This window comes from Rhinolophus sinicus, chromosome 3 (genome assembly GCF_057876585.1).
Source record: "Rhinolophus sinicus isolate RSI-liver-muscle chromosome 3, RSI-T2T, whole genome shotgun sequence".
Taxonomy (NCBI): Eukaryota; Metazoa; Chordata; class Mammalia; order Chiroptera; family Rhinolophidae; genus Rhinolophus; species Rhinolophus sinicus.
The window spans coordinates 136,299,460-136,371,548 of NC_142503.1; positions in this window are offsets into that span (position 1 = coordinate 136,299,460).

A 72,089-nucleotide genomic window follows, 5' to 3' on the forward strand; every position below is an offset into this window, starting at 1 on the left:
AGATTTGTCTCATTCTCAATAGGATTTCCTAATATTAAAAGGGAGTCCCTTTCCCTTTATTTGTATGTAGATGTGTGCATGTTGTATTTGTGTGTGGAGGTGTGCATGTTGTATTTACAGGAGGGGGAGAAAATGGGGGAGTGGAAAGGGACATCCAACCACCTCTGGCTTAGCCCCATTCTAGAGGCAGCTGTTTTCTCCATCAGCGGCTGGTGGCAGACTTCTCCATATCCATTTGCTGTGGAAGGGCAAGCGGCTGGAATGTCAAGCCCAGACTTAGTCTGAGAAAATAAACTCCCATCCAAGGACAAATGTGAGGTTTCTAGTCCTTAACTGCCCTGGAAACATCATTTCACCCTGTACCTGCCTTGGTTTAGAAATGTGGAGGAAACTATATGTCAAACTTTTGCTTATTGTGGACACTTTTTCCCTCCTCTTCCCCACTGAAACTAAGTTTAACCAAAGAGAGAAAAACTATGGGTAAGTGCAGGATTATTCTATGAAGTCTTAGAGATAATTCATGAAAAGTACATTTTTATTTATATTGTGGATAATAAGAGTCAAGTTTCTTATTGTTGGAAAAGGAAAGTGCAAAAAGGGTAAGGCTGGAATGAACCCTATGGTATTAAGTGGGAATTGGAGATGCAGTATCAGTATGAACTCATAATTTTATATATAGAAATAGATATACGTATATTTATAGAAGTGTACTTTTTTCTAGATATGTTTGCTTAGAGGGCCTATCAGCAAAAACAATAACTATATTTAATTCTCATATTTTGGTCCCTAAATATCATTTTTCACTAAAAGGAACAAGGTCCTTGAAGAAATGTTTCATTCCAGGCTTGTGGCATGAAAAGTACGTGTGAGCTTGGAACATTGCATTATATCAAAAAGGAAGAAGTGCTCAAAGAATGATGGGGAAATGTCAGAAAGACTTAGAATACAGCTTGCAGAGGCTCTCTGCCAAATCTGTGACAATTGGGTATCAATATGAAAGGGGGAAGGAGTGGGAGGGAGAAGGAAGGAGAGAGGAAGGGAGGTGCGAGGGAAGGAGAGGGAGGGTGAGAGGGAGGAAGAGAGGGAGAGAGAGAGAGACCAAGAGGGAGGGAGGGAGACAGAGAAAATTAAAGCAAATGTATTAAAATGTTAATAACATTTGGGAAATTTGGTTGAAGGGTATATAGGAATTTTTGGTACTATTTTTGTAATTTTTCTGTAAGTCTGAAATTATTTCAAAAGAAAAAGTTAAACACATGTAAAAACAGTTGTAGAGGGATATAAATGAAACAAGAATAGCAAAACATGTACAATTGTTGAGTTGGATGTTAGATACCTAAGAAGTCATTGTACTATTTTCTCTATTGTTACATATGATGAAATCCTTTCCATAATAAAAAGTGAAAAAAGAAAGAAAAAAAAGAACAGCATGCAATTTTAGTTTAAGAACGCCTCTCCTGTTTCCAGCCTTATGGTACCATGGATCCAGGTCCATGTGCATGACCCACGGCAGTAACATCAACCTGTAACACGTTTTCTCTTTCCTGGTCTCAAGTTTTCCTACCCACTGTGCTCCACCCTACTCACTGCCAACCAGAAGAGCAGTCTTTCTGAAATATATCTTTTAATATTTTATCCCCCCTCTAGCTCACACATCTTTCTCTTCCTTCCCAGGCCAAGAAGAGAAACTCTGAGCTTTCATTTCTAAGCTTTAATGTTCTCTATATTAGATCCTGACCTTCTTTTGCAACCTCATTTTCTAAATTCCTGACATGAATATTCTTCTTTAAACACAGTTTTCCTTGTCCTGTCCTAAGGGCTCTTTAGATATTCTTACCTCTACATTTGCATGTCTGAAAAAAATGTCCATAACCTTCCCCTCCTTTTTTTAAATCTTTGCTATCCTTTAGGATGACTGGTAGGGATGCTGGGGTTAAGGGTTACAGTGGTACCTTGATTTTTGAACATAACCCGTTCCAGAAGACCGTTCGAGTTCTGAAACGTTTGAGGCACAGTTTCCCCATAGGAAGTAATGCAAAATGCATTAATCTGTTCAGACTTTTAAAATCAACCCCTAAAACTGCAAGTTTAGCATGAATTTTACTATCTAATAATACCATAGATCCATAAAATTTACGGCGTTTGTAAACCAAAATGTTCGTCAATGGAGACATTCAAAAACCGAGGTACCACTGTATATCCAAGGGATGGGCTATGACCATTCCCCACTAGAATTGGCTGTTTATTTTGTGGGATTCTACCCTGGGAATGGGCTCTTTGAGGCTGCTGGAATTTCAGGTAGAGAGTGGGCAAGGTTTGCTGGAATCGGTGTTTATTTTTTCATCCCCCTTTTTTTTAGAGTCCAAGTCATGTCTTCCTCTATAATAAGTCTGAGGGAAGTTTCACTAACTCCAAAATGTCCCATCTATTGGTCTCCTATTCCCTTCATCTTTGTTCAACATTTGTCTGGTACTTCCAACTCTCTTCTGACATGCTTAGATATTTTCTTTCATTGGTTAGATTGGACATTATTAGCACGTAAATTTTGTGAGAACATGCCTGTCCTCCCTTTATCTGCTATTCTGTGACACATTCTTTGTACCTTTGGCAATGATCTGAATGATAGAGAAGTTTATGATTGATACAAACAACTTCTATTGATTGATTTTCATATGTCTCAGGACAAATGCTTATACAAATAGGAGTTCAAATATTTACTGATTGACCTCAGAAACCAGATCATTTATTCATAGATGTTTTAATTACACTGCCCTACTGCAAAAGAACTTGGAGACCTTGAAAGCAATTAAATGAAAAGAAATAGATAGAACCCTGAATGGGAGCTCACTTATTTGTCTCTCTCCTCATTTTTGACAACTTCTAAATACCTAAGTATTATGCTCACTGCAGAGTCTCAATATTTTCTTTCTATGCTAATTTCAGGCACCTTTATATTTCAATTATGGTTGGACCACTTTCAAAATATGTGGACTCTACAGCTAGGTTTTAATATCCCTAAACTCCTCTACTTCCCACTACATGGTACACCTTGTAGGTAAGCTTTTCCAATTGCCAACTGGTTAACCTCTTTATACACTTAAACTGTCACGCATGGTGCAATAATCTTTTAACAGCTTCTTGGAAGTTTTCTAAACTCCAATAATCATTTGTTTGGTATCCTTAGGGAGGACTTATCCTATCATAAGCATTGGTGGCCTTTCTTGGTCCATTCCAGCCTCAGATTCAACATCATCGTAGAATGCCCTAGTAATAATAACCAGTGCTTATATATGCTTACTATGTTTCAGACTCTATTCTAAATTCCTTACCTGAATTAATGCATTTAAGTCCATTTTTGTTTTTCAGTCTTTCTTTTGACTAGGCTCTGAGATAAATCTCCTGAAAAATATTTTGGGCAGTCCTATAACACTCATTTGCCAGAAATTCTAGCACAAGCTAGAATTGGAAATATAATGAGCCAAGTCAGTGGTTTGGTATGGCAGCCATTGGTGATTAAAAAAAGAAAAAAAAAATTAAAGAAATGCTATTTCTATTATAAAAACAATATTTTCTAACATTCCAAAGAGAAAAACAATTATGACACTCCCAACATATTTTGGTGGTTGGAAAGTAGAAAACGGCTTTTAAAAAATGGGCAAAATACATCTTGCAACCATATTACCAGTGGCTTTAAATGGAAAGAATGACAGGCCAACCTGGGTACAGGGTTAGCATTTCATCTCAAAACCTTTTTCAATTCTGTGGCCTCAAAACAGTTCCAGAAAAAGCATCCTCAGAACATGGACTAATACTACATAAATACTACACATTTTATGGTTTCGGATCTAGGGCTTAGGGAACACAAGATTAATCAATCACAGAAGTCTTGTGGGCTGGGAGCTGTGGATTCGCTAACTCTGAGAGCACACCAGGCTACAGCTCCCAGCGCTCATCATTAAAAGACATGATTAATAGCATGCAGAGTCATCTTAGAACTGCTCGCCTGTGGCCTCTCCAGGCTCTTATGTTTCTCAATCAATGAGGACTTTGGCTTCCCTTTCTTCCTTGACTTCCAAGACCCATACTGTCCTGGACTTTCTCCTTTCTGACAGCTCCAGGCCTACATCTATTTGCTTCACTTCCTCCATGTCCTCAAGAGTTGGGTTTGAGCCCTCTTTTTATTTCACACACATACAAGTTCCATGCAAATATGGAAAGCTTCATTCATAATTTCTACTATCCCTTCTATGCAAATGACTTTCAAATCATTACTCCAACCCCAAATTCTCTCATGGGATCCAGTTCTATTTGTCTAACAGAGGTTGGAGCTTTTCTCTCAGATTTAATACAGTCACCCTAAATCCTGTTTAACAATGGGTCCCATTTCTTTTACCCTGAATCAGGAATTATGCTAAGCACTTCCTTTCTTCCGTCATTACTACTTTCATTTCATTAATGATGTTTTGACTACAAATTTATACTTTATTTTTAAATATGAAAAATATTCAAATGTTTACCTGAAATTGATTTACTCTTTTCCACACATTACTCTTGACATTAAAAATTCTTTATAAACTGTAACTGATGATAGAAATCTAAAATGAATAATAACTCATTTGCCTATTTTCCGTGGTATGATTTCTCTGACAGTCCAGCTAGTATTGCTGCATCTCAGAGAGTGAGGGGTTCTGGAAGTGGTCAAATGTAAAGATCTCGCCCCCGCCAGAAGTCTGGAAGCAAAGCGGGTACCAAGTGGGAAACTAGATCTGTCTAAGATGGGGTTATAGTAATATGGGGAAATAGGCAGATTTTTAAATCTTCGGCTACTCTGGGGATCATCAGGATGGGGTGGTCCTGGCTGGGAGTATTTTTCTCCTTGAGGAAAACCAGTGGCCTCTTCAGGCTTGTGTCTAGTAATTACGACATGAATTCTGTCCTGTTCCTGAGGGGACTTGTTCATCTTGGCCAGTATGAGGCACTTCCCTCAGGTGGCCATAGAATCCATGACTTTGGTGCAGGTTTCACCACAGAGGCAGGAAGCTGGTCTCATCTCCTAGTTCCTATTGTGTCCACCTAGACACCGTACCCCGGCAAACCCCTCCCCAGCTCTGTTCAATATGCTACGTCTGCCCACTTTCCCTTCCACCCAATGAGGCATGCTCAGCCTTCTTTATCAAAACTGTTCCTAACCAGTCTTCCTAACCTCAGCCTCCTCTCCTTTCTAAATAATTTAATGTGCCCAAGTCAGATTAATCTCCTATCTTCATTCTAACTTACATCCCAAAAGTTTTTAGAGGCTCCTTATTAAGATAAAGCACAAATCCTTAGTCTAGCATCATTTGTAATCTCAAAACCATTCTCTTTATATTTTTAAATACTTATTTTCCCACCTTTGTTTCAGCCACATTGGTGAACTTGCAGCTAGATATGCATTATCACCACTGTTCTACTAGTATCTACTTCAAGTGCTAGTAGAATGAAAGAATGTTTATGAAAACATTTAGTCTGTCCTGCCAGACTTAACCCTGTGAAATGAGCAATGGCCTTGATCTTCACACTCCATGGAGTGAAGGTACAGCTCTGGTGTTTATCAAGACTTTAGGACAGCCATCTTCTTTGCATCATCACGTTGTGTCTCTCACCTCTGGTTTGGGGAGAGAGGAAAGCTATTTAAACTGCTCACTATGCTTCCCATTGTAACTGGTTCTAAAGTCAAATTTAGATCATCTGTAGCACCAAATCCCCAAAGCCACATCCATCATGAGTAAGGAAACAATTGTTTCCTTCAGAGTTGAGTTTCTCTCACTAGGACTTTAAAGATGTTTAAAAGTTTGGCAACTTTTATTCAGGTAATAAAAGTTCTCATTTGCATTTGTGTTTTCAGATGGTTTTCAGGATCTTTTGATGCAGACCCAGTAACTATGGGACAGCCTTTTAACCATGGGCTGTTTCTATTCTCTGCTCCTGTTTCCTTAGTTGCCAGGCACAGAGCTACAGAGCCAGCCCTATTCTAAATCTTGACTGTTTAACACAAGCCTCATCACTGCTATTGTCGTTTTTAAACAAAAAACGGACTTCCATTTAAATATGCTGCCAGAAACAGTTATTCTCCTTAAATTGCAAAGTAGATACTGGGATTAAATGAGGAGAACAGATCACTGTAAACTTTGCTCATTATGTTGTGTTTTGCTCTTCTGTGGTTCATAATTCCAAAACTTGACTATGTGATGGAGGCTTAGGGAAAAATCATGCACCATTATTTTTATTCATAGAAAATACACACTGCAGGCTGGTCAGAATTATACAGGCTTTTGTCTAAAGCTCTGCTATATTTAGGGTAAGGGGATCCCATCCCCAGGACCTGTTTGCTTTCACCTCCAGTCCCACAGAAATGTCTCCAAGCATCTCTCAGGAGCACTGTTTAAACATTAAAAAATGTAGGCAAGGCTGTGATTTTCACAAGTCATCAGAACCGAAAGCAATAATAACTACCCTGCCATGTGTAATATTTTTTAGCTATATATTTTAATTGTTATGGCTAATATCACAGAGGAAAAAAACCTGAGACTCGGAATACCAATTCTGAAGCTACTGCATTCTAAGAACTGTGGATAAACAGTTGCATTCATTCTCTCCTATGAGTCTAATTATCCTACTGATCAGAGGTGGGCAAACTAGTAGATTAGGTAACACTTTTCCATGGTAACAGATCTAGTAAGTGATGGAGCTCATTTTTGAATATGTTCTTTTTTCTTCTTTAACAGCTGTTTGAGAGCCCCTAGCCCAGGACTGACTGGGGGCTATGAAAGCCCAGAGGAGCTCTGTTGCCTGGAGTCAAGACAAACTGAGTGAGGTGTTATCCCCCCGAGTACCCCGTGAGATTCAGCCAAGGCTGGGACACCACAGGAGCTCACAGACTCGCTTGGCTTCTGCCCTGCAGTGCTAATCGGTGGCAAGCCTGGGACTCTCACACTGGTCTTCTTCTTCCAAATCCAGGGTTCTCTCCACTAAAGAGGCCAACCACATCTGTTTTTCCAAAGTTGAAAACATACCTAATGGGTGACACGAATGTAAACGTATGAGGCATTTTCCAAGTCTCTCTGGACACATTTCTGGTCTCCTAATCTAAACGTGTTTGGTTGGTGAAGCTGCCAAATTCTAGTTACACAGTGGCAGGCTGTGAGCTGTTTATTCTATCACAAATTCATGCCTCATTTACTGAACGCCTCTATATCACTGCCGGTACTTGGGGCAGACTAGGAGAGAGACTCTTGCTTGATATTGCTCTTTTCACATAATGAGGTTCCCCCACCCCAACCCCCAGTAAGCCTTACATGGGTCAAATAGAGGTAGAAGGAAGTATGTGCCCTGGTGTGGGGAGAAAATCCCATCCAGGCTCATTAGCAACATTGCAAGGAAACCTGAGAGTTGTTTTCAGCTACTATAGATACTCCTTTAATCAGCCATCAACCTACTTCTTATGCTTTCCAAGTCATATGTGCTGCTAATTCCTCTCCAAATCAATATGAAACTATGAATGACTGATAGTAGGTTTATGCTTATTTCTCCCAAATATCAAGGAGTCCAAAGTCAGAGAGGTTTGGGTTCACATTTTGATCCACCGTTTACTAACTGATTGTTCTGGAGACCAAATACCTCCATTCTAGAGGGGCGACAGTGCCTACTGAACCTAGGGGTGAGAATTAAATATGTGGCAAATATATATTCTAATGGGCTTAGAATAGGTCCTGGCACAAAGTAGGCATTCAAATGTTAGTTCCCTCCATTCCCCTATTCTTCTCCCTGTCCTAGAGATATCTGCATAGTAATTATAACCTGAAACAGCAGAAGGAAAGCTCTGATGGTTGAGTTTCGGTTGTCCCTTATTAGTCAAGGAAGATGTGAGGGGTCTGAGTCTCCCACAGTCACATGACACAGATGCTTACTTCCATCATTCACAGGTGAGGCCAGCCAGTGTGTGACTATTAGTGCTGAACCAGGCAGCCTGTGTCTTATTCCTCATGGGTGGGTTGGTTTACTCTCACCTGAGACCCTGATAGTGAGAAGAAAGAAAGCGAGGCTAATCTCACCCTTTAGGTCCCCACAGGGACAGAAAACTCACAATGGACCACCAAACCTCAGAAAACCAAGAGAATATCATCTTTAGACACACTTCCTGATGTGTATGCATCTCTGGATGACCACGCAAAAATGTGGAGACCTGTCTCTCCCAGGCAAAGGTTGTGGCTGAAACAGAAGCAGGCAATTAGAACTCAGTGAGTCACAGGACATTTAATTTGTTTCTGCTTTTGATTTTTATGAACTGGGGGAAAAGGAGGCTTTACTCTTTCCATTCTGTTCCATTATAATAACTGCTCTGTTAACGCACTTTCAGACATTTCATTTGAAGTCGGCGGTACTTTCTGGATGAGGAGTATCCAGCTATATTATGCTTGGTTTTCTAAAACAAATCCAGAATAAGATTAGTAGGTCACTAATCCTAAAGAGGTGATCCTCTGGCAGGTAAATAACCTGGAGAGGGGAGCAGGTGCCATGGTCACATTCAGTCTCTTATGCTTTGAATCTTGCAAATCATTAAGAAACTGGAACGATGGGGATGGGGAAAGGGTCACTGAAAATAAATTGAAGTCTGTGTGGGGAATCAGCCAATAAAGAGAACAGAAGCAGCCTCAATAACGTGCAGTGCTGAGTTAGCGGGATTTGGAATTACTTGTAATTTCTCAACACAGACATCTTTTCCCAGCTGTCTATAAGTGTTCTTTGAAGAGCCATAGATGAGAGGGTGAGAGCAAAAAGTTGGAGAGGTAAGTGACCTTAAATTCCTTAAATAATTTATTCTTCCCATGAGAAAGTTGACAAAAAGAAATATGGTTTCCTCTCCCAACTGTAGGTAAATTGTATCTCATTCCTTATAGGTAGCCTCAATCTAGGAGAACAATCCCATGAAGGTACAGAGACATTTTCAAAATGTTCGTCAGTGAGTCTGACATAGGTCTATCTCGTGGCCTGTCTTCACCAGTCTGGGCATACACAACTGATGCTCTTCATGTTAACTGCCGAAAAATGTGGGATTCATGAGGATTGCCTCTTAGAAGGAAAGTGAGTCTCAGAGCAAAGTCTGCCAAGCATGTGGATATTCATTACCTAGATATTTATTAACTCATAAGGAGAAATGATCGTAAGACTGTTCCGGAGGCTTGCCTGTCCTAAATAAAAGGCAACTCTGACTCTTACCTACAACAGGTTCACTTGAGGCAGACACACCAAGTTACTCAGGCAGTATCAGGCAACCGGAAATCCTAACGCAGTGAGTGGCTGCCACCAGGGCTATTTAGGGGCATGTCTCAGACACTTCCAGAGGAGTCTGTAGCCTCCCTACATTCTTATGCTCTCTCAGGCAAGGCTTCAGAGGCTTTCTCAAATGTTTTAGCCAACTCACATAACTTTCAACTCACCAATGAGAAGCCTAGCCGAAAATTCATCATTTTATCACAGACAATAACTCCTATGCTAAAAAAAAAAAAAATCTACAAATAAATAATAAAACACAAACACACCAACAGGAAATCAGCAAAATTTGTAAGGCACAATGGGGGTGGCTAATTTATAGAGTAAATCAGGAAGCTAAGGAGTATACAAAAAGAGTTTAATCTCAGGGTGGCCGGTTAGCTCAGTTGGTTAGAGCGTGGTGCTAACACCACCAAGGTTGCCAGTTCAGTCCCCACATGGGCCACTGTGAGCTGTGCCCTCCTTAAAAAAAAAAAAAAAAAAAAAAAAAAGAATACATGAAAATTAAAAAAAAAAAAAGTTTAACCTCACCTATAATCAGAGAGGTAAATTAAAATAGGTGCTATTTTGGTATGAAAAATGAAACTTAATAATATATTTGAGGGACAAAGCAAGGGTTATATATTTTGTTAAGCTTATCAGTGTATATCAAAGTATTCTATACTTTTTTTTTACAAAATAATTCCACTTCCAAAAATTTATCCTCAGAAATTAATTAAAGATATGTCAAAACCTAGCTGATAGGATATGTACTATAGTTTTATTTATAATACTAAAATTGAAAATGAACTAAATTTCCAATAAGAGGTGATGGTTAAATAAATTATGGTAGATTTTACATTCAAATTAATTACAGACATTAAGAATCACGTAAGAAAAAAGGTCAGAAAGACCTTTGTAAACTTGAGATACAAGACAAACAATATTAAAAAATTGACTAGTTGACTACATAAAAATATAAATGAGCTGTATATAATAATAATAATACAAACACTATTTATTCAATAAATATAAGATCTATGACCACATTAATAGCAATATTAATAGCAATATTAATGATGATATAGATACACTGCATAGCAAAAAGTACTGAAATCACATATGAAGGCATAAGATAAAAATACTATCTATGGGTATTGAAATTATGAGTAACTTTTGATTTATTGCTGCTTACATTTACTTTTTAAAAATAATGACATGAATTCTAAAGAACGAAACATTTCCTTTTTTTAAATTTTCTTTTTTGATTTTTCCAGACAGAGATGACTATATACAAAAATACATTTCAGGATGGCTCTTCTCCATTTTTAATTTTAAATCAGGCTATATCACAGCAACTTTATAATGTACAATATTAATTTATAAAGAAAGTAAGAAGTTATTCCTTTTCAGGGTCATGTCCTACCCAACTAGATTTATGAGCATAACAGAGAAGTTGTCTTCTTCCTAAAATTAAGTGGTTACCTGTGCTGAAGTAATAATGAAATGAAAGAGAGGGAGTCTAACTGATTTAAAAGTGACATTGAAAAACACTGCTGGTCTTAAAGAGCAGACGACACAATTAATGATGGTGTTAGGAATCTTTGAACTTTCCAGAAGAGCCAAAATATTCTCCTTAAAATGAACTTCCATATATATTTAAGTTATGAAAGAGACTCTTGCATCACCACAATATGGACAATACCCGAGCTTCTAAGTCTATATTTACTTTGGGTTAAAAAGATTTAAGTAAGGTCGGATTGTATTATGTTGACATCTGATTTGACCCTGATCAAACCCATTCTCAAGTTCAAACGTCCTGGCTCTTCTATTTTCTATCTAATTTGTTTGAACATTACCCACAACTACATGGATTTTTTTTTTTTTTTTTTAAATCTCTTCAAAAGAAACACCTTTGGATGAAATGTGACCATTATTGTGCTCAAATCTTGTTGGGGGAAAAAGTTAGCTGACTGTTTTCTTTGGCAACTTTCAAATAAATTGCAGAGGGGTGGGCACAGGGTAGAGAAGGTCATGAGTATATGTGGTATCTGTTTCCTGCTGTTTAATATTAATTAGTACCTTATAAATTCCTGAAGGAACAGTCTCTGGACTTTTTCCAGCTACATTTTCAAGCCAAGTTCTGTTCTACAGGAAAGAATAAATAAAAGAAGTCACTAGATATGTTGTCATACACCCATAGGAAAGGTCAAAGGGTTTGCATCACCCAGGTTTCTGTATGCCATTTGTTACACAACTTGTAGAAAGGCAACTAATGAATGTTGTTAAAGATCACACAGAAAAACAAGATGGTTCCCAAATGGGTGAGAAATCCCCAACTCCCAATCAAATTAGAGGTTTGTTTTGGTAAGGTCATTAGGGTAAAATGATCAATGAAATCTGATTAGAATTGGAATTTTTCTGGAAGAAAAAAAAACTTACCCTAGCGGCTGAATGAGAGAGTAAACCTATTTCTAATGAAAATAAAAAAAACATGGAAAATAAAGCAAATTAAAATCAAAGAAAAAAATTGATGGAGAAACTCAAATTCACAGTCAGAGTCAAGAGAGAGCTCTTACACCTCAACCCTGCTAGTCACTAAATGTCCAATTGTGAGCAAGTTACTTGGCCTCTCTGGTCCTTATCTATAGGCAAAAGTGTGAACCCAGTGTTGATTTAGCTGGGATGGAGGCCCAGGCAAGTGTCCCCTTTTCTCCATGGAGAGAAGAATGCATCTCTCTGGACTGAAGTGGAATTCCTCATGTTAACAGTGCACCTGACTAAGACCTCCAATTCTCTCAGGTGTAAGAGAAAAGTTTGAACTTACATAATCTCTAAACTCCACTATGCTCCACCACTAATTCTGCTATCCTGGGCAAATTATTTATTTTCTCCAAGCCTCAGTTCCTCAGTTATAAAATGGGAGTAATAATCACTTAATTATTTCATAGCATTGCTATAAGGATAAGTTTGTGTTTGTAAAATGTTTGGCAGAATACTTGGCACATAGTAACCAGTCAATAAAGGCTATTTGTATTATTATTATCAGTGTATTATTATTATTATTATTATTATTAAATACTTCATATTTACATTGAATTGAGCTGAGCCCTACATTATGGCTTCAAGTATAGGATTCAAAATCATTTTTAAAAATCTATTTATTGTATTCATTCTTTTAAAAAAATACTTAAGAGAAAGAACTAGAGGAATGTGATATTGCTTAAAGTCTTAAAGAGTTAGATCCATATCTCCAGTTTTATATAAAAAAACTGAACTCTTAGTCAAGTTCTCCCAGGAGGGAAGACACAAAGATATCAAAGAAGACCCAAAGACATCAAAACAAGAGACGAGTTCAGCCAGTTTCATCAAACAACTGGTCCATTCTGTGAAACAACGGTCTACCTGGAGGACGAGCCTGATTGGAGCCAAGCTGCCACCAGTGTCAACACAAATAACCACTCAAAGAGAATCTATGCATCCCACTCAAAGAGTTGGTTGCAGTTATAACTCAACTGAAGTTTATGAACAATTTTGACATTACCTGTTTTCATCTCATAATAAAACCAGCCTCAGGTTGGTGAAGACATTCCAGACAGAAAGGCCACAAAAAGGGTTGTTCAAATGAAGCTTCACCCTGAAGCATTCCTCTCTTTCCCACAGCCCACCCAGTGTGATATTATTGGTTTATGATTTCTTTAGATGCAGCCCTTTCCTCAAAGAAGGCGTGGGAACTTTAGGTCTTTCTCTGTCACCATTTCTGGATGTGTCGTTCAGTTATTTGGAGGAGAGGAGGGAAGAAATGGAGAACTAAATGGCATAAGGCTGGGCAAGTATGGCTTTGATGCAATTCCTGCATTTCCTCTGAGGAGAGCTACACTCTACTCTCTATAGATAATCAGTCTTATTCTTTACAAAGTGACAGTGAACATTTTGATGGAACTCTGGTGAGAAAAAAGAACAATCCTTGGGACTCTGTGTATTCCCTCGGGTTAAGAATTAATAATCAGTCCTGTCATAACAACTGATTTTTAAAAACATGCTTTTTCAATGAAAGATTTCAGCCATGCAGAAAATTATAGAGAATAGTATAATGAACATCCATATACCCACCACTTAGAGTTAATGTGCTAACATTTGGCCCATGCTTTTAGATTTCAAATTGTGAAGTCGTTCAAACATACTGAAAAGTAGAGGGAAGAGATCTAACAAATAGCTTTGCAAATGAAATATGTAAAGTGTTTGGAACAGTACCTGGACCATAGAAAACACGAAGGGAGCCATTATTTTTGTTGCTATCACTCATGCCAAACTTGATTAAGTTTTAACATTTTCTTGTCTCAGTTTTGTTTTTTCTTTTAAGAAATCAAATGACAAAGACACTCAAGGCCTTTTGTTTATCCATCCTTAATATCTTTCTCTTCTTCGCTTTCTCACTCCCTCTCATAGCCTTCCCTTACTTCCTTGCTTCCTCATTCTCTTATTCCCACCCTTTGCAGAGAAAACACTGCCCTGAATTTCATGTTGATTATTGCAGTTGTTATAGTTTTGCATCATGTTTTCTGGATTATGGTATTCCCAAGCAAGATTTAGTATAGTTTTTCTTATTTATAAGTCTGTGTGTGTATCATAGTATAGTTTCCTTTTGTACTCAATATGTTTTTGAGATTTATTTGCAGTGATATATATAACTCTGGTTCATTCATTTTAATTGCTGTATAGTATTCACTACATAAATATGTACTATCTATTTTTTGATGATCATTGAGGTTTTCTCCTTTATTATTGTATATATTCAGTAATAAGCATATATAGGTTTTCTTGTATACATATGCAAGGGTTTATATAAGGCAGTGACTAAATACATATGTGTACCCATGCACATACACATACTTAGATGCAGACTGAAGTTTTACAAAACAACTTTTTATTATTTGGCTATTTTTATTATTTTTTATTTATTCTATTTTATTCCATTTCTTCCAAGTCCATTCTTGTCCATTCCTGTTTGATCTATCCTACTCTGAAAAAAATGTGGGTTGTGATTCACCAAATTGATTTCCCACTTAACTAGTCTAATCTCATAGTTTGAATCATACCACTTTAGGTTTTATACTTGAAGATGGAATTCCTGAGTCATAGAGTATATAAATCTTCAACTTTACTAGTATAAGGTCCCTCAAAATACCCCCAGAAGAGGAAAAACAACAACAACACCGTTGATCAAGCAAAGCTAAGTTTCTTAGGCCTACTGCAATGAGAAAGAACACTGTCAACGCGGTCTTAATAGTGCCTCAAAGTGGGGAAATCAGAAGATGGTCTTTATGTGGTTTTCAGATGTATCTTGCATGGCAGGGAACTAGTTTGGGTTGGGCAGAGTTTGTGACATAATAGCTTTGAGTTGGTGAGCAAGCTATTAGTCTTCATAAGTAAGCTATTTCTGTAGCCTCAGATTCTTATCTTCCAGGAGGAAATATTTCCTGGAGCAAGCAGCTAAGTATTGCTTAACAAAGAGACAGGAAAGTATGCCTAGTGTAAGACCTGTCTATCGTAGGGACAGAAAAATCTGTTTGGTACCAGTTTTGTTTAGCATGAGGACAGGGAATTATGTTGGATTGCGTTCTTGATAGACAATACCAAACATTCTCCAAAATGGTGGTGTCAATTTACACCCCCACCATAATTATATGAAAGCCCACCTTCATCAAGATTTAGTATTTTCTAATTTTTATTTAATTTTGCCAATCTCATAAATATGAAATATATCACTATTTTATTTTACGTTTCCTTGATTACTGGTGAGATTTAACATATTTCCATGTGATTATTGACCATTTGGATTTCTTCTGTGAATAGTGTATTCATACCTTTTGCCCATTTTTCTATTGTTTGTGACACAACTTTTTCTTATTGTATCATTCCTATGTATATTCTGGATAATAACTGATAAGCATAAGCAATAAGCATTTCAAATATCCTCTCTCAGTCTGTGCTTTGTAAATTATCTTAATATTTGATGTCTTTTGTTAAACAGCTTTAAAAATAATTGTAGGATAACTAATCAAAAACGTTTATGCTTTGTGCTTTTTGTTTGTTCTTTAAGAAAATCTTAAAATATTTTCCATTATTTTTGCTTAGATATCTAAATTATTTCATTTCATATTTAGATCTGTAAACTGCCTCAAGTTTATTTCTCTGTACAGCAAGAGAATATTTTAGTAAAGTATGGCCACAGTAATACTTTTTAAAAATTCCCAAATCAGTGGATTCTAACAAAAAGCAGATATTTATATATCATCCATCTTTGGCTTGATTATAGCTTGGCTAATCTCAGCTGGGCTCAATTGGGTTTTGCTCCAGACTGTGACTTCAGGTCAAGTTTGCCTCACACGCATGTTACATTATTCTGGAACCAGAGGCTATCCAGAGCAATGGTAAAAGTGAAAGGGAGCAAGCCCAACTCCACTGGAACATTTGAAGTCCCTGATCACATGACAACTATGGCCAAAGCAAGACACATGGCAAGCTCAGAATCAGTGAGATGGGAAAATGTAGTCTGCCTCTAGAACAACAATGTCCCATGACAATGGGTGTGGACACAGGGAGGGGGGACAATTGGGAATAATGAAATCTACCACAGACGACCTTCTTGGTTACAATTATGACATTTCTCTCACACACGAAGTTCACTCAAACCTTCCCTCTTACACTCCAAAAGACACATCCAATCAAGGCAACTAAATCCAGGACCTTATTGCCTACAGCAGTGGAAATATGGCTAGTGCAACTGAGGAACAACAGAATTTTAAATTTAATTTAAAACCAATTTAAAATTAAACAGCCACATGTGGCTAGTAGCAACTGTATTGGATAGGGCAACTATAGATAACATATTTTAATAAACTATAAATTTGTAGGATGAGGATATTAGCCCTCCTCATTTCTTTTCACATCTCTTCCTCCTTCACAACCTCATTTATTTGTAGCTTTACCCGTATATTGCTCAAATCAGTCATATCGGCATGTTATTCATTAAATCTTCCATGGTATGTCTAAGGTTAATCCCACGGCTGAAAATATACGAACTATGTATAATTGTGATTCAGTTTCCTTCATAGTTCTCTTCACAATTTAAATTTTTTTGGTGATTTATTATTTATTGCCTTTCTCTTTCACTGAACTATAAGCATGATGAAGTTGAGAATCTTGTCCACCTGATTCAATATTATAATTCCAGAGCCTGACAAAGTAACTAATAGAGAACTGAATTAGAAAACTCCTAAAAGTTGAATGAATGGCCATGTTTTATTTATTGTTGTTCAGACATTTTGGCATTCTCTAACAGAAAGAAGCTCAGCAAATGTTCCTTGAAGGAATAAGTATTGATAAACAACATTTTCATGGGGCAACTATTATTATTCTATGAAATGTTTTAATTTTTTCTTTTTATACTTAATCTATGATGGTGTTTCCAAGCATTTTCCTTTTTTTTTTTTAGCATTTTTTTGTGTTGTTGTTGTTTTTTAATTAATTTAATTTTTTATTAGTTTTAGATGCACAAAACAATGCAATAGTTAGACATTTATCATTATCATTTATATCCCTCAAACAGTGACAACCCCTCTCCCCCCATCCACTATCGCTCTGACATCGCATACAGCCATTACTTTTCCACCGTCTCTATTCCTAATACTGTACTCCGCTTCTTGTAACTATATATATAGTTGTATATATATAATTTATATATATATATATATATATATATATATATATATATATATATATATATATTGTAGTTGACATTCATTATTGTTCAGCTTCAGCTTCAGGTGTACAGTGCATCCAAACATCTTCTGACTTCAAAATTTTTCTACAAGTAACTTATACTAATGAAATCTAAGAAATTTAAAAACATCACTTTGTCATTTTTGTATGGTACATGATTATGTAAATTTAAGTAAGCATATTTTAATCAGTAGACCATTACTTATATTACAAAGCTCATTTTAATAACTGCTTAATATAGACATGATATATAAACATTAACTTTCACTTAACAAGTGATGAATAATCTTTAAATCAATTTTGTAAGATAAAATATGACTTTATAGTATATGTTTTAAAAAATAAGTGTATTTGAATTGGGGCTGAATATATACTTAAATATAAATTGAAATTTTATGTGTTAAATTATCAAAACTAGGGAAAATGCTTTCATGTTTCTTATTTGAATGATTTGCATCTTACATTTTGAAAATCAATTGTGTGTGTGTGTGTGTGTGTGTGTGTGTATGTGCATATGTGTGTGTACCAACACACATTTAATTCTTTCAAATGTTAAGACAGTTGAAATTTCAGGATGGCATTTGTAGGTAATTCTTAGTAACTAATGGATTTTAGGAATGAATAGTCTTTATTGTCAATAAGTAAGAACATTTTTTTTTTTTATAATTGCCCCAATAATTTTTTTTTCTATTTAGCACTTGATATTGAAATTTCAGACATGTATAGGGATTTTTGATTCGGTAAATGAAACTACACACCTGGTGAATAGCATCTTGAGCAGTTTTTCCTATTTATTATTCTTTTAATTTACATTATTCAGTAATTGTATTTAAGCATCAAACTTTCATTTGCTTTTCCATCTTTAACTAATGCTTTATGACTAACAATTATAATACTCAAAACCATCCAGGGCTAGCCTACTGAGAAAAGTGATAAACAGTTTGAGCTATGACCAAGTCATAAAGCTTCCTTCCTGATCACCTTTCACCATCGACCATACTCAATATACATTCAGGGCCTCCTAAGCTATGATACTGAAAGATAAAAAGTTAAAATAATTATTTATTGATTTAAACATTGAAAAAAATGCCACTGTTAAAAATGCAAATTTCTTAGAATACCTTTTCAAATCTTTGGGGATTTCTGAATCATAAGTGAGAGCTATTGTGTTCATGATATTCTATGATTAATTTTTTTTAAAACTGACCCCTTTATGCATTAAATACAAATGATACTATAAAGGACACAATTCTATAAAATGAGATGGATCTTAGGAAATATCAGTCCCCCCGTCAGAATTAGTAGCTAAATCGTATACCTTCAAGGACTGGGGCCATTTTGATCCAGAGTAACAATAATTCCTTCCTGATACCCATTTTTATGTATGTGTGTATCCTGAAGTTTAAGTGTCCAATGGCAGTTGGCACCATATATAATGCTTTAAATATTATTAGTTGCTTTCAGACTGCTGTTTTGCCCTGCACAGATATCTTGGAGATTCAGTGACTGCTTCAGGTTATGGTAACATGTCACCCACACAGTTAGGCGACCATCCCATTTTCATATAGCCTTATCTGTCATCAACAGAAAGCACACAGTGGGTTTGACTGAACATTTGTTTGAGCAGCAAACTCCACCTTCCTCTCTTGGGTCTCTGTTGTCTCTGTCCTCGTCCTGCACATGGAACCACACTGCACAGTACCCTGACCATTTCTGTCCAGTTCAGACAGGGTCCACCTTTTCACTTCTATCTTTTATTTCAGATTTATCTAAGCTTTGTTACCCTGTGTAACTGATCCCTTCTATCCATGTGTGTTCTCAACCAGTGGTGCTGTGACAAGCTAAATCTTGCTAAGGTGATAATAGATAATAACATCTGATTGTGTTGCTCCTAAAGCGCTACATTTCTGGGAACAAAATTTTCACTCTTAAGACAGGTAACAGAGATGGAAGTTTGGGTCATGGTGTCTTTCCCAGCACTCTTCTGACCACACCATATTATGAAAATACTTTATTTCTCCCATGAATAGGGTGAGTCAACCCAGATCATGAGCTCTACAGTAGAAATGGCAAATATATTTTATCTAACATACCAGCACTGTTAGCTATTCTGTGGCTGCTGTACTGGGGATTCTGAAGCTATGTGTATGCTCACTAGGGAAAGTACTGTTAGTACTATCTGGGAGTGGGGAGGGAGAGCACACTTGACAAAATTCAAAATCCTATCTTAGATAGTGTGGTGTAAAATGTCTCATAATTCTATTCTTATAATAAAGTGTATGTCTGCTAAAACTATGTCATAATGTTTCCTTTGAAAGTGACATGTAATGAATCCCTCTGGAAGTTTAATAGAAAATCCCTTTATGTTTGGTGCATGAAGATCTTTTCTATTCTATTTATAGTAAACAACATCAGTGCAAAAATATTTCTTTTTCCAAGAAAGGGTAGGACGGTAATGAGAAGTGACAATAATGATGATTCTTTGCCAGATGAACACCTTTTGGTTTAAAGCATCATGAAAAAGAATTTTAAAATAGTGTCATGTCATAGCTACCTTCAAGGTTCAGCCATGAGCAATATCAAGGAAATTCATGTTTGTTCACATACTTCAGCTACCATTGCTCTTGACCTACCCACTAAAAAGTAGGCGTAGAGAAAGGATGACTTGATTCCAATAATTGTTTAGGACTATTTCTACTGATTTGATTTGCTGTTGGATTTGTATTGGATAGTAGCAAATACATAGTAAAGAAAGAGTCTCTCAGTCTTGGTGTTTTCCCAAGTGGCAGAAAATCTGTCAATTTTCCCTCTCTGCTAAAAAGTAACTGTGTAGTACCTTCATCTTTTCTTCCAATGTGTGTTAGAACCACAACCCTAATACTTACCTGAAGAATATAGTCAGCCTTAAAACCTTCATTTTAAAATTTGGTATTAGATCTTCATAATTACCTATTACTGTTCAATTTGTCTTTTTATAAAGTGCTAGTCCAGAGACAAGCTTATCTTTGATTGTTTAAAAATAGACATACATTCAACCTTACTGTAATATTACTAAGAAATCACTTCTTTTCCTTTCTGTGTTTTGACTTAATCGATGAGAGATATAAAGCCATAATAACCTGAAGGTCAATCACAAAGTGACAACTTTAAACGGACAAGCTGTACACCAAGCCCCAGGAGAAATCATTTGGGAATATGAACATTAGGGCCTAAACCAAACAATGACACAATTTTGACTCTTTTGTCTTGATAAGCTATAAAGTCTGATTTTCATTCTTAGGCCTCCCTCCATATTGTAGGGGGTTTTAAGAGCATGTGTGGACAATTTTTGAATGCATAGTTCATGCTCTACAGAAAGAGGGAAGAAAACTTCCAAAGGATAGGTGTCAGTTCTGTTTCCTCTCTCCTTCTAGTCTCTTTCTTTCTTTCTCTTCCCCCTCCCCTCCCCTCTCTCTTCTCTCTCTCTCTCTCTCTCTCTCTCTCTCTCTCTCTCTCTCTCTCTCTCTCTCTTTCTCTCTTCATAAATTCATTTGCTTCTTGATAGATCTGAAAATTTTCCATAGAAAAGCTATGGTTTCTGATGATGGCAAAGGATCTTATAAATGTTAGAAGGTCATACATATAGTTTTTGACCATTGCCATGAGAATAATGTTCTCCCTCAAAGTCATGTCCACCTGGAACCTCAGAATGTAAACTTGTTTGGAAACAGGGTCTTTGAGGATGTAATTAATTAAGGATGAAGATAAGAGTATACTGGTTTAAGGTGTGCTCTAAATCTAATGACTTGTGTTCTTATAAGAAGACGGAGAGACAGACACACACAAAGAGAACGCCATGTGAAGACAGAGGCAGAGATTGGAGGGATGCAGCTACAAGAAACCCCCAGGATTTCCAAGAACCATTAGAAGCTAGGAAGAAGAAAGGAAGGATTCTTCTCTGGAGTCCACAGAGGGAGCATGGCCCTGCACATACTGTGTTGTAAGACTTCCAGTCTCCAGAATGCTGAAAGAATAAGTTTTTGTTGTTGTAAGTCTGTGGCCATTTTCTATGGCAGACCTAGGAAACCAATACAGTCATCTAACTCCCTCCTCTGGAGTTCTGAATGCTGTTCTAACCTGTTTCCACCTGCCTCTTCAACCACCCTTCATTCTCTTCCATTATCCTTCTCCTCTGTCCACAGTTTAAATTACCACCCTCCACAGAATTCTGTCCATAGCTGTTTTTTTGTTTGTTTTATATTCCCTGTGAAATATCCAATTTTATGGTTTTAACTTCATTTCTCTGTCAATAGCTCACCAACATGAAGCTCCAGTCAGACTTCTCTTTTTTTCACTACATCACAGACTGACATTTAATGTAAATTAAAAATTTCTCTCTTGAGAATTATTAGATATCAAAAACTGATGTCAAAAAGCACATGTTCAAAACTGATTTCATTTTTTAAACACTCGTCTCCTCTTTTCTTCTCTTCTTTCATCTTTCCTTCTACTCCTCATTCTCTAGTCCCTATTTAGTTTCATGCACCATATTTGGTCCATTGACAAAAGTCAGACACCTTGAATCATCCAAGAACTCCCCTGTGTCTTTAGGCCTAACAGCAAATGTTTCAGGAAGCCCTGCTTGTTCTATTACATAATTTCCCCTGAATCAACTATTTTTCTACGTCAGGTCCTTATCAATTTTTATTCTTATCTGCTTGGGGTACTTTTTTCTAACTATCAATCTCATTGCTCTCTAAACTATCCCATGATAATGCAGTTATCACAATACCTCTAACATCCAACTATGACAGCCACACTCACCTGTTTAAAATCCTTCAAGGGTTCTTTCTCAATGGCCAAAACGTCCAAACACTTTAGAATGGCTTAGCCATCTTCATGTCCCATTATTTCCCCAAGCTCCCCATCTGGACTTTAGAAATACTGAACAACCTGCCCTTTTCTGTATATATGCTGTACTTTCAAACATTCCCATACCTCTACCCATTCTGTTCTATCTTTACATGCTCTTTCTCCTTCCCATATTTATTTGGCTCATTGGGAGACTCTTGGTGTTTTCCAAAAAGCTTCTCTGTGTCTCCAATGTTTTAACTACCCTTTGCTTAGGTTACCGCAGCCCCTTGCAGAAGCACTTATCTCACTCACTACTGATCATTTACACCTAGAAGTCTCACTAGACAATAAGGTCCCTGAGATAGGGACAGTGCTCAATTTATAGCTGATACACATTTTAGAAATAATGAGAAATAAAACATATACACTAAAAGTTTTAACAAATATACAATAGCCTATGTGCAGCAATGGCTTTTTAAAAATACAATGAGTCTAAATGAAGCAGCTATCATCAAAGTGGCTGCGATTGGAACAAATAGGGGTAAGAGATGAGACTTGAAAAAGGCCTTGAAGCAACAGTAGCACTTATATGATTAGTCTGTGATATTCTAGACAAAATCAAAAGTAAGGACAAATTTGGCATTAGGATTAAATAAGGTGATGGATTTAAATGGCAATTTGGCAGGCAGTTTCTTTACCCTGACATTAGTGGCTTTGATTGGTTCCACTGAAGTGTCAGACCGGCATGGCCTCACACAGTTGCTTAGTCCATGAATGGAACTGTTGTCCCTGGAGTACTTCTGGTTACAGAAGATGTCTGAAAAAAATAAAATAAGAAAACTCTCTTCTGAGTGACCTAGACAATGTTCAGATGAGTCAGAATCCTGGCTCATGGTCTCCAATGAAACAGAAAGGTGTACGGGACATTTAAGTTACTCTTTAGCATGTTACATTGCTTCCTCCATGAACCATGGGAAATGAAAGCCAATTAGTATCAGTTTGGAAAAAGACAGGAATTTCCTCTGTGGTTTAACTCAGACCCCAAAATAACAGTACTGCATGTTTGAGCACCCAGTTTCATACTTTACTTTCTACATTAAGTTTCACAGGGAGAGAAATTTAAATTTCTTTTGAAAAAACTGACCAAACATACAGTTGTTTGCTCTTGCTTCTCCTGTAAAAAAAAAAAAAAAAAAAAAAAAAAAAAAAGCTGCATGCCCTGAAACATGGGCATTGTTAAATATATAAAATTGTGTTGAACTCCTTACAAGGAACTATGTGATTTAGTCATACTTATTTTTACCTAATATGGAGTCCTTTTGCCTGAATAAAGCTATAGCCAGATTCTCAGGATTTAAGATATGGGTAAGGAAAAAAGTAGTTATTATACAATTTGCATTTTATATAAGACAGACTCAAAGGACTCCATGTTAAATTAATAAGAGAAGCTGGTAAAACTGAAATAAGTTAATTTCCCAAGGAATACACTTAAGCCAAGGAAGATCAGCTGGACATAACTTTCAACAAGAACCCAGGCTGAGGAATAAAGCACAAAGGAATTTTGTTTCATTTTACTTTCAACCCTTTTTCTGCCAGGAAAACAGCTGGCTTGTCTGTTTTTCTAAGACCACATGCAGATTATCTATATAAGGATTAAGGCAGTAATTCTCATTCTTACTGTAAATATTAGAATCTACAAGAATTTAGTCTGGTCCATTAGCCAACTTAGTCAGTCGTCTTCATCCTTGATTTTCTATAAGCACAACTGCAAATCAATCCAGTTGCTCTCAAAGGAAACATCCAACAGACTTTGGTCGGATGGAATTCTGGGAGAAATAATGAGATGTTCCAAGGGCAATAAGTAGTGGGAAGAGAGTTAATTTCAGCCACGCAGATATAAAATGTTTCTTACCAACAATTTTGGTGAAAGACTCTTCTGTAAGTTAAGTTTAATACTTCTACTTTTATGAGTAATTATTATTTTATGGTTTTGGAATGTTTCTCCCTAATTTGTTAATGTCACATCTCACCACTCTTCATGGACGCTCAGATACCAACTCCTTGAAACCTTTCATCTAATATTGTGTCAGCATTCTTTTCATCATTCCATACTAACGATTAGCCATACCACACAGATTTAATAAAATCTAGGCTGCACAGTTCTCTAACCACCTATGTTGTTCTACTTCATCCATCATGATTCCCGTTTTACAAATAAAGAAACTGATCTGAAACATCTCTCTACTTTAAGCCAGAAAAGAGAAGGCTAAAGAAATATTAGGACTTGTAGTATTCATACTATTAAATGAGGAGGAGACTTTGACATTTCCCTTCAGTTTTAGAAAATGATCAAATTGTTTAAATGCCCATAACATCAGCAAACTCAAAGCAGAACTCAAAACAGGATGACATTTCCACTGTACTAGAGTCTTGTGTTCTCATGCAGAAAATTCCTTTTCCACTGGATCATCTGGGGGAAAAAAATCACTTGCTAGCAAAGCCCAGGTCCCATTGCCAATACCTTGAGTTCTGATTACTTTCAAACACTGGGAGTGCATGGGGGAGGCTCAGTGTAGGCCTCAATCATGACTGATCAGACTACAAATACTTGGTTGTTGTTATTGTTTCATCAAAAGAAAGTCAGACGCATAACACGGTGCAAAGAAACAGGGGCTTAGACTTCAGGGAGCATAGAAAATTAGTTCTAAAAATAAAAACATTACTAATATATAAAGCTTTAGTTTCTGTTTATTTTTCTTCTCTGAAAACATGAGACATTTAATAAATATTTGCTAAGCTGATTCATACAAGCAATTACCCTGAGACTATAAGTATCTCCTACAACGTCAGCGCCTTGTTACTTTATAACATCATAAGAGGGCATGTATTCATTCATCACATACATTTTGAAGACCTGCTGTTTTTAGACCCTTTGTAAAGATGTATGTAAAGATTCTGCCCAAAGGATAGCAAAGCGAAGATGTGAAAGCGAGCCCCAGACACAAACGGACACATAAAGCTTCTATAAACTCAAAATCTCAGAGAGGAAAATAATACCACAGTTTTACTTTTGGATACTTTTTATAGTGGGAGACAAATTTGGGAGAGAAAAATTGGAGGAAGACTTTCAATATTGGAATTGATTATATCTATCACCTTATATAGATAAAACAATTTCTTTCTTTTTTTTTAATTTATTGGGGTGTCAATTGTTAGTAAAATTACATAGATTTCAGGTGTACAATTGTGTACTACATCATCTATAAATCCCATTGTGTGTTCACCACCCAGAGGCAGTTCTCCTTCCATCACCATATATTTGATCCCCATTACCCTCATCTCCCACCCCGCCACACCCCTTACTCTCTGGTAACCACTAAACTATTGTCTGTGTCTATGAGTTTTTGTTTCTCATTTGTTTGTCTTGTTCTTTTGTTGTTTTTGGTTTATATACCACATATCAGTGAAATCATATGGTTCTCTGCTTTTTCTGTCGATAAAACCATTTCTGTTGGTGGAAGATAACAAAAGTGTTACTTGCTTTGCTCATAAAAGATCAAACATTATAAAGGCACAGAATAAGACTTGGGAAATTTGTTTGGGGAGAGAATTCTAATCCACTCAGAAAGATTCCAGTACAGGACATTTTTATGCTCTGCCAGGAAATGAAGCAAATATGTAGGACACAGGATGAGTCAAGGTAAAAGGATAAACTTGAGTTCTGTTCCTTTCAAGTGTTGGAATGCTGTTCTAATGAGAGTTTATTTTCCTCTCCTTGTAACACGAAGGTTTCACTGAGATTTAAAAACAATGATCTAATCAATACCAACATTTCATGCCTGCCTCCTGTAATAATACAATTTCCTATAACAATAATCAAAGATGTACAACCCGGTGAGGATTCAAAGAAATAAGGGACAACCTTTGGAAGCTGACTTTAAGACTTTGAAAGGAAAGGTGCTCTAGAAATTAGCACTTTAGTCTCCTGGCTTCTCTATTGTCCACCACTAGCCATGTTTCTACAGTTGTAGGACATTTCCTATTTGCTGACACTCTTTGAACACTCAACCACGAAACCTAGAATTGTTTTCTATCTCTATCAAGTATGAAGGGGGAAAGTTTACCGATCCCACACCTTCTGAAAGGAAAGATTCCTTTTACACAGTTCAGCAAAGAACTATGGTGTGCTCGAGAGTGGGGTTATGTATAAAATAAGGAAACTCTGAAATTTCCTTATTTTCTACATAAAGGAAAGTTCTTGGAGAAAGTCCCAGGAAGTGGACAGAGATGCAGTGGGGTACTTAAGGTGACCCAGACTCTTTTAGGTACCTAAGAGAATGTGAATGACCTAACAACCAGATCTAAAAAATCAGAATAAAGAAGAATCCACAGCATTGCTGAGCACTTTGATCCTAGATCCTGAGAAGTTGGCTAGTGTTCTTTTTTCCCCAATTTTATAAGTGGAAAGGCAAGAATACGTCAATGACTTTGGTTTCCCAACATTTCTTCTTTCTGAAGAAGAAGCCAAGAAGCCAGGGAGTTACTGAGTTGGTCCAATGACCTATTAGACTGCAATCTCTTTTTAGAGCCCTTTAAAAGGTAACAGAGTATTCAAGGTCACCAAAAGCACAGCTTATACCTGTCACAAGTGGATCTACCCTCCTGATGTCATGAAAAGCAGAGCCTATAAAGTGCGCATGCCCAGAGGCCCGGCCCAAAGTATGAACTAATTTCCCAAGGCCATTAGGAAGCAACTTAAGGGAGAGTTTTGTCTGGATTTGGAGCCTTGGAGACTAGAACTCCAAATTTGTCTAGATTCTAGAGAGACCATACTGCAAATAACTTCCTGTCTCTACAGGAAGGAAACTCTTTCCAACAGGGCTAATAAAATGAGTTTCTAATGAGGCCTCTCAGACATCAAAAAGGCAGAGTGAAAACACACTTTGATGAGGTAAGTGTGAGGGGATCAGAAACATCCCTCTGCCCCCAAAAGAGTTTCCTTTGAAAACCATGTGGGCTGAAAATTTAAGAATACACCATACTTTGCCAAAGCAAAGCTATCTGAAACAAGACTTTGAAGATACCAAAGAATTAATGAGTGCCTAATTAGGAACCAGCCAGAAGTCTCTCAGCTTTGTGTCATCCTCTACTGCTTTTCAGCGAGATTGTAAAGTTTCAACCACATCCACCACCACACCCCACTTTCATCAGTAAGCCTCAATTTTAAAAAGAATTATTTTAAAATATCTCTCTAATAAGAGAGTGATTATGAGCAAAATTTTAACTTGTAAACTTTGTGGAGTCACATAATCTTTTTGAATCTCCGCACAATACTATGTATACAGTCAGCTACACATTCAGAAGTTTTGACTTTAATTTAGGAGCCATGGGTTTAACATAATTGAAGATTTCATCTCAATATTAGGAAGAATTTCTAGCAAACAGAGTTGTTTTTAGGGGGATGGAAGATAATTTGTTTTACAAGATAGTGAGAGTTCCAGCTCTGAAACTGAGGTTGAGAAATACGTAAAAAAAGAGGCCTTATGTTTGATATGACCTGATATGATATAATATGGTATACAAATAAATTGGCCGTTGTATTTGACAACCTCTAAAATTCCTTCCTAGCCTGAGATTGTACAATAAATAAATGAGGATATAACAGATCACTTTTAATGGGTAATAACATGTGTTTCACTCCTCAGGAAGGCATTTAGATACTATTAGGGTCTTTGTATAACAGCATTCGTGGAGTCAGGGGATCCGTTTCTAACTACACAGATCTTCTAATTGGTCCAGTCCTTCAAACAGTAAGTGAATTCTGTTCCAAATAAATCACTTCCCCTGAGAAAACATGAAATTCCATTTTATAGCTTTAATTTGTGTCTTGAAGATTCACTGATCTCGGCAATCATTTTAAAAGTACAGGAACCCCTTGGAAGCATCAACGATGATGTTTACTTTGGCCGTTCCTATTATGGACCAGGAGGCATTTAAATAAGTCTGTAGAGTGAGGTTTCTGAACTTTGGCATTGATATTTTGTTGTGAGGGCTGCCCTGCGAACTGCAAGATGCTTACCAGCATTCCTAGCCATTCACCACTAGATGCTAATAGCACCCCCACCCAGTCATGACAACCACAAGTGCCTTCAGATGTTGCCAAATGTCCTCTGTGGGCAAAAATGTCCTCAGTTGAAAATCACTGCTGCTGTAAAGGGTTAGAAGTTATGGAGTGGGAGGGTAGAAATATGGCAGAGGAAGAACTGCGATCTGGGAGGGAAGGACATCAAAGGGAGGTGTGACCCAATTCACAATTTGTCCTAGGGTTAGACCTACTTACAGAGAGTGTTTTCCATCACTCATACTTCCTGTAGCTTCCTGTACCAGAGAGATCAAGAAACCCTTTGGGATATTTCAGTAACTCCTTGCTGTTGTGTTAGTTACCATTTAATCAGAAAACCAGAACCACTAGGAGATGAGATAGAGATAGAGACAGAGATAGAGATAGATTACATATTATGTTTTATATATATATAATATTATATATGTATTACATATTATAATATTACACATATAATATATATATAGCATATAATATATAACATATATATAGCATATATATAGCAGGTGCCAAAAATATATATACACATGATTTGTATTCATCTTTTGTTATCAGTATATACTGAGTATTACGATTTTAATACCGTTTTTTTCCTTTCTTAAAATGTGTACACATTTTTTTGGCACCCTCTGTATGATATTATGTATACAGATTATAAAAAAGATATAAAGCAAGGAAATGGCTTATTGTTACATGACTACGACTTACACATCACATGATTTTGGGGGCTGGCTAGGCAAGTATGAAGTTCCCAGGACAGGCTGTCAGGAAGGGCAGGCTGGAGCTCACCGGGAGTCAAAGCTGTATTCTTCAGGTGGAATTTTTTTCTTCAGGGAAATCTGAGTTCTGTCTTAAAGATCTTCAAATGACTGAATTATGCCCACCTAGATTCTCTAGGGTAATAGCCTTCGCATTTCCTTGAACCAATTGTAAATGTTAGTCTCAGCTCCAAAATACTTCTGTAGTAACACCTCACTTAAGTGTTTGCAGAACTGGGAACCAGAGCCCAGCTATGGACATAAAACTGACTGTCACAGTGTTCCAGAAACTCCTCCTCAGGCTCTGAGGTTCCATTCATGACCAAATTCTTCTGTTTGTCTCATTTCAGCTGTGCTGTGGGCCCGGGTCATTCCTAGGTCCTGCTCCTGGCATGAATTTTATGATAGTGCACTGCCATAGTCAGCACAGCACCCAAAGCCCTAACAAGCATTTTCATGGACTTAAGAGTATCTTTGAAGGGATCTGAAGAAAGCATTTTCCAAAGAAATACAAATGGCCAATGAGTGTATGAAAAAAAGGCTTAACATCATTGGTCATCGGAGAAATGCAAATAAAAACCACAATGAGACACCACTTCACACCCACGAGGATGACGATAATCAAACAGACAGATAATAACAAGTGTTAGCAATGATGTAAAGAAATTACAACTCATATACTCCTGTAGAAATGTAAAATGGTGCAGCTGCTTTGGAAAACAGTCTGGCAGTTCTTCAAAAGATTAAACACAAGTTACTATATGACCTAGCAATTCCACTCCAAGGAAAATAGTGAAGAGAAATGAAAACATATGTCCACATAAAAACTTATAAACAAATACCCATAGCAGCATTATTCAGAATATCCCCAAAGTGGAAACAACCCAAATGACTACCAACTGATGAATGGGTAAACAAAAATGCCATCTATTTACACAGCGGAATATTATTTGATCATGAAGAAAGAATGAAGTACTGATCCGTACGTGGATGAAACTTGAAAACATTATGCTATCGAAAGAAGTCATAAATTGTACCACACATTGTATGATACCACATATTGTATGATTCCAGTTTTATGACATGTCCAGAATAGGCAACTCCATGAGGACAGAAAGTAGCTAAGTCATTGCCAGAGGCTGGAGGGGTTCCAGGAGAAATGGGAAGTGACTGCTAACAGGTATAGGGTTTCTTTCTGGGGTGATAATAAAATATCCTAACATTGATTGTGGTAATGATTGCACAACTCTGTGACTATACTCAAAAACATTGAATTGTAACTGGATGAATTGTATGGTATGTAAATTATATCTCAATAAAGCTGTTGTATATTTTTGAAAAAGTATCTTTGGAAAGCCTGACAACAGAAGAGTTTAACAGATCTTTGGGGCAGAACTCTCTGATGCAGACTGATGATTAACCAATATCCATGGCATATGCTGGCTTGAAGCCCTGTTGGGAAATAGGCTGTCAGAGGAAAGGAGGCAGTAGACGCTTCTCTGTTGCTTAGTATTTTCCACTTATACTAATCAAACAGGAAGAAGGAATCTGCTCCCCTAGCAGATAGCCCCATTCCAGGGTATCACTTCCTGTGCCACTCTCTGCCGACAGCTGTGTAGTCTGCCACCTAAAGCAGGCTTAGGGTGGAACCCATCCAAGAGAAAGCTCAAAAGCTTGCCTAGACAGAGTATCAGCTTAGAAACTGCTCTTTTACCTCAGGGCCTTAAGAATTTTGATTTATTTGGTAACAGTTTATCTTTGATGATGTATAAAAGCATGACTCAGTTTTGTGGCTTTTAGCACCTCGATGCTGGGAATTTACTAAAGCCCATTTTACCGATTCCCAAGACAGACCTGGAGTCCTGCCCAGCCTCCCTCTTTCCTCTTGGCTCCCCTAATAGGGAATTTCTTGTACATTGGCCTCTCAGGAGAGGTGCTGAGATGCTGATATTTCACTGCTGTAGCTTTCGTTCTTCAAGGGCATTTTTAATCTTTTGAATCTTCTAGTAAAGTGCAAATATTAATGATCAGATAATAATGTTAGCTAGGATTTTCGAGAAGGGAAAATAGGTGTAAAAAGATGATCCAATTTTCCTTCCAACTTGACTTGGTTAAGATCAGAGTGAAGACAATGGATTACTTCCAGCACACCAAGCAGTTGACGGACACCTTGTTAGGGTCTGGTCTTCAGTGCTTTGGGTCCAAAGCCCCATACAAGCTGACGGCCCTTTATCCACTAGTCAGTGGGCACAAAGGATTCACATTCTGCAGGCTGGTTGCCTTTACCCATATTACTGAAGAACTTTGTCCCTTACAAAGTCCCCATGGTATTTCTGGGCTTACCCATGGAAGCCTCACACATGATCACACAGGCCATCCACACCTGCTGTCCCCAGTGGCCTCTGCTCATGCTCTCCCAACTCACCTGGACAACTGCTGCGTCTGCTGAGTGGTCGCTCTGTCTCCCATCAGCACACCTACAGAAGAATGCTGGCTAGCCCCGGGGCTGATGCTCAAAGCACCAAAAAAACTTGTATTCCTTTCAGCTCTTATAATGAAAGAGTTTTTCCAGCCTTTGCTAGAGAATCCTCAAAAACCATTCTCAGGATTCTTTGAGGTACCCGAATATATCTCACCCACTGTTCTCTCTCACTGACCTCCCAAGTATCTGGCACAAATGTTCTCATAGTTACTTCAGGCAAAGTAAACCAAAACCCAGTTCAGACACAGCAATTCCAAATCTGTCAGACATCCCTACAAAACTATCTATATTCTTTAGACTAAGCCAGGGTCAACTTATACTCAACTTTGATTGGTGTTGATCAAATCCAGAGACACTTGAGTATAAAAAGCCACATTTTCAATTTATTAATTTTTAAGGAAAAAGTATTACCAAGTTAGAATTCTCTTTCTTGTTATTTCTCTCAATAAAGTTATGCTGTCGTCAAGCTTTTAGAAGACATATTGGCAAAAGGCCTAAGAATGAAGAATAATACAATATGAATGCCCACCATCAATAAATTATAGCAGCCTTTGTGTAGGATAGTTAAATTAGATTTTTCAAGTCTGCATCAGCCAAATGTTTACAAACTAGGAGAACAGATCTTATTCTTTAAATTAGGTTTACTAATCTCAGTTGCAAAGAAATCCTCAAATTCTGCAGTACCTTAGTTTTCCAGTCCTCTTAAATCATGATCCTTCTTAGGTTTTGGACTTGGAATAAAGAACAGTTTATCATTTACCAAATAAGGCTTTAATAATCCATTATTAGTTAGGATCAGTCTGACCGTAGATTGCTATGTAATAAGAATTTATAGGAATTGCCCCTTTTATCTATGTTTCTGCAACAAGATGTTAAAACGGGACTCTTGTTTTCCAGCTTTTTAGATGATACAAAGGCCAATAGTGATAAAAGAAGTGCTAGTTACCTCCTCTCTCCATGTCCAACAGCCAGGTGCTAGACCATCTATGAATAACAATTTAAGAGATTATAAAATCAGTTCTGCCAGCATTAGCCCATCACCTACCTCTTAGCTACGTGACGGAGGCTAAATAAGTCAATAGAGAAGAATGTCACGGGAAGATGTATGGTGTACTGTGATGTTCATTCCCTCCTATGGGGATGGAAAGAAGAGTTCTCCTCATCTCAAGTCAACTGCAGAGTAGCTTGAAGAAAACTATGTGTAGAGCTTGACATGTATCCCTTGGAGTTTGAGAACAGGAACTGCGACCAATTCTAACTTGAGAAGATCTAAAAGTGAGAGGTTGTGGTTGTTGCTATCCTTCAATGGTAGTAATAGAAGTGGCTGCCATGGAAATAGCCTTCCCTTTTGGTTTGATATTCTGCATGTGCCAGATGTGGACTCTGAGAAGGAAAGCAAAATTGGATCACATTGAGAGACACACCAAAAAGTTGCATGGAAGGTGAAGTGGCCCCAACAGAAGAGGAAATGGTCAGGAACCAGGAATGGAGAGCAGCTTATAAATAACCACTATAGGAGGCACTGCTTGAATCAAGGGAACTGTGGCTCTAGGGTCTCTGTGATGAGACAACGTTTTCATAAAATCTACAAATACACTAATGAGAGAGACACCCTTAGACATCTGTCAAAACAGGAGTTACCAGAAAAGCTAAGTAACCTGTTTGAGGTGTCATCTGGGGTGGGAAGAATAAGTTGAGAAAGCACTTGGAATCAGCAATACTAAGAAATGATAGTAGTTATTATTATTATAACATTACAGTGGTTCCTATGTTTGAAAAGGTGTACATATATTAATCCATAAAAGTTCTTTCTATTTGCTCTCTACCAGTGTTCAATAAACCAGTTACACCTACATTTCGTATCATTTCCACAACTAACAAACATATATTAAACACCTATAGTGTGCCACTTACTGCTGTAAATATAGTGGTGAACAAGAAGACAGATATTTTAATGAGAGGGACAGTATCAAAGTAGACAAAGAAGAACAAACTGTGGTAAGTGTTTTAAGGCAACTAACATGGTACTGCAAGTAAGTAATTAGAGGAACACAATTCAGGCCATTATGTAAAGAAACTTATGGACATCAATGTGTGATTCGACTTGAATTACCTCATTGACTTAGCCACAGAGTTCCATGTAGCAAGTGAGCTATCAATCACAGAGCTCATTAGGGCCAAAAGATTCTGTCATCACATGTTAACATACCTGAAAGTCCATCTTCCAACCTAACATTGGCAAACCATAGCAAAGGGGGCCACTTTTTAATGCTCAGTTTTTATTTTTTCACTGGTACTGAATCTAGGTATGAACTTCAACTTTATGCTCCTTTTATCAATCAAAATAGTAAGAGAACCACAAGCTTTCTATTAATTCTTATAATGAGAGGCTAGACTGGGCATTGGAATCCATCTTTCTCAAAGATCCCAAAATCTTTTGAGAATCTGAGTCACAGAATCTTGCTAAGAAGCAAGGGACTGCGTTAGGTTTCCCTTCTCCCCGTTCTTGTTGGGTTATTTGTGTCAAAAATCCACTTGAGGTGCCTCAAGACCAGGAAGTCCTTGTAAGGACTTGGAGACCTGATGTTATTCCCTCTGTTCCCTCTAGGGCTCATGTGGCCAGTGTCCCTCTGCCTATTCATTTAATTCTTTTTTTTTTTTTACACTGGCCACTTCCTCTGTTTTCTCATACCTCTGCTGGCTGATCTCTTTGGCTTATTCTCCACTGTGGTCCTGACTATCCCAAAGAACTCCTCATGTCTTTTAGGCTTCAGTTCCCACTCGCAGTTACTATATCATTGTGGTTCAAACATGTCATTGATTCTATAATATAGAATTCTATAATGTGGAATCAGTCATTTTAACAAGACCTAGTAGGGGGAGAAGAAAATACAATGACACTAAACACATGCATAGAAGGTGCGACATCCTGGTTTCGGGTATGTAAAACACCACAAGGGAGATGTACACCTTAGAATATAAGAGAGTGATTTGTAATTTGAGAAGCAGATGATTAGGGCTGCTCATCGTCTACACCAACCAGATTATTGGCACTCACCGCTGGCCCAATCAGTTTTGGTTGTATCCTGAGGCTGAATAGCACTAAACACAGTGGCCTGGGCTGCTGCCTCCAGGAAAGCTACGACATGGCAGCATTCCCGAAAGATTCTGGGAGTAGGTAAGAATCAACTTGCCAGGGTCATTAAGAAAGAAGAATGGTCAACCCCTACTGTTATGCTCTGTAGTATTTTTTCTACCTTACCAATATGATGCTCATTCCAGACTATAAAATTATAGCCAGATTACTACATGGGAAATCATGCCCATATTTGGACAGTTCTTTTCCCTTAGGTCATTTGTTTAGCCTACTTTCTTTGAAACCTAAGTGAGTATGGAAAAAAAGGGGTGGCCTGAATAATCCATACCAGATTGATTTAAATTTCTGAGGAACATTAAACTCTCTAAATTGTGAAGTCAAGTAACATGTTATTTTTCAAGCATGGATTTGGCCTTTTAAGACCTGAGGGTGTCAAAGTGGGAAATATTCAAGAAGGTCTTTTCCCTTCTGCCATTCGATGAGCAATTCTCATTTTCCTTTACAAAAATTATTCCTCAGACTGCCAAGAGGCTGCTGGCAGATGTAGTTTATATTAAACAGATGGTTGGTCTATAATTAAATGCTTGTCCATGGCTGGGCCCAGTGCATTATGAATGCTGTGGGAGGATGTGCTGTAGTTAATGAGTGTGGACCACTTCCAGGATGAGGATAAAGAAAGAGAAAGGGTGATGTGTGGGCTTTCACATGAGGTCACTAGAGACATGAATAGAATCTGACCTATTGATTGTTGACAAACCCCAATGGAAAGGAGGGCAAAATTATTCAAACAGGAGACTGAGAAATAAGGTAATTCTTTGCATGGGTAAACAGGAGAGATAAACACTCATTGTGTATGTTCATGTTCATAGAACACGTACTTTGAAATCGAGTTAATTGGTATTTACACATACATACTACTTTGACATCATTAATTTTTTTAAAAAGTAAATTTAGAATGTCAAGGGCATGGGTTCCTTTCCATTTACATGCCACCAAATAGCTCATACGTACAACGAAATATTTCCTTTTAAGCACAAAGTTTAAAAGCATTTAGAAACAGCTTTAAAAAATTTGATTTGGGAAGCAGATGATTTGTAATTTGGGAAATTACATAGAAAAAGAGAACAAACTGATGGCTACTAGTTGGGGAGAGGGTTGGGAGGCTCAGTGAGAAAGATGAAGGGATTAAGAATTACAAATTAGTAGTTACAAAAGAGTCACAGGAATGTAAAGTACAGTTTGTGGAATATAGGGAATAATATTGTAAAAACTATGTATAGTATGAGATGTAAAAACTATGTATAGTACGAGGGTATCAGGTTTATCAGGGGGATCACTTCATTAATTATATAAATGTCTAACCACTACACTGTACACCTGAAACTAATATAAAATAATATTGAATGTCAACTGTAATTTAAAAAATAGCATAGGGAATATAGTCAGTAATATTGCAATAACTATGTACAATGTCAGATGGGTACTAGACTTGTTGGGGTTATCACTTTGTGAAATGTGTAAATGTCTAATCACTATGTTATTTGATACACCTGAAACTCATTTAAAATTTTTGATTATAGAGAAATCATCAGGTACCACAGACCTACATTTTGTTGTTATGTTAGCTGAGCTATGGAGAACAGAGGATCCCTCCCTTTATAGTTACGAGAGGATATGAGTAGAACCCACAGGCAGTGTCTTAGCTCTAGCCCCCTGGTAAACTATAACATAATAGCTGTTACTTCTATAAATTAGGGCTCAAGTCTATGTACAGAATATATAAATATTGAATGTGAAAGTTACTTTTGTAGTTAAGGGGCCTACAACTAACTGCATGACTAATTTAAAATGTTCCCATATGTCTAAAATGAGAAATCAGAGGTGAGATCAGATTCGTCCAAAGTGATCTGGCCAGCGTTGACAGTCCCAGCTAATGGCCTACCTTCAGCTAGGCCCGGTGAGGAAAGGTTCTGTCCCCTTCCAAGTAACAAGTTATTGCAGGGCAGCTGTGAGCCCGCCCTGGTGGCTTGTGTTCATCAGGCTGATCCCTAGGCCAGCTGCTGTCTGTGTCCTGCCTGTCCATTGGCCGGCAGACAGTAGCTTGCTTGCCCTAGAGCAGCCCAGGCACACATCTCTCTGCCTGTCCTTCATAGTATCCCTTTTTAAGACATGTGGGTTACATTGAGCTGCCGTTAAAATACTTGCATAGAAGCAAATGCAGATGTGATTTTGAACAAAACGCTTCCATTAGTGATGCTTGTTCTAACCCTCCTCCTTAGTAGAGTGAACAAAGAACCTGAGACAAAAATTCAGTGAGGTTTGGACTAGGATCTGAATGGGGGCAACACAGAGTGATAGCCTTCATTACTGGGCAGTATGGCCCATAAAAGCTAATTGAAAAATGTGCTTTGCCAATGAAAACCAAAGAGGGGAGAATCTCCAAGCTAACTGTAGCGTATCGCTCTCCTGTTCACCTTTCTCTCTCGTTGATACCAAATCAAATGTCAAATTGAAACAGCAGTCTATTTGTTTTTCTAAATCTTCTTTGGGAAAAAGAACCAGGAAACTCAGCTGGTTAGAAAAGACTAAACTCCCTCCCTCCCACTGTTCCTGGCATCCATGCCAGTGTGTTAATAGAGGTTGCTTTCCAGGGAGGTCTACAAATAGGTATTGTCTGTCTAAGTGGAGTGGGTGCTTCAGTCCAGGATTCTGGAATGGTCTTCAAGAAGGATATTGGAGGTTAGCAACAGAGAAAAAGAAAAGGCTATTGGATGAGTCAGGCCCTGGAAATGTCCTGGGGAAAGAAGGTCCCTAATATAGCCCAAAGTCCAGGGACTCTGAAAGCAAAGCAAACTCACCCAAGCACAGTGTCCTCTGAGGACTTTAACTGGAAAAGTAAACCGGGCCTTTGTGGGACAAACACTTTTAGGACAGGATATTTCTACATAGCGATTTCTGGAATTGGAGTTGATCAGACATGAGTTTTCCAGTTTAGTTCAGTTCCTGTTCCCTCAGCACACACCACCATCACACATACCTATGTATTCTGTATGGTGTGTGTGTGTGTGTTGGGAGTGTGAGGTAATAGTATGTGGATTGAGTAGCCATTCTAATTTTCCTTTCTAGCATTTCAGCACTTGTTCTTCAGTGCCCACTCATTAATTCCTAAACCCCTAGGACTGGTTTTTGAATGGCCCCATAGAATTCTCTCTGGCTACAAGTTATTAGACATTTTCAGGTCCCATCTGAAGGTTCAGAGTTATTAGGGTAGGGTACACCGCGGGAAACTGTATTTTTAAGATCTCCCTAGGTGATACCGATGCCATGATTGGAAAGCATTGATTATACAACAAAGGTTTTGAAAGTGAATAATATACATGGAAAAGTTCATTGGAAGTATTTATTTTACTGTTTTTTTCCAAACTATGATGTCTAATTTATTCAGCAATGAAGTCTAATTTATTAGACCAAACATTTAAATAGAGACACACTTGCAGCTACATCTAGAATGGTGTTACATAACCAATAGGGTTAGATTTTAAAATTTAGAGGAACACAAATCTCTTCTTTTAGACTTGATATTCTTCTTCAGGCAACTGTGTTTCTAAAGGAGCCTAGATGTTTATTTTAAGCTATTTGTACAGAGTCTTGACTGACTATCTACTATAAAGGATAATGGTTTTATGAAAGCAGAGACAGTGCTGAATAGACAGAGATCGACCTAGCACTCACTCTACCAATTAGTGTTTTGTTTTGTTTTGTTTTTACTAAGCATCTACATGTCATTTTACAGTATAAACTTTCTCTTTGTCTTTGCTCCTAATGGCCTTTCAAAGTAGTTAGATGTCTGAGTATTAAAAAAAGCCATCTAGAGACTGAATTTACCTTGTGGGACATATATACAAGTCAGGCCCCGCACCCCTGTGGAGACAATTTCAGCATTTTCCTTTGATGATATATATATTGGCCCTATATCTTTATTTTCATAAAATATTAATAAGAATATATACTCTAGAGCCTTTAAAGTTTTGAATGCTGTATAAATAACATTTATAAGAGAATGTAAAATAAATATGATCATCATCTTGTTTATAAAAAAATTAAAAATAAAAAGAGCCTTCTAAAAGATTATGCTATAGCTGCTTTGAAGAGAAAATAGATATAAAACATTTAAAAGAATCCATTATACCCAGTCCATAGAGATACATGTACATGATATCTCATAGCTTATTAGTTTGTTGGAGGACAATTATAGACTGAACATTATAATGAAAATCTCCAGAGAATCATGAAAACAAAGAAAATAGAGATCTAAACAGTAAGACTCCATTAAAAACCAACTGGACATGTGAAAATAATTCATGGGAAAGGCGATGGAGGCAAATAGTGAGTTTAGAACAACATAGCAGCCTGCAGTTACACACAAGTGTGTAAGGAGTTTTAGAAATGAACTATTGTGTGATCTACCTAAGAAATATATTTTTGTGTGTGTGAAATAATTTATAATTGAGTAATGTACCTGCTTAGTCTTTCCTTTGCTTCATAAGAGGTATTTTCCCGATCATTATTTGTTCTCTCCACTCTATCCTTCTTTAAATATGTCTCCACATTTGAGTGTGTGTGTGATGAGGTACTACGAGGAAAGAAAAAAACACTTAATGATCCCTCAAGAATGCCTAAGACTATGTATTAAAAAACCCAAAAGGAAAGAAACTCTTTGTTATATGGAAGCCAAGTAACATTTTCCATAGTATTAAAATTAATATGGAAATTTTAATACATAATTTGATAGTATTTCTCTTGGCTACATAAAATGCCTTATTCTGATTTCTGCTAACATCAACAAATCCAAATCCTGAGTTTTTTTTAAAAAAAAGAAAAAAAAATTTTTTAATTTAAAGCCACTGAGCAGTTCTTATGACAAAAATAGTTCATGAGCCAAATATTAGAAACAAAATAAGATGGTGTTATTGCTCATTATACTACCCACAAAGAAAAAAGAAAAGATTACTAAAATTGCTAATAATGGGTGTTAGCTATAATAGCCAGGACAGTACTAGCACAAAAGCAGGAGGGGCAGTGTGGTGAAGTGGGGTGGGGGCGAGGAATAGCATTGGAAGAAAAGTGAAGAAGATAGAAAGGGTAGTCATTAGTAAACAGAAGTGGTAAACATTGGAAAAGAGGCAGTGGACCACAGGTATTTTGACAATAATGGAACAAATCAGGGGAGATAAAAATGACTTTGGCGGGGACCGAAGAAAATCAGGAGAGTTCTTCTCTGAGAGGCAATACAGCACTCAATAATACCTTTATGCCGTACTAAAAGTATGGTTAAATTAGCGATGGGAATGAGGAAGGAAGTTAATAGGAATGAGATTTATGGTGGATTTGGAATTCAAAGGAAAGGATTCCTTCTGTATTCTCTAGGTTATTAAGTTTTACACAGTACAATAACAAAACAAGTTGACTAAATATATTAGTGCAGTCAGTGTTTAAAAGATGGGATCTATATGAGTAAGTCATAGAGATCTACTGTACAGCTTAGTGCTTATGGTTTAACAATACTGTATTACATACTTCAAAATTTGCTTAGAGGATAGGCCTTCCGTTAAGAATTCTTATCACAAAAAATATTGATGATAAATTAAGAGAATGGGAGGAAATGGATATGTTTACAGCATAGATTGTGGTGATGGTTTCATGGATGGTATACTTATCTCCAAACCCATTAAGTTGTATGCATTAAATATGAACACCTTTTTGTAGGTCACTTATATCTCATTAAAGTAGCTTAAAAATAAATAAATATAATGAAAAGACATGATCTCCAAGGTGTCACTTTACAAAAATGGCAGAGACCTTGATGTATTCTGAGAATCAGAAAATATTTTGCTTCTTTTACAGCCATGCCTTTAGAACATGAATCTATGAAATGCATACACTTCTTAGAATTGCTCCTACATGACAATATACATGCCACAGATAGTAGTCCTTGAGAATTCTGTTCCATTAGTAAGACAGAAGCATGCCTATCTGGACTTCTAGAAGGACTTGGCTAAAAGGTGATATCCTGAACCAGTAAACCTTGAGATCACAAATTATATGGTGACATCTCACCTACATAGGTTGAAGTTTTAGGGAATTTATCTATTAATAGTTCAGTTGTTGTGGATTTTAGTCCATAATTTAGAATTTGGCCAACTCCTCTCAAAATTATGTGAGTTCTCTTTTCTCAACTTTTTCCCTTTTTTTTTTTTCCAACCACCTATCTCTTAAACTAGGGGAAATTTATTGTTCTTAACTAATATGATAGTTACTTCAACAGGATTGCTATATGTGCCAGCAGAGATTGGTTATAGCTTGGAATATCTTTTGATTATTTAGTATCTTGCTTTAATCCACTCTATTTTTGCCCTTGAAATTTAGTTATTAATGAATCCCATATTCCCTAATCACCATCATGCAACAAACACAAGGAATTGATAGACAGTGCTTTGATGGAGACAAGGCATGGATATCTTTAAGGAGGTAGGTGAGGTATTTCTGCAGAGTAGGAATGCTATGACAGAAAATAACACATTAATTACTCTTCCAACTGTCTCAAGTAGTAAAGCAATGATGAAAGAAACTATGCTGACTGTGCAGGAAGAAAAAGAGAAATTAGCTGCTATCATTTGCAACATCAGTTGGCTTAATTAGATTCCATGACTTCTTGTGAAGCCCCAGAAATTAAGATTACAATAGAGGGAAAACAAAATATACCTACAGCTTAAGATATTTCCTTGGTATGTCTTTGGATGGCAACATAATGCTATTTCCTTGGTTTCAAAAGCTGAATAGACATGTCTTAGGTATTTTGAGTGGGAAATGCTAAGCTTTCTGTGGTGTGTACACTGCTAAGTGTTTAATACATATCTTGTAACAATCTCAAGGACCTCCATGAAGAGCCTCTTCAAACAGATCAAAGAGCATCATGATACAGAATCATAACTACTCTCATAATATACACTGTATGGAAAAGGTGGATAGAGAAACTTCCAAAGAATCCCAGATATATACAAACTACCAGGTTGCCACCACATTATCTTGGTCAAGCCACATGTCATAATAATAAAAAACGTAACAACAACAATAACAATATTATAGATAAAATATATTGAGCATGCATGATGTGCTAGGTGGGGTGCTAACTGTTTTATGTGCATTATGATATAATCCCTATAACAACCTTAGAGGCAGACATTATTATTATGCCAATTTTACATATGAGGACATTGTGATTTTAGCCCTTTAATAATAGGGGATACAGCCAGTTGAACGCAGGACTAATGGACTCCTAAGGCCAGGGTTTTAGCCATCAGACTCTACTGTATTTATATAACAGCATGTACCAGAAAGTTGGCCAACGGGTTTAAAATAGATTTTAAGTGAAAAATATCACATAAAAGCGCAGACTATACAGAGCTATTAAAAATAGCTCCTCTTAATTATTTTCCTGTATATGACTTTCTTCCCCAGGTAGATGGGAGTAAAAACTTGCACCAATTTGAAAGAATTATTCCAGGGGAAGAACTAGGAAAGTCACTTCAAAAAGTTTAAATGACAAACAAACAAACAAAAACTCATAGACACAGACAATAGTTCAGTGGTTACCAGAAGGTAAGGAGGGCGGGGATAGTAGAAGAGGGTAAAGGGATCAAATATATGGTGATGGAAGGAGAACTGACCCTGGATGGTGAACACACAATGGGATATATACATGATGTATTACAGAATTATACACTTGAAACCTATGTAATTTTACTAACCATTGTCACCCCAATAAATTTTAATGATAAAAATAAGTTTGAATGATTTCCTCATTCCCTGTATTGTAATGCATCACTCACCTTCATGGCTAACAATGGGTTTACATTTACTTCATATGTATAAACACATCCTCAACTGGGTTACCTGCCATTGCCACTTATGGCCCTCACACAAAATGCAAGACTACAAATATGGTGAAGATCAATGGTATTAGACTTTTTTTTAGCAGGAGAACCTGATTTTCTCATGAATTAAATGGTATGGACTAACAGGTCAACACGTAAATAAAATGACTCCCAGACAGAGATGAAGGCTTAGGAAGCAAAATTATAGTCTGGATTTTTTTATGTATCTACCACTTCTACGTTTAATGGGAATTATTTTTTCCTCATTTAATGAGAAATATGGAGCTGATTCAAGTGCATTGTTCTCAATGTACATGAAGTCATAGGACTTCATACATGCAAAATCCAGAGTACAGATTAACCATGGGGGTAAGCCATACCATGCTCATCGACTGTGGAGGAATTCCTTCAAGAGTATGAGCTTAGGAATTTTTCTTACAGGGCCAACTAGCATGAATTCAGCTATGTTTTTGAGGACTCAACTGAGTCATAAAGTAACGAGCTCTTTAAGAAGAAGTAATGTGTTTACTGTGTCTCTATATCTTTTGAATTCATGAATTCACATGTGATTTAATGGATAAGTAAATGATAAGGGTGAATAAATGAGCAAGAAGCGACAATTCTTCTCTAAGCACTGCTGAAAAGGATCCACCTGGCATTTCTACCTCTAAGGACATTAAATCCACATCCTCGTATACCTGTATTCTGATTTAGTGGGTCTGGGCTGTGGAACTATATATTTGAAATCTTCCTAGGTATTCTAAATTATAGGCATGTAGAGAACAATTGCATTAATATAACTCAGAGACAGAAAAGGCCCACCACTGGTGGGAAAAAATCTTATATTATTAATGTGTTCATCTGTTTTATATTTATATAAATATAGATAATGTATAATTTGTATGCACACACACATATAGTACCTATTTTTATTTATATTCTCACCTTATTCCAAAAGAATTTAAAATAGAATGTTATATGCAATATCAGGTTAAGAAACTAAGTAAGATTTAAAAAGCAAAAGAAACACACAGGTAAAAGATTATCCATCATTGGAAAGATTGAAAGAGTGTGCTAGCTGGGAGGAGTGAAACACGGCATAGAGCCGAGAAACCATGGATCAGAGTTGTGTTCATGTTTACTCAGAGTCGATTTTCTCCCTGCTTACAGTTTACTGCTTTTCTTCTCCCTCGCCTGTGTTCTTTGAGCCAGCAACACTTCAATAAAGGAGAACATAGTTTTATTGTTAGTAATTCTTTCCAGAAAGCTCTCCCTTACCTACCTTATTCATCTCATTAATATCATCACTTAAAAAACAAACAAACAAAAAACAATAACACTGTATTCTCCAGCTGCCATTTTAACATAAAGCTGGGAATGATTAAAGATGTTTCTAGTGACAAAAAATGGAGATTCTTTTTAACTGTCTGGAGATGTTAATCAGAACGGTGAACAATAATCCCCAAGGAAGACATGTTCATCGTGGCACCCTGAGGCTCTTGAAACTGAAGCCAGTCTTACAGCTCAAAGGATTGGGTGTTGTGTGAAATTAGAGTGGGGGGCCTGGGGAAGCTCAGGCAGAAGCAGAGAGCAGAGAATGCAAAGTCTTTCAAAGCCCGAATCACTAAACTGAAGGAATCAAATTGTGGGTCACTGGTTCAGCTTCTGTGTATGACCTTGAACAGCCCAGTCGGAATTCAGGATGAAATGGGACACTTGTGGGTCTCCCCAGGCTGGGTTTGCTTTCACTGTTCCCACTCAGCTGCCCTGGAGACACCAGGCAGCTGCCATTTCCAAACATGCCCCTGGATCCACTGCCTACTTTGATAGTGGGAAATGGAAAGCGAGAAATCTCTCTGGGCTCCTATTCACTTTAAACTGGTCAGACCAGTAAAGAGAAAGTGGGAGGGGGTGTTCTTTGTCTCCCACCCCTCCCTTGTGGATAAGCAGTTTAACAGAAAACAAATCCCACTGACTCACAAATATCCAAAGCATGAGGCAGACCAGAGCTCAAGCCAATTCTACAGGTCACCGTATGGAAAGCAGTAACAAAGACCGCTATTCCCTGAGCGTGGGATCCGGGACCCGGTCAGCAGTGTGAGGGGAAATGGTAGATGGGGTTTCTTTTCGCAACACTGTGACCACTAACTTTAAAACTGCCAAGGGTGTCTTTAACTTTTAAGGCCTCAGGACCCTGGAAATTCTGAAAACACTACTAAGTGGAAGCATTTTGTTCTCAAAGGGAAAGAGCAAACATTGACTTCCTTTAAAGCAAAATCAAGAAAATTAGTAAAACGCTGAATATTCAGAGAGGTTAATAAACTTCAAAACAATGAGTGTGCAGTGTTCACATTTGATTTCAGAGAGGTGTATAAGTGTGTACTTGTGTCCTGGGAAGCAGCTCCAGTGGGGAACTGAGAGAGTGCTGGTCTTTGAATTAATATCTCATCTCAGCCATTATCTAGTTCTGGTTACAGGCAAGTCATTTTACCACTCAGAATCTCAATCCCCCTTCTTTAAAGTGAGGATAGAGTTGCTGAGGGTATTAAATGTGAAAATGTAGGTTACAATGTCCAGCACATTTCTTGACACCCAGTTGCTCAGATGAATCTGAAATAAACGAGGTTGGGTTAGAGGTAACCTAGCAGGCCACTGGAGCTCACTTCAAATGACGCCATGAGGCCATCCATGGCATCAACCTGGCCTGGCATTCCAAATCGAAATGTTGCTTTCTGCAACCCTGACTCCTTTAGGAGAAGGGTCCGGGCAAGTGTTTGCTAGGAAACTCATACTGAATAATGAAAGCGATAGGGAGTGGCTAGGTTGATTCTAAAACCCAGAGCCCTTTACTGCAAAATACCTCCTAACCTCTTGGGCCAAAATTCTCATATGTATGAGCTCACAGGGCTCATCTAGTTTGACAGTGACTTTCTGGTTTCATGATCAGACAGTAAAACATGGTGGTGACAAGCATAGGTTTTAGCTGCAAACATACCTGCATCTAGTGATGTAAATAAATTAAGTTACTTAATTTTCCTAAGACTTTTTCATCTGTAAAATATAAATAATAATAGAACTTAGCTGATAGCATTATGATGAGTATTACATTAATAAATTTTAGTTGCATGGCACTGTGCCAGGCACAAAGTGATTAATCAAAGAATTGTGATCACTATTAACATTATAGAGATCATAGGCTGTGTGGTTGGAATTATTATTAGGTATAAGCACATACAGCAAAATCACATGGGCTAATGTTTTTCTAAAACTGACTGCGATGACGCTTGTCCTAGAACAACAAAAGCTAATTACATACCTAAAATTCAGTATTAGTTATTACACAGTAAGAGCTGTGATTTTCTTCAATCATCAAACTTTCAAAGTAAGCCCAAATTAAGAGGTCAGACTCCAAATATTTCTGTATGCTTGAATTTTGTGAATAATTTAATTGGGAACTCATGTTTTTTGATGCAAGATTATGGATATGCATCTTCTCCCAATGAATAAGCCAAAGATTTAGTTATAGGAAAGAAGTAATACGCACAAAACAAGTTAACTGTATTATAATCATCAACAGACAGAGGCAGTATCCTTTCTATGTTTGGGTACCTGATTCATTCTGGTTTTTGGTGGTATCAGTAGAAATCAAAACAGTATTAACTGTAGAGTGCAGAAGTGGACAATAGCAATCACCTATGACTATAGTATACTAATCACCTATGCTATACTCACAGTATTTTGAGGACTAGAATGGGAAAAATGGGTCAGTTTTCAAAAATGGCAAGGCCATCATTAATATTAGAAGAAACATTCTAGTGATGGGTCAGGAAGGCAAAGACAAAGAAGGGCTAGCTTTTGTTGTTACCAACCTAGACTGCTGGAGGGGGCTGCTGTAATTTCCTACCAGGCATCCAGAAGCACCAGTGCACAAAGCCTTGAGTGACAAGCAGACTGAGTCAGGCCTGCCTTCACAGCAAAAGCCATTGCCATGAAGAGGTTTCTGGATTCTTTGCGAAGAAACTGAGGGTCATCATTGAATAAGCTGCTGGGGTTTTAAACACAAGTTGGTATCATTGCATTTACTAAAGACTCTCCTGTTGTTAAAACGGTCCCTCCAAAGTACCCTTTTTTGTTAACAATTGACCTCCAAAGTGAGGAAAGGACATTCCCAGAAGGTTTTAAAATTGTTTCACTCACAGCAGACAAGCTGGTGACTAAGTAGTCAAACAAATACTATCACCTACTCTACTTTTCCTCTCCTAACACATGTGGAAAGAACATAATGCTATATTTAGCAAAACCTGGTCAACATACATTCTGACTAGGAACCATGGAACAGCCTGACCACTAATGATAACAGAATGTTACATTGTGCTATTCTCTAATATCAAAAGAAATGCTTCAAGATATGACCATGCAGTCTTTCCCTGTCTTCCATTCACTTCCAAAGCATCCATCCAGCTATGATGAGTCATTACCTCATCTCAGGCCTTCCATCAGTCTTTGGCATGATGAGTGACAGCTTTAGTTATTTTTCCTCCAAATGAAGAAGGCTATGTTAAGATTCAGTTTTACCAAAATCATTTATTGAAGTTCTGCCATCATTGAAAAGACAGGTACTTACTAGCTTAAGGATCGTCATATGCTTTCATGAGTCTTCATTTTTATGAAAATGCTAACAAAATCTATACTTCTGCTGGAATACTCATCCAGTACACATAGACTTATGAATTTAAAGCTTAGCATTGCCTCCTGACAGGATGTTCTGGCTGCAATAAACTAAGGAAAACCCAGGTATGATATTTGACAGTAAAAAAAATACCCAGAACTCTAGTTAATTAGGTTGTGAATAGTTACTCCCTGTTTAGAGACATTCTTTAGCTATGACCTACACAGAAATAAAATACACATGTTTTCATTCTAAGTTTTTATGCACAGAATAGTGATTTATTTAGGAAATAGAAAAGATCCAGACATTTGGTTTTCCTCTTGGGGAAGGGTATGGTTCTCAATGGCTGTAGCCATGGCCAAAGCCGTGCCCATGTCCAGAAAGTGCAGAGCTGCTGGCAATCCGCCAGAGACTTGGTGACTAGGAAGGCGCCATTGATAGTGAGCTGGTAAGAATGAACATGAGAATAGTATATTCTGGAATCACTACTGTGAGGGAATTAAGAGGAATAAAGGATCCAGCCACCTGGTGGAGGCATACTTCCACTCCTTTTCTTTCTTTCCAGGAATCGCTGTTTTTTTTTGTTTGTTTGTTTGTTTCCCCCCTTCTTTCTATACAAATTATATATGGCCATGGAAACCTTGCCCCACTCCCCACCTTACTGGAAAAAGAGGAATGAGCATCTTTTATAAGGAATACTCTTCCTTACAGTAAGAAGGATGGTGATGGTTGGAAGGTGGAGAAGAACCAGCTCTGTATTTCTATTTATAGTAGCAGAACCAAGAATTTTCTTGGCTTACATATTTTTCACTACTCATTTTCTCACACCATTTAAATTACCCAAATCTATTGTTTCTACCTCAGATATCGCTTTCAAATCCACCTTCTCTTTTTCATCTCCAACCACACTTCCTTATTTCAGCGGCGTATCATTTCTTACTTCCATTTACTACAAAACTTACATAATTGGATACTCTATTGTTTCCCCCCATTATAGCTCATCTTTAATAATGGTATCAAAATTCTCTTTTTAAAACTGAATCTGACCATGCCATTTAAAAAAAAAAAAAAAAAAAGAGCATTGCCTATTGTTTTAGAGCTTCTAGTTTCAGTATAGGATGTGGCCTTGGAAATTATACTAATATATATATATATATATATATATATATATATATTAGTATATATATTATATATTATATACTATATATATTAACTATATATATATAATCCTATATATATTAACTATATATATAGTTAATAATATATATTATATATTATATACTATATATATTAACTATATATATATATATATAATCCTATATATATTAACTATATATATATAGTTAATTCTGATGCATAGCTATCACTGAGAACCTGTATATTATGTATCTATATTAAAGGAAGCAGCATAGTTGTGACATTGCTCTGATAATATGCCTCAAAATTCTTATCTAGGAGAAACAAAGGAAATGCGACTGTTTTTTCCCTATTACATGTCATATAATTAGAAAAATGCCAAATTAAGTAAATCCACCGTGGATAACAGATATGGTGGCTTTCTCTATCTTTCCTCTTTTGTATAAATTTATCTAAAAGGAGGAATTATTGACATGAAAAATCCACTAGCACCACTGAATTTTAGGCTGACATCTATCCAAATAAGAATTGATTCTCTTATAGCAATTACATACCGTACCCCTCCATTAGTTCTTCCAGGTCATTACAAGTTCTACCAGAACTCCTCCTTTATTTTATTGTTTGCTAAGAATATTGAGGACCGGGAAAAGAGGCAGGATAAAGGAAGACAAAACAACCATTCCAGGAAATTCAGCACTGGGAAGAATTGTTAAAAGGGAAAAACTTATCTTCATACCCCCTCTTTTTTATTTTTTATTTTAGATATAGAGAAATATACAAGAGTAAAGAAAAGCGATAATAAATGCTCAGGTTCCCATTATCCAGCTTCAAAGTTATCAATTCATCTTCAGTCTTGCTGTATCAATACTCCCCCCACACACATTCTTTTCACCATATACACTGCATTATTTTGTAGCAAATCTTAGACATTGTTTTATTCTTCTGTAAATATTGTACTATAAACTTGTGAAAGATGAAAAAAATTAAAAAGGAACTACAATACACTTACTGCACTATATTAGCTTCCTATTGCTGTTGTAAAAAATTACCATAAACTTAGTGACTTAAAAAACAACACAGACATATTCTCTTATAGTTTGGAGGTCAGAAATTGGAAATGAGTCTTAAGGGGGCTAAAATCAAGGCATCGTCAGGCATGGTTCCCTTTTTAGGATCCAGGGGAGAATGTACTCCTTGCCTCTTTTAACTTCGAAAGGCTAACGGCATTTCTTGGCTGCTGGCTATATCATTCCAACCTCTGTTTCAGTCATATCACTTTTCCTTCATTGATAGTCTTGCCTCCCTCTTCTAAGTACTCTTATTATTACATTTAGGGTTTACCCAGATAATCCAGAATAATCTTTAACGCAATCACACCTGCAATATATTCACATATTCAGAGGTACCAAAAACTAGGACATGGACATCTTTGGGGGCAGATATCAGTATTCAGGCTACTACACATACTTAAAAATTAACATTAGTTCCTTATTATCATCAAAAATCTGGTCCGAGTTCAAATCTCCCTAGTTATCCCACAGTTTCTTTGGTCTGGTTTTATTTTCAGATGGTTTCATTAAGTCGGTAAAGTCAAAGTCCATACACTATAATTGATTGTCTCTTTCAATCAATAGAGATTTTTTTTTTTCTTCCTTGCAATTTATTTGTTGAAGAAACTGCATTGTTTGAGTGTTTGAGTATCCCACATTTGGATTTTGCCTGTGGAGTTAACACGTTCCTTTACTTCCATTTTTCCTATAAACTGATAGCAGATCAAGAAGCTGATAAGATCCAAGTTGCATTTTTGGCAAAAAGATTTCATGATGCCCCTCATTTCATTTGAGCATTATTCTTTACATTCCTGTTTCCCTTATCGACTTTCTCTCTGAGAAAGTTTTGTTATATCCTCACAGCCATTATGCCTTATTATGAATTTGTTTAAAGGCTCTGGTATAGCACTCCAGCATCAGTTCTTATTTCAGCTTTGCTCTGCCCAGCTACACCATAAATAAAATCCTAGAGGGGTCAGTCATTCCAATCATGTCACCAAGTCAACATTGTTATTGACTAGTTCCATCTAAGTTTGTAGCTAGAACAGTTCTAAAGGATTCATCTATAATTTGTATAGACTCAGCCTGTTTGAGGAAAAACATTAGGTCCCAGGATATCTCATGTGTTACATCTTCAGAGAATCAATGAGTGAGACCCCATTCATGATAAATTCAGGCCACAGTGGAATACCAGGAAACAGAGGACATGGCCTCTTGAAAGAGAAAGGAGATTCAGAAATTAAGGCACCAGGAAAAACCAATCATTGGTCAATATTGACATCTGCCCAAGTTTTCATAATCTGATAGCTGATCTCAAGGCTGAGATAGAACAGGAGACAGCTATAAGACCGAGAAAAGTGCTCACAGCTCATCTGGGAACAGAATGGGAAGACCAAGACATAACGAAGAAAGAGAAGAAAGAAGAAGAAAGAAGAAGAAGAAGAAGAAGAAGAAGAAGAAGAAGAAGAAGAAGAAGAAGAAGAAGAAGAAGAAGAAGAAATAAAGCAAAGGCATCTGATTTAAAAAGACAAGAAGAATTTGACAGCCATATAATCTGGTATAAAGATTGAATTATCTGTCCTGAGTTTGGCTGCAAACTCAGCCAAACCTACTACTACTAGCACTACTGACTCTACCACTAACTAGCAGTGTGATTTGGGGGCAAATCTTTACATATTCTGGATTATTGATCATCTTTAAAGGGCAGGTATGGACTAGATAGGCTCTAAAGCCGCTCCCACAGACTTTTTTTCTAGTGCATGTTATTGCTAATGTTAAACACGACATAAAATGTACATTCATCCATTGATCTCATGTACTTCATAGAACTTTAATGATTACCAGATTTTAAAATCTGCCTTTGCATCGCACTTCAACAACATGACTGATTTTTGCAAATGTGCAGCCATCCTCAATAGGCTCCACCCCAAAAGCAGTTTGGAAACACACTGAAATATATTAACTCAGGTGGTTGTTCTTGTCACGCATCCCTGTCCCTTCCCTCCCTTCTTTTATCCCAAAGGCTGTGGGCATAACTAGTATATCGTTGGTACAAATAAGGGCTACAAAGACACTGTCCATATATTCATACTGAAAACACAAATTACTGGTACTTGAGAAAATGAACTACAATGAAGCAATAAAGACTCATTCATATTATCATGTTTGGTAGCTGCCAACTCTGTTAGAGTGAGAGGAGAATGGAAATGGGAATATTCCACTTAAGGCAACGTCTTTTGTGATCCTGGAGAGCCATTAAAAATAGAAATGTTTGCATTCCTGCCAATCAATTCAATAAAATCTCTTGGCATCAACATGGGAAAAGTGAAGGGTTGATTGTCAGCAGTAGTAATCACTGCTCAACTTGGGCAATTAGGGTACAACATGATAAGAACTCAGGAAGACAGGCAGTTACAAGCATAACTCCTTTACTGACAGTACCTTCACAATGGGTAAATAGATCATTAGGTAGGTGGATCAGTAGGAAAGTCAAACCCAATACATTTATTTTAAAATAATTATTTGGGGCGGCATAAATAGCCTCTCTACTTTTCATGGTACAGTACATGCATTGTTCTCTATATGAAATAAAGATCAGATGGTTATTGAAAACATGTGAATCCTTCACAATGCAGCTAGAGTAACATATGGTTTTAATAACCAAGTAGTATTTGTTTAACATACAGTTACTTTATTATTAAACATAGTATGATTATTTAATTTGAATATCAAATATTGAAACCAGGCTGGCTAAAGATTAACTGCTAATTCCTACTTAATGTTAAATATTCAACAAATGCTTTTTAATGTGGAATTATTCCTTAACTGCTTCAGTCCTGGAGACTTGCTTCCAATTTACCTTATTATCCCAACATCCCTATGGGTTAACACCTTAGGATCTCACAGCTGTAGCACTACAATGACCTTATAGAGCTTTCAGTCTGTGCCTTTGTCCTTATCTACAGATAAAGAAAAAGAGGCCCAGAGAGGCAAGATAACTTATTAGAAGCTCTTTGAATAGTTTTCTACTTTTTAATTCATCACTTTTTATGACACCATGCTGCTTTTCTCATGGAAGAATTAATTACAGGAGGATCAGAGACCAAACATTTTCTGAAATAAATCTGTAAAACCAGTGCATGGCTAGTATGCAGCCATTTTTCCTTCCTTATGTACATGCTTCCCTCACTCCCTCACTTCCACCCAATATCTTCTCATAGCGGGACCAGCAGCTCTTTGCTGGCTAAATGCCTAGGCCGTGAATTCCATCCTGCAGTCCTGGAGCTGAAGAAGAAACTTCCTACTCCAGATAATCATGATATCTACAGGAAGAATGGAACTGAATCCAACTGTCTTACAGAGGAAGAAGGATTGCTAAGCATTGAAAATCCAACTTGGGAAGCAAAATCATGGCAAGAGAAGCCATGAGTCCCCAACCTAATAGCAGGTTAGGATAAAGCGGGGAAGTGTGTATATGTCTGGGTGTGATGTGGTCTGTGGGCGGACTAGGCCCACGGAAACTTAAACTGAGCCAAATATTTTTAAAATCTGGTATTCTATACACATGAGTCTCAAGCCTTCTCTATTATTCTCACCCTCTTTGCTAAATTGGCTGTAGAAACAAAGCTTACTCAAGTATTTTTAGAGTGAGCAACCAAAATGGTGAGCTACACCTGGTGCATCAAGCCATATGAAAAATACATTTAATAACAGAGATTATTCTGTTTAGAGGAAAACAAAAGATAATTGTTTGAGTGTGTGATATGTGTGTTTGTGTATGTATGCATGGTGAGCAGGTAGGGAGTGAAGAAATGAGAAGAAGGGAGTTGATGCTTAAGGACTATTTTTATGTGTTTCCTCTACTTTGTAGAACTAGAAACAGAGTATGTCTGTGTGGCTCCAAATAGAAGAATTAATCCCAACGGTCAGAAGTACAGGAAAGCTGATTTCTGCTATAATCAGAAATATTTTCTTAACCATTAGCGTTGCCCAATAATAGAACCCTGGAACCAGCCAAAGTTTTCAGCTCTTAGTTATTGAGAATTTTTGAACAAGGAGAGACTGAACTGCCCAGGGCAACCCTTCAGTGAAGTGAGCTCACCTGTCTTTTCTGTTCGACTCAAGATTTCATGGAACTGCTATACTATAAGCCTTAGATTTAGTTTTTCATGAAGCAACATTTTACTGCAGCTCCCCAAGGTGTGACTTTCTCTGGGAAAGAGCAGTACAGCCAAGAGGCACACAAGGGAAAGAAGGGAGAGAGGGACAACCTGAGAAGGAGGGATTGGCCTAGAGCAAGAGAGTGAATAATAGACCTCCTCAGTTACCATAACGATAAACTTGTCACAGTCCCTATACTGATATGAGAGAACAAGGAAGAACTAGGATGAAGCACATTGGATTAGGGTATAAATCAGAGATAGGAGTGTAAAGCTATATTAACTCAAATGTTAGCCGGAGCATCCTTGTACCTTGGAGATTCTGTTATACTTGAATCAAACTGCAATTGGCCACAGCTCTCTGCAACTTCTGTACATTCCTGTGCTGACTTAGGAAACAAGGGCCAGGCTTGTTCTGATCGCTGGTGACTTTTTCTGTATAAATATCAGGAGCTCCACGTAAACAATTTTTGTCTTCATGTGAAGATTTTCCTAACTGAGCAGTATGAAGATGGAATAGAAAACTAGGTAACTGATGGCCAGATTAAGTTTTCCATCTCAGTGCTGGAATGCTGCAGGGAGAGATACAATTACATTGTCAAACCAGACCACACTTCTAAACTTTTGGCGATGGTCCTACAAACATGTAGGAATCCCGGAGAAGGATCTAATACTAATTCCAGGAAACTTAGGAGACATTTCTTATAAGACTGTCAGAAAGTAAACTATGGAGACTTTTTAATATATCTCTCCTTCTCCATATTTGTGGTTACATAACATCTTTTCCACCATCAAATGTAGTCAGCTGGCTCTTACTTTTTTTAAAAAAAAATCAGTTGCAACTTATATTGTAACTATTAAACACCTTTATTCAAAATGCAAAACACCAGACTGACAAGTCTCACAGATTGAGAGGTCCACCATTGCCTCCACATTGGTTGTCCATGTAATTTTATTGCTAATATGCTATGATGGCAGGAGGCAGTTAAATAAAAACCAGACCTGCCGACTGCTCATCAAGGAAATGTTTCATGCTGAAACTGAGGGCTCCTTTACCTCTGCTGTGTTTATAACATCTCCTCCTGGGATTAGAGCTAAGAGATCTGTCTTTGAATGCACTAAAATAGAGCACAATTTTCCTGACTGACTGGTATCTAAGCACTGAGTGTCAACAAGTGATTTCAAGCTCAAGACATTCTATATCTACTTTTCCCCATGTACCCCCCTCACCATCCCCAAGAATAGGGAAGAATTACTCAACATCTTTCCTTCCTTCTGAACAAAAGTCACATGATTTTCTATCCTTCCCAGAGAGGAAAGGGTGCTTTTCCCTCCATCAAGATGAACTCACCGTGGATTATTTAAATAGCACATGCCCTAATCTCTGCCCAGTGCATATCAGTTTCTGGCTCTGACTTACTTCTAAGACCAATAACTCTTGAGATTGAACTGAAGTGCTTACTACTTTCCAAGGGCCAAATTTACAAAAACTGAACTTATAGACTACAAACACTCAGCCTACTCTCTCAAATCCAAACCAAAGATCCAGGGCAGGCTATTGTCACTGGACTCCCTGCCTCTACCTTGCCACCCACACATTAGCTCACACATGTCACCAATTAAAGGAAGTTTACCTTTCCAGAAAAAAACGAAGAAAGAAAGAAGTGTCTTGATGTCATTTTCCTTTCATTCCTCTCATGAGGCCCCATTATTTTGTTCAGCTTTCAGTCACACAAGTTTTGACGCCTTGGCAAACTATGTTGTGACAAGAAAATCAAGAATAGAATCCTGAGAGTCCCCCCATAAACAATATATGAAGAAAAGTTGAAGGAATTGGGAATAATTTTTTTTTTTTTTTGGAGGCCAGAAGGTTTGATGGTCTCAGGATAGTTAATTGATTTTACGGAGCTAAAGAATTATTTGCTATGACTCTGAGGGGCATGATCAAACTAATGGATAGAAGTTCCTGGTGGACTGGGGATGAATTTTGACTTGATATGAAAATTTGAAAGCAATATAATAATAATTAGAGATGTTCAAGGATACAATAAGCTGCCTCAGAAAACAGAGCATTCAGTGGCCCTGCAGGTACAGTATTCAAGCAGATGGCTTGAAAAAGGAACAAGAGACAAATTGCTTACGTTTAGATAGTTTATATAGTTTGCTTAATAATCAAGGGAAATGAAGAAGATTTTGTGACATGAAGAGCGCTAGTGGTGTGATAGGGGTAGAAGCCACACTGGATGGGAGTGAATGGGGTTGAACAATTTTATTTCAGTATCTGAACTTGTTGCATGCCATGTGTACTTATCTTAGCTCAGCTTCCTAGAAACGGAGCCTGAAAGCCAAAACTCAGTTGCTGCCCCTTTATTGAGGAATGCGGGGGAAATGAGGAGTATGACACAGAAAAAGAAGATCAAAAGTGAGATGTGCAGAAGCCACCTGGCCACAGCTTGGCAGCAAGCAGTTGATTGCTTAATTGTGTAGAATACCATCAGAGAGACCACCTAAGAACAAACTGTCCAGGGGGCAGAAGAGAGAAGAGTCTATTCCATCTGCTGCCATCCATCAAAGCCAGCTTCACGGAACCCCAGAGCTTTCAGGCTGCCATCTCTGGGCTCTCTGGGAAGCTCCCCAGGAAGTGAATGGCCACAGGGCAGTTTGATGACTGTGCAGGAGCAGTGGTCCTCTTTGCCATGTAATGGCTACGGTGGCTCCATAGCTGTAGAAATAGTATGGGGCCAGCGTGGCCAGAGCCAGGCGATTACACAGGAGGAGTACAGGAAAGCAGGGGGTACATGACCTGTGTCCAACATAACTCCCTCTCTGAATCCATGGGGCCAACTGTGAACGTGGATTTGGTCTTTGGTCAGGTGTTATCTGGCCTCCATGTACTGTACTTATAGACATTTACACAGAGGAAGGGCTCTTTTTTTCTAAGACAGCAATGCCCAGATATGCCAGACAAAAGAGTGGATGACAGGTCATCCATACCAATCATTCCTCCACTGATGAAGGAAGAAACCCGTTTTCAGAAAGAATTCTCCTGCCTCCAGACCCCAAAGAAGGTAAAGGTTTCTTCCTCTCAGTCCTGATTGAGAAATTATACTTTCTGACATCCTGTGGGGGAGATACTTCATAAGACTCCTAAACAATTTTTCCTGGAGCTGGTCAAGTTTGCAGAGAAACTGTATTCAGAGAAACTACATTCGGGCAGGGCTCATGGTAAGAGATGAGCATCTGGAGTTTAATTCCACTTTGCAGACACATGATCCCGCCTGCTTCTTGCTTATGACAATCTCAGTTTTTCAATTGCACAATAAGAAACAGCTTAGTGTGGAAGAAAGAAAACTTCATTTGATGTTTGAAGACTAGGGTGAGTTCCGAGCCTACCCCTTATTCACTAGGGGTTGTGATCAAGTTTCCTAAACTCTCAGGCCAGTTTTCCATCTGCTCCTAACATTTTTATTACTCCAAGTGTGTGTTGCATGAAATTTACACATGCATTATAACAGGGTCTGTCAAAATGTGAGAGGCAGGACAGTAATATGTGGTAATATACTCGTATGCTTGGAAAGATAAATGGCAGCTATGTAGATAGACTGATAAAATTGGCCATGAAAAAAAAAATCCCTGCAAGTTCAGAAAGGCAGGTTTATGCCTTTAAAGAGGCCACTGCTCAGGAAAATACCAAGTGGTATCAAATATTGTACAGCATATTCCTTGATCCTGGTTCTATCTAATGGGAAAACATACTCAGAGTTTACAGGAAGGAATATTTAGAAGAAGGAGGTCTGAGATTATCAGAGAAACACACAGGGCAGTTATAAAGTACACAATGTAAGTTATCACTAAGAAGAGACCTTTCTTTTTACTAATAATACTCCCTCAATTGACCAGTGTCTTTCAGTGTACCCTTCATGTGTCTAGCACGGTTAGATAGTATGTAGAGCATATAGAAAGCAAAAATTGCAATTCTTTTACTCAAAGTTCATGAAACCCAGCTGCTGTTTGAAAATATCATACTTGGAACAATAAAGGAGGAAAGCAAGACATAATAAAATGCCTGTGGTAAATAAAGTAAAATGAGTAGTAAGAGATAATTCAGTATAAAACAGGGCCTTCTTATTGAGCAACAAAACAAAGAGGATAATGATAATAATACGTAATATTTATGGAGCTCTTACTTATAATAAGGTCTATTCTAAGTTCTTAAGTGTATTAGTTCATTTAATCCTCATAATAATAGTGAAATGAAGAACATGAGGCACAGAAAGGTTAAGTCACTTGCCCAAGATCACACAGCAATTGACTGGCAGAGACCAAACCCCAGACAACCAAAGAAGAGATCCATGTGGTGAGTAGACAAGAAACTTGAGATTTTACTAGACTATTACTTACTATAGGTCATCCTTGGGTCAGAGTCAGGTACCTGCTAGCCAGTGAATGGTTACTTGTTGAACTAAAATGAGCTGAACTGAATGAGCTAGGAAGGGATAGGGAAAGAAACAGAGATCATCACAGTGGAACAGCAGAAGCAGGAATGAGCACGAATCTGCCTTTCTCCCCAGGGCAAGTCCCAGATTACATTCAGGATGAAGTCCAGGAACACAATATAGCTTTGTGATACTACTGTACCTACAGAGAGGTTAGCAGAGGAGCAGAAAGCTGGAGCACAGAGCACAGCTTCACAATGCTCACAACTGAGAAGGTGTGCATGCATGTGTCATAACGATGCCACGAGCAGCACACCTCCTCTGACTTGGTGACTCGTCTTTGCTCTGCAAATGCAATATGCTACTATTGTGACTAAAGATGTATCTTGGACTCACAGTTCAAACGGCTAAGTAATGTGGCCTGCAATGTTTCCCAGGAAATCTTGCCATATTTAGACAAACCAAGAGAATAACCGGGTAACACCCTGAGATTTGGCAATTAGGGAAACACCAATGGCCAGCAATCTGGAGTACTTTGCCTGACCGTTTCTCACAGTTCAGTGTCAGCACACCACACCATGAGAGGGCTGAGAAAAATTCTTCCATCTTTTCTAGGGCATTCAACTTTTCCACTTCCTCACATGATCCTTTCCGACTTTGGTTGCTTTGATTTGATTACTTTTTTCTCCTCACCCTCCCACCTACTCACTTCACAGAGCCATTTTACTTTCCATCTTTTGAATACCCTCGTGCAAGAGGCCAACACTTTTTTTAACCAAGAGAGTGAACTGGCCATCAGGATAAACTTTTTCCATTTAGTAAATGTTCATCTGTTATTTTAACATCTTAGTCATATCGAATGGCTGCAGCAGCCAATACCCTCGGGGCAATAAACCATATTGATACAATTAGCCTACATGCTCTTCCGTTCCTGGAAGTGACTTTCCTTTATTATTCTTGAATATCAACAGTTCTTAATTTCCAAAGACATGGCATGCAATCGAACTCCCAAATCCCACAATGAAGAGAAAATCTGGCTTCCACCCACCCACCTATTCCCAGCAATAGTCCCAGAGACTCTGCTTCTTTACAGTTACACTGGGAATGAACTTTTCAATCAATTATACACTTCGTTGGAGCCAACAACATTTGTTTCTACCATATCATGCTTTTAGTAATTAGAAAGTAATTCTCTGCGGCAGAGAATACTTAAGGCTTGCCAAGAGTGAGCGCTGTTGATGACTCCTGAATGCTATGAATTATTTTGCTATGACTGCCATCACAAAAAAGATCGCTGACAACAGAGTCAGGCCATTCTTTCAGCTCAGACGGCCATTGTGCTAGCACTCTCCTAAAAGAATTTCTCTCTGAAAACTGAAATCTTTCATACAGTTTTCAGTCAAATCCAAATTAGCAAGAGATAACTAAGTCTTTTTTGACCATTTTCTAAATTTCAAGATTTGGAATCAGTGAAATAGGGTGAGCTCATTATTGCTCACCAGATGGTATGACAGTGCATGAAAGAGGATCAAACAATTCTTCAGTTTGACAAACAATCGTTTTTCTAGCCCAGAAAATGATCCTGTGTCAATTCCAGATATTACATTAGGGTGAACATATGATTACTGACAATGTATATAGTGACCAGTGTTGGATTCACACAGAATTATGGAATAAAGCAAAACTGGCCTTCAGTACATCTTCCATCCTATAGTGCCCCGCCCCTAACTTTCTAGTATCTCTTCAACTTTCATTTTCAGATTATATCCTAAGTCTTTCTTTGCTATCTCTTAGGAAAACATAGGAGAATGTTAACTGGCTGACACGTTCTTAATGTTCTTAGGAAAGTCGATTTAACCTAATGGGATTTTCAAAGGCCTCTGGATGGAATTCTAGGCAATAGCCATCAGGGGGAGTAGTTGTGGTTTTGTGTGGTGGGCCTTCCTGGTATCTGCAACATCAGAATAGAGTTTCCTACAATTTAGTGTCCTACTTTCACAAAATGTAGAGCTGGCTCACTGGTTACCTGAGAACAACAAGGACGCAACTACAGCTCTTCAATGCTGATATGGAGCATCTCAATGTCATTTGTAGTTAAGAATGGTTTTGTCTGATAATGATTTCTCTTAGGTTCTGGCAACTTTCAGGCCTGTAAGTCCTAAAGGTTAGGTAATAGTCACTGCATAGTACCTGTAGGTCTCTGGGGTAAAATAGTTAATTAGGGGTGGAGACTAAATTATTCCAAAATATGTGAGTAATATTTCAGAAATTCTGAATTAAGGGCTTACATTGTCTTGAAATGCAATTATCACATTGTATATTGGTATAATTTTTAGTTATAAGGAACTCAGAATACATTGCAGATGTTATTAAATCAGGTAGTATAGGATCATAGTATCCAAGATTTAGCGAGTACTTCCTATGTGCCAGACACTGTAAGTACTTTACATATATTAACTCATTCAATCCTTAAGGAAATCCTAAGAAATGGACATTATTATCTCTAATTAAGAAATGAAAGAACTGAGATAAGACAAATTAAGTTATATGCCCAAGATCAGAGCAAGAATTTGAACCATACAAAGTCTGACTCCAGAGCCTGAGGTCTTAGGAGCTCCAATGTCATATTACTTGTCTTATAAAGCATCAAATTAGGAATTTATTGAAAAATATAAATGGTCAAGCTAAGATGGAAAGCTAGTCCCCAAGCTATCACATATTGTACTAGCCCAGTCCATGGACATCTAGCCAAGGATTTCTCCTTCATAGAACAATAGTATCATTTTCTAAAATGTGATAAGAATGCAGATGAACAGTGGATCTAAAATCCACTTCAAAGCAGGCAGGGAGGACCCTGAGAGTTTGGCCCTGATGAACCTGGTAATGTGGAGGCCATGGCGGACATGCCCAGACATAGCCTAGGCTTTCCGTCTCAAGTTCTTTTCTTACTGGGGCTCTGCTCCACTACCCCATCCCTTTTTAGCCTGTGAGCCTGAAATTAGAAGCTACAGGGTTCTTCTTCTCCAGACATTGATACTGGCACAGCAATCTGACCTTGCTTCTTTTCCACTGACTATATCTACCCCCATTCATCCTTAACAAACTGTGATATTGACCTCCACTTTTAAACCTCCTCCCTTTATTTAGTGCTTTAGGGAGGATATTCTTGATTCCAGACCAAACCTCCCTGTCATTAACTCAGAACTGGGACACTTCCTATGGTATGTTGGTATGTAACATTATTTAATAGAGTTGAAATACTCAAAATGAGAATTTCTTAAATCTGGTAATGCATGGGAATCATGGAGCTTTGTAAAAATATGGATTCTGAAGAACATAACCTCAGAATAGGCAAATTTCCAAATAGGAAACAAGAAGCATTAAACATAAAAGTAAAATAGGTAAGCTGAACAACATAAACATCAATAACTACTATTAATCAAAAGTCACTATAGGGAGTAAAGAGATAAGTCAAAGAACGGAAGGAGAGATTTTCAATGCATATATAATCAAAGGATTTATACCAATCAGTAAGAAGAAAGACAATAGAAAATTAGGCGGAAGATCTGATCACGGTCTTTACAAAGGAAGGATTCTCAAATGATCAAAACTATGAAATGGTTCTCAACATTCACGAAAGACATTAAAATTAAAACCAAAATAAGATACTAACACCCACCAAAAGAGCTAAAATTTTAAAAAGACTTGTATTACCAAGTACTACTGGCAAGGATGTAGAGCAACTGTACTCTTGTTTGCTGCTGGTAGTGTAAATGGGTAGAACCACTTTGAAAAACTGGCAGTATCAGCTAAAGCTAAACACATGCACCACCATGTGAAGCAGCAATGCCACTCCTAGGTATATACCCAACAGAAAGGAATACATATTTTCACCAAAAGGCATGCGTAAGAATGCTCATACCAATACTATTCCTAATAGACAAAATCTGAAAAAAAATGTCAATAACAGCAAAATGGATTAAATCATACGACATTCATACACTAGAATACTACAAAGAAATGACAATAAACTATGACCACATGAGCAAGACTTACGAATCTTGCAAACACAATGCTGAGTACAAGAAGCCAGAGACGATATATGGTTCATGAACCCATGTATATAAAATTCACAAATAGGCAAAGCTAATCTACGGTGGTAGAAGTCAGGATTGTGATTACTTTGGGGAGAATAATGCGTGGGATGGGACTGGGGGAGAGCTCGTGATGCTCTGTCTCTTGTACAAGGAGATACTGGTTGCATGAGTGTGTGTGCTTTATGACAAATACTTGAACTACATCACAAAGTTTACTTTGTGAACTTTTTTGTGTGTTATACTTTAACAAAATTCTACCTTAAAAAGTATGTATTCCTGGGATTTTCCTTCAGGTCTAGTGAATGAGAAACTCCTGGATTAGAGCCCCAGGGAATTTTATTATTAAACTGTCTCCAATTATGCTGATAAGCAATTTGGTTTAGCAATGACCAAGAGTGACTCCTGGGAAAGCAAAATATTAATTAAGCACTCTAAGGTCAGGTTTATTTCACACAGAACAAGATATTGTGGAAAACAAGTAGACCAGAGAATAGAGCATTTCAGTTCTCTAAAGGCACATGCCCCTGCCTGTGTAAGCAGACGGAGAATATGGATCTTGTGAGTCCCCACTTCAAGCCACAGCTGTAGAGACACGAGCACAGCTGTGGAATGTCACCAGAGAGGCCCTTTACCCACATTCTTGTCCTGATGAGTCATTCAATAAACAAAGTAGGTAACCTTTGTGTGTTGAATCTCAGCCTCTAAAACTATGCAGCAGACTGACCCACTTCAGGGGGTACAAAAATCCTTCCCTCCCTCCTTCCATGGTGGAGGTAAGTCAGTCGTGGGCTCCAGGAGGTCTCTTCATGTCAAAGTGAGAAAGTTATGGGGTTTCTGGTAAAGAAAAGTTTACTTGTTTTGGATCAAGTTAGACTGATGTGAATTTTGGAAAGGCCAAACAGCTTTATAGTGTTCTCTGTTTAGCATTGCTATACTATGTTATCTTGCAAAAGAGCTGTGCAGAGGCTTAAAATCAACCAGTCTCAATTTTTCTAGCTTTGGAGAAGAGAAAGATCAATGAACTCTTTAAGGTCATTAAAATGTTATCTCCTCCAGAAAAAAATGACACAATGACCATGAAGTGTCATTGGTGTTGGGCTGCAGTGGATTAAATCCTAACACCACTAATTACTACCCTGTGACCATGGGGTCCCAGCTGTATCACAAGCCACAGCACCCAGAAACTTCTGACTTGATAGAGCTAGGGACTGTCCTTATGAAGGCGAAATTCTGGTGCCAGCTTGTAGCTGAGGAAGAAGTATGTACCTTAAATTGATGTCCATTCCATGGTGCCATATTATCAAAAAGGACACGACATGAATTTGGAAACTACATGGTAGAAGTAAGGGTTACTCTGCTTCTCTTTACTCCCAGTGACTCATTGAAAACTGTGTGCCTTCCATTACCACAACTTTAGGTTCTGTGGGTCTGGAGATCATGTTAACCAGGGGAGGAACATTTCCACCAGGGAACATAGGAGCTTTATTAAACCTTAAGGTACAGCTGCCATTCAGTCATGTTGGGCTCCGTGGCTAAGAGACCGGCAGGCAAGCAAAGGAATAACCACTCTAGTAGGGGTGAATGAACCTGACGATGAGGAGGAAGTAGGGCTGCTCTAGCACAGTGGAGTCCGGGAAGAATACACCACATGATCCACAGGCCATCTCTTCGTTCTCCTCTGCCCCATTTTGACAGTGAACACACAAGGACTCAGAAGGGCATGGTGATCAGGGCTCACAGCTCTTAGGGATGAGGTCTGGGTTACCCCCCCCACAGAAGCTACCAGGACCTTCCAAGTGCAGAGAATCTCGAATGGACAGTAAGGAAGGTAAGTTCCAGTTGTAGCCATGAGACCAGTCTTATCCCAGAAAAAGAGACAGATCAGAATCTTAGAGAATCTTGCGAGATGGGATGAAAAAACAGGAAGCAAGTGGCTGCAGATGGCATGAGGGTAGATTGTTGTGGATACCTAGATGCCCCCCTTATGTCCGAAGCACACATTCCCCCACTTGGTGGAAGTGTGGCGTGCTGATGGCTCACCGCTTAGTCCCTTTTCAGGAACTGCCTTTCATCAAAGGTAGCTGCCTCACTCAAGGTCTCTCTCAACATCTTTTCCTTGTCTTATTGCAATAATGTCCCATGTGGTTTCCTTTCTGTACTCTTGCTCCTTAAAATTTTGTCTCCACTCAGAGCCAGAAAGATCCTCAAATGTAAGTCAGATAATGTCCCTTCATGTCATGACTTCTCATCAGTCTTAAAATATCAGGTCCTTAGCAAGGCTCCTAGGGCCTTACATGGTTTAACTCCAGCAATTCTCCAGCCTCATCACCCATTTCTCTTCCCCATAGTCACTCACTTCCTGACCCCGCCGCTGACTTGCCCATGTCAAGCACTCTCCTAAGTCAGGGCCTTGGCACTTGCCATTCCCTCTGCTCTTCCCCTGATATACATATGGTTTTCAACCTTTCTTCATGCAGATCCTTGGTCAAAGGTCATCTTATCAGAGGGGTCTTCTGTGTCCACCTTAACAAAACCGCACTCCATCCCTATCTGCTTAATTTTTCTCCATAGTCCTTACCATTACTTGACATTATATTATTGATGAATGATTTTTTTTCTTTTCTTCCCCATTTTACTATAACATCCAAGAAGGCAAGGATGTTTCCTTTTCTGTCCACTGCTGTATTTCCAGTATCTAGAAGAGTATCTGCTTATACCAGGAGGCATTCAGAATTTTGATTGAATAAATGGATGAATAAATAGCATACTGTGAGTCTACATATCCAAATATACAAGTTTTACAAACAGAAGAACAAGACAATTTGAAACATGCTGACAAATTTGGACTGAATCACATTCATAGGAGTGGCCCATTACAGACTAACATATTTTAATGTCCCCACAGGCTAATGAAGAGTCCAAATGGTTTAGTCAAAACGCAAAAGTCTTTGAATATGTCTGGTGCCTTATTTCTGCAAAGATTTATGAAGGGAGGGATTGGATTTTGGTGCTTACTGTTGCTTGGATTTTGTTTTGTGCTTTTTTTTTTAAATCACAATGCCCATCATGTGCCTTATACTTAGCAGCCCATAGCTAGGACGTGGGGCATTTTTCCACAGCAACGAGGTAAAAGGCATTGAAAGAGTTCAGACAGGTGTTTTATGACTCAGGGCTCAGTGTGAAATAATTGGAAATGGCTCCAGGTATTTAAGCAGAAGAGATTTCACACAGAGTAAAGGTGCTTGCAAAATCCCTGGAAGGGCTCGAGGAGCAGGGGTCACTTTGATCTAAGGTAGCATCACCACGGCAATGCTGAGATGGGGAAAGAGCTGCTCCTGTTGCTTCCACAGTTGCCAGTGCCATAACTGCCAGACACCCACAGATCAGTCACCTGGTCCTGAAAGGTAGAGTCCAGCCTCCCAAAAAGCTCTTCCTTTCCTAACCTTGGCTGCTAGTCCCCATGGCAGCAGGAAGCTAAGCTCTCTTGGGCTGTCCCTATGCCGAGTCCATTTTATTGGATATATCATATCCAGAACTAGTAGTTAATGAGTCTATGAAATGTTCTTTTTTAGCCTTCCAGATACAAGGAGGTAAAAAGAAAGGGTAAGAATGGATGTTGAGTGCAATAAACATTATCCAGCAGGATATGCCAACAATGAGACTCTTCACGTGGGGATATTCTTTTGCTCTGAAGGAATGAAGTTCGATATTAGGATGCTTTTTCAGAATACAAAAGAGAGTTCCATTAACAAATAACATAACTTCCATGTAATGAGTGCTTACTTTGTGCTTGGCACCATACAAAGCTTAACTTAACGTTCATAATCTCATTTACCCATCTCAGTAACTCTGAAGTGAGTATTAATATTTTTCTCAATTTATAGATTAGAAAATCAAGGCTTAGAAAGTTTCAGAGGTGTACCAAGGATATACAGATAGTGAAAAACAGAGCTGGGATGTAAACTCAAGACCAAAGTTCTTAACTACAAGGCAGTATCACTCCCACCACCACCTGATACCATCGACTCCATCAACATAGAAATTGCACTATCTGTAGCCTCATCTCTCTTCTTTCTTCTTTCTCCTCTCTCTCCATTGCTCTTGTACTAACTCTTTTGTCTCTTAATCACTCTCATGTTTGCTCTAGCTTTGTCATGCAGTTCTTTATTACATATGCATATATCTCTATACCTATGTATTCACTATTATCATGGGGAGTAGTACTACTCTAAAACAATTAATTCATTTCCAAAGATAGCTGCATAAGGAAAATTTGAACTGTCCTCTGGGAAAGGACACAACTCTTTAGATGACAGAAGTGGGATGCAGGCGAAATATCAATATCCCTAGTAGGAAAACTTAAAAGACATTTCAAAATTCTCTTAGTCATGCACCAGGGAGTCTTGAGAAAGACCAGTCACGCTGGCTATTTTTGTTACTAAGAAAATTTAAACATTCCCATATTTGTTTTTTGGTTTCCTAGGTTATCTTTTCCAGAGGTCACTCTGGATTGTAATTAAGGGAGGAAGAGATAGATGGTAGCATAGATGAGCTAGATGGGAGCATAGATGAAGCAGAATGACAAGCACATTCTTTATCTGGTGAGAAATCCATGGGTCATCTCAGAAAGCAAAATGGAAGGGCCTGGCATGGTTGTATTGCATGTTGTACTTGATATCTACTTAGCATGGGCTCTTCTGTGTGACTATCTAATTTCTTCCTCACAAAAATCCTATTAAGTACATAGTGTTGACTTTGTTTAATGAGTGGACCAAACAAAGCTTCAGTAGCTTGTACAACTCATACAGATAGTAGGTGGTAAAGCCAGGAATTGAACCCAGATCTCTGGGTTCTTCTTGCAGAATCATCTACATCCCCACTGTCTAGATTCTAGAGTTTCCCTTGTTGGAACTTCTATTTCCTGTTATTAGACTTTCAATTAATTGTCACCCCAATAAACTTTAATTAAAAATTTAAAAAAATAATAAAATAAAAATAGCCTTAATGAATTATGTCTGTCTGAGACTTATTAAGAATACAACAGAAGATCAACATTGTGGTTGGATCAACATTGGAGGTCTTGATTCCCGAAGGAAGAACATTTATATAAAAGAAAAAAGAGAGCAAGAGTTTTATTAAACCTTAAGGTACAGCTGTCACCCAATTACTTCAGGTTCCTTAGCTAAGAGACCAGCAGGCAAGGAGAGGAATCCCCACCCTAGTAGAAGTAAATGAGCCTGACAGTGAGGAGGAGGTAAGGCTGCTTTGCCACAGTGGAGTCACAGAAGAATATATTTCACAACTGCATGATCCAAAAGGTATATCTTGGTTTTCCTCTGCACCATTTTGACAGTAAATGGTCAAGGACCACAGAAGGGCATGGTGACCAGGATCTTAATCTTACTATTTCCTAAAAAGAAAAAAATATAGAATTGTGGGTAATTAGCAACTGTTAGAACAAACTATGACTGGGCACAAGAAAGTGCCAGAGGAGGGAACAGATAACATAGGACAATCCATAAATAGCAAAATGGGGATGTTTTCTTTTGACAGTTGCTACCTTTAAAGGGTTCCTTTGGGAATTGGGCCATCAGCACAATCCTTGTTCATACTCCCTTAATTTTTGTCATACAGATGAAAAGAGGCTATCAACTCAGAATTGTTTCTGGACACTTCTGGAGCTTGCAATGCATGCTCCTTGTAATCTGCTTCAAAAACCAGCAGCAATGAGACCTCATGTACGCGTATACGTCTGTGCACTCACATCACTTGAATTCCCCCACCTGAACATGGTCCACACATTTCTCACATTTTAGATTCAGCAACCTGTTGTAGGAATTTGAGAAGCAACTTGAGGATTTTGTTTACTTATAAATAAGTAGTATTTTCTTTACTGTTAAGATGACAACTAAGGGGCAATGTAACACCAGACCTTCCACCAAATACCTTTTCTATTGTGTCTCTCAATAAGATAGCTTACTTTAAAAAACAAAACAAAACAAAAAAACAAATGAATGAATGGCGAATGAATAAATGATAACTTGCTCTCTCATATCTGGACAAGAATGTCATTTCTCAAGTCTCTGAATTAGAAAACAATGGGGGAGGGAACTCATTATTTCCAGAGGGTCATTATTATTTTAATGTGTTAATCTATTCAATAATTGGTTCATTCCTTCATACACAATAATTGTCTGCTATTTGTCAAGCATTGTACTTGAGGCTAGAAATGAAATATAAATATGACCTAGTTATACCCTTGAGAAATTGAAAATTGAGTAAAAGAATCATGGAATGCAGTATTAATGGAACAAGCGATATAGCAGAAGAATACACAAAATTCTTATTTCTGAATAGGATGAGGGATGAGGATTGAGTAAAGTAAAACAGAGAAGCAGTAGTGCAGCTGGGCAGTATAGAAGGAATAGCTGAATGTTAGGTAAAAATGAAGAGGAAGGGCATTCGAGAGAAGGCAGGTATGAAAGTCGTGGTTGGGAAATAGCTAGTGGTCTGTTCTGGTTAGAGCAGAGGGGTCATGAGTATGGATGAGAGGCGGTAGGTGAAGACAGAAAACTACATGGGGTCAGAGTGAAGGACCTGGAATACGAGTTTCAGTATATACTGTTTATATTCTGTAGGCAGTGAGGGTCCATTAGCTGTTTCAAGCAGGACAATGATTTGACAATATGTGTTTTTTTCACCTTTGTGATCCTAACCTTTAATGGTTCTCTTCATACCATACAAGCTACATGTACTCCTTTACTATTTACGTTCTTCCTAATGTAGTTTAATTGTGGGCATTGCCCAAAGTTGATGCTTACTTCTTTCTCCTTTCCTGATGAATAATTCCTGTCACATAAATCCAACTGTCACCTCTTGTATACAACTCAAATCCTTATCAGCTTTCTGTATCTTTCACTCATTTTTAGTCTCTTTTCCTCATAATGTATAGGTCATCTCTGCTGGAATGTGTGAATACTTCGTGATATGTAAACTTGGCTAGGATGAACTACATTCCTCCGACTTTCCTTTCCAGCGTGTTTATGATTAGGGTAGGCTACAGGGAGAGTTGGAGGGCAGGAGGAAAACAGTGGCCATTTTGTTGCATACACACTTACATTTTACCAGTTATTCAATCCAACTATAGTCTAGATACTGCAGTGAAGGGATTTTACAGATATAATTAAAACCCCAGATCAGTTGATTGTGAGTTTATCAAAAGGGAGCTTATGCTGGGGCCTGAGGTGGGAGACGGGTCCTCACTTAATCAGGTGGAAGCCCTTCAAGGAAGGAATAGGCCTTCCCTGGAGATCAGAAATACCAAGCAGGCCTGCATGCTTTCCCTTCCCCTGGACCTTCCCTTCCTGCAGACTTCAAGCATTAACTGGAACTCATGGGATTTCCGCCTGCTGGGATCTCCCTTTCCTGAATGCCTGTTTTATACACACACACACACACACACACACATATATGCATATATGTGTGTATATATACATATGTAAATGAATATACATATGTGAGATATATGAGTATAGATGTGAGATCTATATCTCTCCTATTGATTCTGCTCCTCTGGTTGAATCCTAAATGATACAGAATGTTCCACTCTCACTTTCCGTTCAATTCTAGAACTAAACTCATTATCCTTTTCCTTTTACATGTAACTCATGATACGCCGTTTTCTGGAATTTAAGAAACAGGGCCAGTTTGTCATTTCTTTCTTCTCCATTACAGTAGCAATAACCCCTAAGTCCAAACAGGTTTCCTTTGGAGTCTCTCTCGTCTTCTATTCTAAACCAGGTTCTCCTTGTCTCATGCTGAGATGATTTTCCTTCTTCCTTGGGATTTTTTCCCTGTATCAGTTCATACTCTTCCACTATTATCTACCTGAAGACCCTTTTATATTAACACTTACTGCTCTGTTTAAAATGGGCACACCATTGTCTATAGGTCAAAACCTAAGTTGTTTTTTTTAAAGATGACATTTAAGGCTGTGCAAAATACTGTCTCAATTAACACAGTAAAATAGATAGTCATAATAAAGTAAGCACTTCAATACAAGGCACATTGAAAAGTAATTTTTACAAATTATCTCATTTAGCACACACCATAATCCCATAAAGTAGGCATAATTATTATCCTCATTTTACAGGTGGCAGCACTGAAGCAGAGAAAGGTTAATTCACTTCCCATCCATACACCTAGTAAGCGGGGCATCTAGGATTTGAATCCAGGCCGTCTGACACCAGAGCCCACCACTCTCACAATTCCCCATGTGCATTCCGTGCTCTACACCAGCCTGGATTCTCACTGTTCTTGACTCATGATGCTCATTCTTCACCTGCTTACCTAATGTCCCTTCAAGGGACACACTTCCTCATGCTCTTTACCTATCCAACTCTTGGACCTGATTTAAACTCTGCTTTCTCCATATAATGTTTATCCATTGTTACAAGTCATACACATTTCTCATGACATGGCAAAAAAAATTTCCACTCATTTAATTAAATGATCTAATCCTGAGTGTTCTGACAAATTTGATGGTCTTGTGAAAGTGCTGGAGGTAAAAATATAAAAGATCCCAAGTGTGTCAGATTGACTAATAGGGGACTTGCTGAACAATTTCATACTTCTTTGCCCTTAGAAAACTTGTTCCAATCCAAATGGGGGCTCTGCCAGCTTTTCTATTTCTCCATGACCTATGTCAGCTTTGTACATTTTTCTGTTTATGTGTTGTTTGGTCTGGTGTTATTTTGATGGAAATAATTGAGTAAAGAGAAAAAGGCACATTTTCTCTGCCAGAGAAACTTGAGATGGATGTGTTCTAACACATTGTGTTTCTCTAGTGCTTGGCATATTGGACAGAACTGCAAATGTTAGTAGATTGAATATTTTCTTCTACTGGTTCTTTGTATGTTACTCTATTACAGTATTTATTGAAATACTATTGGTTATTTATATCTCTCTCCATGTGTCTTAACTTTTGTTTCAGTATCCATCACGTCCCTCCAAAATGGTTGTAAGGTGAATTAAAATGGAAGAAAATGAGCTGTTTAATTCCATTTCTTATGAAAGCATAATAATCACTGGTTTATAAGATCAGGATGTGGTCGTTTTTTCTCTTTTTATAATACCTCAGTTACAAATATTCCCGTGAACTGCTAAATGAGGACTGTCCCTTCGATTTGAGCAATAGAAAAGAGATCCCTGTGGTGATGGAACTGTTCTGTATCTTGCCTGTGGTGCTGGATTCACAAACCTACACATGTCATAGAATTACATAGGACTAAATATATACACCAATGAGTATAAGTAAAATTGAGGAAATTTGAATATCTGAATAAAACCAGTAGGATGTGTCAATGTCAACACCCTGGTTGATATTTAACTATAGTTTCGCAGAGGTAACATTTGTAAGATGCTACCATTGAGGGAAACTGGGTAAAGGGTACATGGAAGTTCTCCGTGTTATCTCCTACAACTGCATGGCAATCTACAATTATCTCAAAATAAAACTTTTTTTAAAATAACCAATTTCTTTACTAGTGGTATCATAATGCCTCGGGGTTAGTGCAATTGTCATTGACAGGATTAATGAGTGACAGCGTTCACTCTCCAGGATATGTTTTGGATACATAATTTTTGAAAAATGCCCCAAACCCGAAGTGGTACAGAGGGAAAGCTGTGACGAAATAACCCTTGGCTGGAGTTTTGCTCTTGGAGCTACTTTCCACTGTCTTTTCCATACTTGTTTGGATTGTGTTGCTGTACACCTTGAAAAAAGTAGGCTAGCAAGACATTTAAATCTGATTCTGTATTTATTCTCTGTAAGGCTTTAGAGAAGTTACTGAAGTTTCCCTTTGCCTTTTGTAAATGAATAAGAAACATGTTTCTAAATCATCTATTAAAATTCCAGGAGAATACTTGAAATACAGGGTGGTGTTAATTCCATTTCACTTTGTAGTAGTAGTAATAATAATAATAATAATAATATAATATTAGTAGCAGTACTTGTTTGTGCTGTACCCTGCACTCAGAGGTTTCCACACTGACTAGAACTGGGTGGTTTGTGGAGTCATTTGTTATTCAAAGAAACTATTTTCCTGTGAATTTTCTCCAGTAGAAAAGCTCCACTGTATTGGGAATGTCCAAGAGAAACCCCAAGAGGTAAAGTCAGGCTGATGAGACAGCTGCTCTGCTCTCCCAGTGGTGATAAAAGCAAAACTCTGGGAATGCCAGTTCA